This window comes from Alligator mississippiensis, chromosome 14 (genome assembly GCF_030867095.1).
Source record: "Alligator mississippiensis isolate rAllMis1 chromosome 14, rAllMis1, whole genome shotgun sequence".
NCBI classification, from domain to species: domain Eukaryota; kingdom Metazoa; phylum Chordata; order Crocodylia; family Alligatoridae; genus Alligator; species Alligator mississippiensis.
The window spans coordinates 20,049,542-20,116,698 of NC_081837.1; the positions used below are offsets into that span (position 1 = coordinate 20,049,542).

Genomic DNA, 67,157 nt, shown 5'->3' on the forward strand with positions numbered 1-67,157 from the left:
AGGGAGCAGGCTTAGGCCGAGCTTGGCCAGTTGGGTATATCCCAGAGGACATGAAAGTGGGAAACAGAGTCCTGACACCTTGCGTGTTGGGGCAGGTGGGGCCTCACAGGTGCCTCGGGAGGTGCCTCTTTTGGGTGCCTGATATGCTCGGTTCAGCCGTGGGCATGGTCTGATGGGCTGGGGTGATTGTGGTGCAGACTCAAGTGGAGGAGCTGCAACAGGAGAATCGCGCCCTGGTGCTGGCCCTCCAGGCACACAGGGAGCAGGGCCAGGCTTTGGAGGACAGCCCACAGAGGTGAGTTGCTCTGCATGCCCTTGCCCAGGGAGACGGGGAGTGTGTGTGTGCCTGTGTGTGCCCAGGGCAAGGCTGTGTCCTGCTGTGCCAGGTCCTGCACTCAAGGGGCTGGGTGCTGCCCCGGCTCTATGGGGGGAGGGCATGTGTCTGCGGTGCTGGGCATTACGTGAGCCTTGTGGGTGTCACACTGTGGGACCGGTGAGGTGACAGGTCTGGGTCTGTGCTGCACGGACCTCCCTTGCTTCGTGGCTGGCTGTCCCCTCCCCCATACTCCGCCAGGTTGCCAGCACTGCGCCAGGGGCTTGCATTTTGTCCTCACTGCCACTGTTTTATCATTTGCAACAGCGTCCTGTGGAGGGGGTCGCGGAGGAGTGCCCACCCGTTACCGTGGAGGCCAGCACCCAGGCAGAGGGCCCCTGCCACGAGCACGCCGGTACCCAGACCAGGGTCCTCTGCCTGGCCAATACGGGCTGCCAGGGGGAACCCCTGGCCAGGACAGCGGCGAGCACACAAACAGAGGCTCACCGCTGTCCAAAAGAACTGGGGCACAGGGAAAGGTTTGATGCTTTTTATACTGCTAGTGTGTGGAGGTGCTGGGGGTGTCACGTGCAGTGTTCCCGCTGCAGGGCAGATTGGCGGGGCTGGGAGCAGGGGTCTTTGCAGGTCAGGGAGTTCTTCTGTCAAAGGGCCTGTTGGGCTTGAATTCAGTCCATGATCCATCTCTGACCAGTTGCTTCTTGTGTGATCAGGCGGAAACACCCCTCCCAGGGGGTTGAGGCCGGGACGCAGACAAGTGCTCCCCCCACTGTGGAACCCAGCACCCAGGCAGAGGGCCCCCAAAATCAGGACGCCTCCACACAGACAAGGGCCCTCTGTGTGGTAGACGTGGCCTGTGACCCCCTGCCCCTGTGGACCAAAGCCTTGCAGGGTCCAAAGATGACAAGACAGGGGGAAAGGTATGATGATGTGCCTAGTTTTTTGGGGTTTTTTCTAAAGAAATGTTTCATGCTCCAAGCCAAATCAGCCAGCTCCGTGACTCAGTGCAGAACCATAAGTGGCCCTACAGCCAGCAAACATGATGCTTTCTCTAGCGTTAGGTTGTGAGCGTGGGATCAGTAGGGGAGCTGAAGGAGGGCTGGAGCCAGAAGCCCGTTCCTGGACCTGGGAAGGGTCTCACAGGTTGGGAGAAGGACAGGGTGGGGGCCAGGAGCCCAGGAAGGGAAGAGGTGAATGAAGGGATATGACTAGTGTGTCTTCAGTAAGTGCCTTGCCCACAACTCCCTCCAGCGCCCTGAGTGTCTAGGTGGGGCAAGGCTGGGACGGGGCGCTGCAGGCCTGGGCTCTCTGTGCTGGGAGCCGTCCCTGTTGTGTATGTCCAGACGGCAGCCAGGAACCAGACCTAGGCGCAGGCAGCACACAGGGAGGAAGGGAGGTGGGTCTGGCAGGACACCCAGGGCCAGTCCCTGGTACAAAGGCAGTGATGGAGAGAGGGGAGGCCTGGGCATGGGGTGGTGGCAGTGGCCGGAGCCTGGGGGCTTGGGGTGAATGGGAGGTGACCAGTGTTTCTGCCTCCCACGTGCAGGGCTGACACTGTGGCAAAGGGGAGGAGGAGAAGGTCGGGGACAGCAAGGAGGTGAGTTTCCCCCCTGCACCCCAACCAGACCCAGGCCTGAGGGGCTGCCCCTCCACCAGCCCACATGATAATTGGGTGCCCTCCGCCTCCAGGCCACTCAGGATGACCCGTGCCACCTGTCTCCCAGGGCCCTAGTGCCCTGCATGGACCAGCTATCTCCTGGGTTGGCCTCTCATTGCCCAACTCTGGGCCTCAGGACCCTGTTGCCAGGGGTTCATCCCAGGAATCAGAGCTTCTGGCCCAGGCCAGGCCCGCTGGGACAGAAAGCCCCACTGAGCCATGTGAGAGCCACATCCTGCTCCCTGCTGGGGAGACGCTCCTTTACCCCGTGGTTGTTCCCGGGGTTGAGCGGAAGGACCCCACACTGAGCGTGCCCTGACTCTGTCCTTCTCCCACAGGTTCCAGCTCACCTGGCTGCTCCTGTGCTGCTTCACCCTGAGGAGATGAAACCCTGCACTCCTCCCCTCCCCTTCCACCCCCCTCGTCCCCTCCCTTCGTCCTCCCCTGCCCGATCTGCCGGGATGGGTCCACGGGATGACAGGCTTGCTGCCTCTGCCTGTCTGAGCATGTAAGTGGCTTCTCACTAATTGTAGTTTTCTGAAGCCTCTTCTCTTGTGTCCTTGCCTTGGGCCCGTGCACTCCAACAGAGGCGCTTCGTAGTCCTCATGTTGAGATTGCCCCCTCACTCTCATGTAACCTTGTCACAGGCCCCCGCCCGACTCACCTCAGCACTGCCACTCAGGTGTCCCAGCTACATTCAAGCATCCAGTGTCACGGCAAACAGTGGAGCCTCGCCCATTGGCCAAGGGCTTGGCTGCAACGGGTGAAAAGTGGGCTTGCAGATGGAGGCACCCCCGGGAGCTTCTACTTAGACACTGTCAACTTGTTAGATGCTCTCCTCCCAGCCAGGAGGGATCTGGTGGTTTTCCCCAAGGGCAGCATGCCCAGGGAAGCAGTTCACACCCATCTGGCTTCTGCAGCATCGTTGCCTTACTTGGCTGGCCAGTATGAGCCATTTAACTTCCATTACCTGTTGAGCTGTGCAGTTGAACATAAAAGGCAGAAGCAGAATGCTTGGGATCTCAAGTCTCACCAGACACCTAAGAGAGAAGAAAAGACAAGATCGTCATGCCGACATGTCACCAGGGGTAATGACAAGACGCAGGTCAGTCTGAACCTTACTGCCGGCTAAACTTTTCTGTCTGGTAAAGGATCCAATTTTGTGTCTGGTAACGTACGTTTTTATTCAGGGAGAAACTGTTTGAAGCACCTTCATGCAACAGCACATCGGGCTTGTAGTTAATTAACTCAGGCGGTGTGGGGGAGGAGGTCTGGCTGACTGAATGAATGCGCGTGTGTGTATATTTAGAAATATGAGCCACTGACCAGGTCTGAGACTACGGTTGGGTTCAGCCACCCCAATTCTGCCTGACAGGGCACTTTTGAAAGCAAGGGGGCCCAACTGGAACCTCGTGACCCAGTGGACAGGGCTTCCCAGTGATTTAGTCTTTTTCTCTCTGGCTATTGAATGAATGTGTGTGTGTGCATTTAGAAAAATGAGCCACTGACCAGGTCTGGGACTAAGGCTGGGTCTAGCCACCCCAATTCTGCCTAAAAAGGTAGCGTTGAAAGCAAGGGGCCCAGCTGGAACCTCGTGACCCAGTGGACAGGGCGTCTGAGTGATTTTGTCTTTTCCAAACCCCTTGTCCCAGTAGCTTCTGGCAAGAGCAGGAGTGAAAGGATCCCTCTTGTGTTTCTCTCCCCATTTCCATTTTATGAGCCGATGTCAGGTCAGAAGCCTTTTGTCTGGGCGGTGAAAAACTGCGGGGCAAGGCACTGAGCGGCCCGGACATCCTAAATAAGCCTCTCCTACGTCTCCCTGTGTGACTGCAAATGGGAACAAGTCAGTCTAAACAAGTTCCCGTCCCCCCTAAGGGGACTCCGGCGTACTTCATGTACACACACTATTCTCCCGAGGCTTGCAAGTAGCTGGATAAGTGGAACTGGTATACTAGGGATGATCCCGTAAAGCATTTTCCACAGGAAGGAACATTGGATCGGGATAAAATAGTGCACTTAAGAGGGGCTTTAGAGTCCCGTGGATCCAAAACACCACAATACCAGTGGGACATGTACTTTTATTGGTATGATGAAATGTCCAAAAGGCAGACAGAATCTCAAACTAGAAGTCTAAAAGACTCTCAAGAAAAATTAAAACAGCAGTTCAAAGCTGTTCGGGAGAAATTGGCTGCTCCCCCAAATTACACGCCGGCCACCGCTCCAATGTATCCAGCATTGCCCGGGGCGCCCCCACCGCCGGAGCCAGCAGAGGATATCCTGGACCTTTGTTCGAACCCTGCTCTCCTGAGACTCACACATCAGCAACAACCGGTTCAACATCAGGCTGCAGCCCAGGTCCAAGAAGCCTTACCTCAACCACCGGATGTTCCCTGTCACAACCTTAAAGCAGGAGATTGGGTCTACGTAAAGGTCTATCAATGGAAAAAGGCACTTCAACCCAGATGGAAGGGACCTTTCCAGGTACTTCTGACCGCTAATTCTGCTGTTCGTTTCCAAGGTCACCAAATGTAGACTCACGCCTCACACTGCAAGAAGGTATCACCTCCATTGGACCCCGAAGCAGCTGAATTCCAACCCAGGTTGGGACCTTTCCCTGAGGCCAAGGACAAAGACCCTCAGGACCTCACTCAGGCAAGTGAGGAGCATCAGGGTGCAAGTGCTAGTAACCTCTCCCCTGAACCCAACACCTCAGCCCAGCCAGATTCATCAGTTGAAGAACAAAGATATCATCTCCGGCCTCGAAGAAAGTGAATGCTCCCACTAGGAAGATCACCACCTCGATCAAGACCAATAGCCGACGTTCTTAGTCCTTTAGGTAACCTGAGCCCAGAGGACGAAGAAAGGCTTTTGCTGCCATCCTGGGTTTGGCTGGTAGTGTTCTTTCTCTTACTGGTGCTGGTTATGTTTGTTGTTGAAATTCTTTGTCCCTCCTGTCTCTAAAAATGGCACTGATATCCTGATACATCACACCTGGGTATCTTAGTATCACCCAAGGCGGGTGGGAGAAAAATTTGTACTTGCAGATCTCCCTTACGGTGGCTCAAGCTGGAAATAAAAGTGACTGCTGGATATGCTCTCACAGCCCAGCGCACCTACATCAACGAATCCCAATGATCGGAGTGCCAATATCCCTCCAGCAATGGGGAAAAAATAACGGCGGCTTCCTTAGACACTACTCATTAGCTGCCCATCGGTCCGCTCCTAAGGAAAGGAGGGCCGCCCCTGCTAAATGGATAATCTCCCCAAGAGTAGAGGCGCCTTTCTGTTACAGATCCAACAACACCGGAGCTTACAATAAAGCCACACCTGTAGGACACTACCCTCATTGCCTAACTACTCTAGATTATAGTCCCAATAGCACCAGTGGAATCCTGTTGGGTAAAGTACCCTCTCTCAGTTGTACAGGATTCATGGTCTACAACTTTTCTAAGGAACCTCATGTTGCTCTCATTGCAAACAGATCGGAATTTGACATTCACTCCAATTTTACTTCTTGTAATATATCTCGGTCCAGCAGGATAGCAGCCGAACGTGGTCCGTCCTATACAATGCATATCAATCGAAAGTGTCGTATATGGCACAACAGCTGTCCAGATTTGAGTACCCTTTTTATCCCGGGCCTTTACTGGATCTGCGGAAACAGGGCTCATAAAATCTTGCCCTGGAATTGAGTTGGGGCATGCACTCGTGGACGTGTTATCCCTAGTTTCGAAATGCATAGTGCAATATATCTGGAACAAGTAAAAAATTTCAACCATCACATGAAAAGGGCGGTTAACCCCTTAGCTACCAGAAACACAGGGTTCCATCAATTTGTGAGAGCCTTCATACCGTGGCTTGAAATAAGAGAATTGGAATTAGCCATAATTAACATTTCAGCCACAATAGAAGCTTTAGCAAGGCAAGAAAACCCACTGCAGAGTCTAGAATAATGGTGTTACAAAAGTGTGAGCAGACTGAAAGAAAACATGAAAGGCTGCATGATGAAATAGAGGGGCTCATGAGAATGGAAGTTTAAGGCTAAAGTGAGACTAAATAGTCTCAAAGGGGGGGACTGTGGAATCAGAAAAAAATATATGCCTTAAACTTTGATTATTTTAGTTATAAGATGATATAACCACTTTGTGGAGAATTGCTGGCTCTGTACAGTAGAACAGATAAGGGCAAGTGTTTGTTCTTTGTAACTCCTCTGCAACTGCTTCACTCACCGTGGCCTTGAAGATAGCAAAAAGTATGTACAACTCTGATTTCCAGGTGCAAGAAGGAGGTTTGTGAACTAACCTCGCCTCCCCCATAAGTTCCCATCCTGATTATAGCAAAGAAGTAATGAAGTAATGTTTATAGCCGCTTTTCATGCTAATTTCACTATATGATCATGTGAGTTGTAAGCGACTGTTAAAAAGTATATAAGCTTCCTGATTTTGCTCTTGGGGGGGGACCCCTTCCAAGTGCTTGGGAAATCCATGTCACTTTGGAATCCCCCCTACAGCTGTAGTTTCTTTTGAATAAAAGCTTCTGCTGACCTGACCCAAAAGTATGCTGCGTGTGTTTCCACGACACTGGTCTTTTCATTTGGAAAGGTTCACGTACAGATAGAGTGACATTCAAGTCGGGCAGGATGGTGCAAATAAAAGGTGCATATCATAGTTCCCCACATACAGCATGCGCCAACATGTCATATACACCTTGTTCTTGAAAGTCGGAAGGAAGAGAAAAAAATCGTGACTTGTAGTACCTAACTGGGGAGCACGGTACGGAGCCTGAGCCCGCTCATTGCTCCGCACCCTGTAGATCACATGAAGAGTGGACTTTTGCTTTTGGCAGGGACTGTTCTCACCCTCAGTCTTGCATGTAGCAAGTAGTGGGATTGCCAGCAGTGTTTTTTTTTTTGTTTTTTGTTTGGAAAGTGGGTATGTTGTATTTTGAAAAATACAGTACTTCCTACGCTGACATACTAACACGGACCTGACCATGGAGGACAGGACCTGCTGGGGAGAGGGAGTGTTGCCCAGTGTCTCAGGTCTTCCCAAGTAGGCTGGAGAGCTTGAAGGAGCACAGCGGGTCTAGGCTGATCCTCTGTCAGTTTCGCTGTCTCCTAATATGCACTTTGCTGCACGGGGAGTTTGAGGAAATCCCAGTCGTAGTGGAGTGCTGCAACTCAAGGCCCCAGACTTTGGGCAGGGCAGTTAGCCCTGCCACCGCCAGTCCCACCCTGCACACGGGCATGCATTCATCCCTGAAGTGGGCTGGGGAGGGACACTGGGGCACTGTTTAAGCTGTGACCAAAGCTTACAGTGGGAAGGCTGTGGCTGGCGTGGGAGAGGAGCTTGTGTTTTTCACTTTTTCCCTTTTGCTGCTTCAGTATCCTGCTCCAGTTCTGGCCTCTCCTCCTGCAAGCACCAACCCCACAAGAGCCTTTCCCAAAGCTTAGAGTGATCGGCAAAGTGTCTGTGTATATGTAGTCTGCAATACACTGGCTACTATCAATGGCTACGTGAAGAAAGATGCACAGAATGAGCCCACCCAAGTGCCTTGCACAAAGAGCTTCATTGTCCTGATGTGGAAATCACAGGGGATTTCACTCATGTGGGCTTTTTGTTCTGCTTTATTTTTCTCGCTTATAGGCATAGGTCTCTCCTGCCGAGTCATCCTCACAATTATCGCTACTGTGATGTGATGGAGAGAGGCTTGTCTGCTATCGTTGACATCAAGAGCGATGCTGTTTGCGGTTCTGTACTTCTGCCAGGGTCACCCGTGTTCGCAAAGTGGAGAGTGAGCTTGCCAGGCTAAGAGTGATCCAAAAATAAAGATAAAAGTGATTGATGGTGGAACATGCCGATGAAGCGAGACTATTTCACGATGGTGGCAGAGGCAGATGTAGGCGTCAGCAGAAGATATCCTCAGTGCTCTCGGTTTTCCTTGGCATGGGATTCAGGTTTCCCTCCTGAGAAGTACTGTCTGGTTGCTGTTGTGCCATTTCATCCCCACGTTAAGAGAAGACGTGCACAAGCCTGTTGCTTCAATAGCAAGTCCCACAGTGATGGGTGAGTGGCGATGGAGGCAGACTCTAGCGATTACCCGAAGCCCCTAGTAACGGACCTGCCTCCTGGCCGTCCTTCCTGTCTGAGTAGCTCATGCTCTCATGCAGCTTCCCCATCATCACTCAGGGGCAGGAGACCTCCAAGACCCTCAGCCCCCGGCTCCACTACCCACCCCCCTGCCCTGCCCCTGAGTGCTGTAGAGGATCTGGGCAGAGAGCTTGACCTTGACCTTGTGTGCGGTGGTGCTGAACTGCGTGGCCTGGCACTCCACTCCTGCTTGTTCACCCTCTCCTTCAACAGCTCCAGGATAGCTTTGCCTGCACGGGGTCACTAGGGTAAGTGCAGGGCTGAGGGGGCAGACCCCCTCTTAGCAACCCCAGCCAGGCCAGGCACCCCCAGAGCCCCCCTTGCAGACCCCCAACCCTAAGGGGCCCCCCGCACAATGAGGACGCCCCAAAGTTCCATGCCCCGCTGCCTGGACAAGCCCTGCCCCCAGGCTCCAGTCTCCGCCCATCCCACCAATGCCCTTCCCGGCCCAACCCACAGCCAGGGTTTGCCTGTGGGGCAGTCCTCCTCAGGCTGGTGCCCGTGCCCTCCGCTGGAGCTTCAGTCCCTTCTTTTGGCAGTGGCTGGCAGGCAGAAAACCATGCTCTAGCGCCCCCCGGCTCTAGCGCCCCCCTGCGCCACTGGGGGGATGTGGCTGCCTTTTTCTGAAAAAAACTGAATGTCTGTTCACTTGCTTCTCAGTTCAGTCCATGAAGCTTCGACTGACAGGTGAGCACTGACTGCATTGTTTCATCCTCAGGCTCTTTGGCTGTCTGTGCTTAGCTCAGCAACCACTCAGCTAGCAGCACGCAAAACTGCTGCTCAGAGCACAGGACCCACACACCCAGCCTGCCAAACAAGCTCTCAGCAAGCCCAGCACAGGCAGGCCTTGCTCCCTCTCCTTCCCATCATGTGCACGTGCACATTGCCTCCGATGTGGCTTCCCCCTCACACCAGTCCCTCCCTGCCTGTGCATCCCCAGTGCAGAGCTGGCTGTACGTGGGCTCCTCCATGGATGTGACCCAGGTCAACACCGTGGCCTGTGAGCAGTACAGCAGCTGCCACGGCTGCATCCTGAGTTGTGACCCAGCCTGCGCCTGAAGCAGTGAGCTGCCAGCCTGCGTTGTGCACTGGAGACAGAGCGGGTGAGTCCCTCCCCTCCTGCCCCATGGCTCTACCCACGGTGTGTCCTCTTGGCCATCTGAAGAGGTCTCCATGGCCCTCCAGATGCCCAGGACTGCCCCTGCCACAGTCCTTTGGTCTACTAAGTAGTGGTTCCTGGGTATCACCTCTGTCGCTGACCTGCTGGACCTGACACTGTGGCTCCTGCCCCTTTTTCTCGGCTATTTGCTGTGTAGCTGGTGCCCAGTGCCCAGAACCAGGTGCTGGCCCAGTGCACACCCCCTGCTCCCTCCTCCAGGTCCTCCAGGCCCTGCCCAGACCAGGGGATGAGCGGGCCGTGGCCATCTGAGCCTGAGGCTGGTGCAGCCACGGGACTCTGGTCATGTCTGCCTCTCTCCCATGTCGGGTTACTGCAGGACATCATATCTGCCAACATCTCAGGGCTGTGCCCAAAGGAGATGGAAGGTGGGTGCCTGGAGGGTGATGGTGGCAGGGGAACCCAGGATCTGGGCAGGGAGAGGGAGAGGCCAAACACTCCTCAGCAATGTGGATGCTGCACAAGCTGCAGGCTGGGGAGCTGTGAGCCACAGCAGGCAGAGGCTGTGCAGCATGTGCATCCCTGGGTGAGCATCAAGCAACCTCAGGACCATGCATGGGACTGTGCTCCTGAGCCTGGCCAGGGTCTGCGCCCTCCAGATGTGCTGAGAAGTGGTGATTGTATTAGCTGAAGTTGGCCTGGTCCTGCCTCTCACCCAGAGCTCACACCAAGGAGCTCCGTGGCCCCACACCCAGCCAGACCTGCTAGCTCCATGGAAGCAAGGGTGAGACCTGTCCCCAGCCCCAGCTGCTGCCACCCCCGGGTCATGTGGGCCTGGGAGCCCAGAGCAGCTGGAGAATCCACTGTCCTCCCAGGTCCCAGGCACAGCAGTGATGAGCCCTTCCTGCTCCCCTGCACCAAGGCCTGGGCACGGCCTGGCTCCAAGGGCTCTTCCTAGCACTTACTGTGGCAGTAAACACCTGCAATGACCCACACAACACCAATAATGATGCCCACAGTCAGCACTGGGTTGGACTCTGGAAGAGGGAAGGGGTCTGTGAGTGAGGCAAACCCCCAGACTTGTTCCCAATGCTGCATGGGCCCAGTGCCCCCTCCCCATCAGTACCCCTGCATCCTCTGACCCCCCAATTCCTCCCCGCTCAGTAGGGTCAGTCAGCTCCTCCCTCCTGAGCACCACGTTTCTTCTCCCTCCCCATGCGGGGGTCACTCACCCGTCCGGCCCTTGTCCCAGGCCACTCTCAGAGCTGCCCCCAGGCTCTCGTGCCTCACGCTGCAGGCGTAATTGTGGTTGCTGCTCGGGGCAATCTCGATGGTGGCCCAGGTCTGGTAGGTCTCACCTCTGCTGGGAAGGACCCCTGCATGGCTCGTCTCCTGGGGTTGCACCTCCCCATTTTTCAGCCAGACAGCAGCCACGTCCTTGGGGCAGAAGCCATGGACCTGGCAGGCTAGGGTGGTGCGTCCGCCCCAGGATGATGGCTTCTCGCTCACCTGTGCCACGGGACGCTCTGGGAGGGAGGAGACACCTGCTAGAGTGACTGCCCTGTTGGGCCCTCAGCACCCCTGCCAGGAGCCCGGGCTGGGCCCTGCACCGGGCCACACAAACTGGCTCCAGCACCCATTTGAGGCAGGAGCAGGCAGTGTTGGGGAAGGAGCGTGGCGGACGGGAGACACGGATGACCAAGAAGCAGTGGTCGCCATCCCGGACACAGGGGGATGGGGCAGGCATTCCCTGGGGTGAGGGGGTGCCCGGTCAGTGCTGTCCTGGGCGGTGACACTGGGACTCACTGCTCTGCAGCGCTGCCTCCCCGTGCTGCAGGTACTGCCGCAGCCACTCCATGCAGGTCTCCTGCATGCTAAAGAATGGCCTTATTCTCATTCCACCTGCGCTGGGTGACCTGGGTCTGCGTTGTTCCTGCTACCCAGAGTGGTGCTTCTCTGTGCGGGAGCAGTGCGGCACTGGGCAGCCTCCCCATGGGGCAGTGAGGCCCGGGAGCAGAGCCCGAGCAGGGGATGCTGCAGCTGCCCAGAGCAGCGACCCCACTGCAGCCCCAGAGGTGCCACCAGCGCTGTGCCCCAGTCAGCCCAAACCCTGCCTGCACCAGGGGGGTGATGGGGCCTGGTCCCTGCACCCCATGACTCTCCCCACATGGACATCTGAGTCCCTGCAGTCACTGCCCACCCAGCCCTCATGCCTGGGGGTCTGGTCCTCGCCCCCTGGGACTCTCAACTCCTGCCTTGCCAAAAGTTCACACACTTTAACACAAAACTTTACTTCTGTCCTGCTCAGGATCCAGCTCCACATCCAGCCTCCACTCTCTTGTGTTAATGGACCCTTCTGCTTTCACCCCCAGCCCTGCCAGTGCCCTTCACTCCCGACCCACAGCCCCTCCCCCAGCACCCTTGCTGGTGCTCCTCACTCCCGACCCACAGCCCCATTATGGGAAATACTCAATCACTGCACCCTGATTTATCCAGGTGTTTGGGGGGGTTGTACCCTAGCCCCCCTAGTCCCTCTGAACCCAAAGGCCCCAGCCCTGGGCCTGCTGGCACTGTGGAGGGCTCCAGTGTGTGTGTGGGGGGCGGTGGGGGGCAGTTCCACTTTGGGGAGTGGATTTGCCCCCCTTGGGCCACAACCTTGAGTAGCTGATGGCTCCCAGTTACCTCCCAGATGCAGTTGGCTGGGGGTCCTGAGCTCATCCACACCTGGGGGGCAGCAGTGGGAGGCTCACAGAGAAGCATGAGAACCCCCCACCACCCACTTCCCTCAGGGAGTCACTAGCTGGAGCTGGGGGGCAGTAGGGACTTGGTGGGGGCAGTCTGTGCTCACCACCCCTCCCCTTGCACCCCTCCTGCCCAATGCACGTGTCCTTTGCCCCCACTCCTGACCATGGATACGCGGTTCTGCATGCATGTGCTCCCCTCTGCTCTGGGGACAGCCCCCTCTCCCACGCCCATGTCTGCTGCCTCCCATCACATGCACACCACCATGATGGGGAGAAAAGCGGGGCAGCTGGGTGCTGGGGGAGAAGGGGGTGCAACTGGAAGCCTGGAGGTAGACACAGGTGTGACCCGGTGCCCAGGGTGGGTGCAGACAGGACACGAAGAGGTTCGAGTCTCTCCACCCCGCCCCCCCCCTGCCCGCCCTCAGCCCGCCCACCTGCGCCGCGGCCAATGCAGAGCTTATGCGTCAAAACAGCGGGAGGGGGGAGGAGCAGGGGGTTTGCGCGTGCGCAGGGCAGCCCAGCGCAGGCTGGGCGGCGGGAGTCACGTGCCGGCGCCCACGACGCGTCCCCCACGCCCCGCGCCGCTGCCGGTAGGGCCGGGACTGCGTCCGTCCGTCGCCCCGGAAACGCGGCAGCAGCGGCGGGGGGGTGTCGCGGGCACGCACGCTCGGCAGCAGCAGGCGGCGGAGGACGCGGAGGAAGCGTGTCGAGGCCGCCTCAGGCCCGCTTTGACACCCTGCGGCACCGACATGAGCGCTGGGGCAGCGCCGGCCCCGGCCCGGCACCGCCCCGATGGAGGCCGGGTCTCTGCACAGCCGCAGGTGCGAGTCGGAGGGGCAGGAGCAGGCGTTGTGTCCGGGTCCGCACTCCAGAGCCGCCCGCCCCCGGCGCAGACACGCGCCCCGGCTGCGCTACAGTCCGGACCCGGGACTGGCCTTGTGAGAGAGGGTCGTCCTCGGCTGCGAGGGATTGCCCACGGGTGTTTTTACAGGGGAGGGCGGGGTGTGGATATCCACATATACACTTGTACAGGTATACACATACGTGTGCACATCAGTATACATACATGGAAAGAGTGCGCATGGCAGTGCACATACACGTCTGCCTGTTTGCGTACACCTGCATGCACGCACACAAACACATGCACCCCATGCGCTGCCACCTACACATACATATGCATGTGCATGCGTGTACATACACACATGTACATGCATGTATGTGGCTGCATGGGCTCATACAGAGTGAGTGAGCGTGAGGCGAGCACCGGGTGGATTTGAGCACTCGATTCCCAGAGCAGTGGGTGCGGGGGACAGAGTTTGGTGGAGTCGCCCTTTACAATGAGATCCCTTTTAGCCCAGGGAGGTGAATCCGGGCGACCCCTTTCACTGGAAGCTCATGGGCACGTGCAGCTGTTGCTGGTGCTGTTCTTGTTTTTCCTAGCCCATGCTGCCTGCCCAGCTGGACGTGGCCCAGGTGTAAGAGTTAAGGCTGGTTTAATACTTAGATTTCTGCAGTAACCTTAGGAATGGTGTTGGTTGTCGTATGCACCACGTAGACTCACTGAATCAGAGATGCGTCAGCTTTTGTAAGCATCTGGCAAAAATCAACTTTTTTTTCCAGCAACATCCCAAATAAAGAGACCTTACAAGATTGTCTGGGTACATGAAATGTCAGTCTCAGCTGGGCTCCTTTGTGATATTAGCTCTATTAGGCATGTAAACACCTGTATGTGATTCACAAGACAAACCTCGAGATTTCAGGTAGGAAGCCATAGCTTCAGAAGCCGTTCGTATCTGCTGTGGTCTAAGCTCTTGGCAAGAGGTAGGGGTAGGAGTCAGTCTACTATTTTTCATAATGAAAAAATGAGTGAAATTTTTGAAATGCAGGTGCCACAAAATTCAGGCAAGTTACAGAAGGGCGCCTGGAGCTGAAAAAGGCTGAGAAACCAGTGTACTAGGTACAGGAAGCCATGATGATAGCTTTCTCTACAGCATCTTAAATAGCAACTGGATATATTTTTCATGCCTGTTAATGGGGACTGATTTCAGAAATGCTCCAGTGAAGACATTAAGTAGGACTGGAATTGTCTCCTTGTTTCTCCAGCGCTTGACACTCCTCACTTCCCTCTCCAGCGCTCTGCGCCGTCTTCCCCAGGGCACTAAAGTTCCTGGTTATGCCTCTGGCTTTGCTTACACAAAAAATTGAACCAGTTTACCTCTGGTTTACTCAATCTGGTCAATTCAAGCTAGCGCACACCAATTCACAGGTGGTTTTCTTGGTGTAGCTTGTGTTGATAACTTTTTTAAACCAATTTTAATTAAATAGGCACAATATCTGGCTAGGTGAGGCCTGAAACATTATTTCCCACACCCTTTGCATAGTCATGCATGCACATAGGAAAAGAAAGGAGAAAGTGCTTGATGAAATTATGGAACCACTTTGATTTCAGTTAATTTACTACATATCTGCTCCCTGACATCGGAAGTTGCTTGGCTTACCTTTCTAGTAGGATCTATTCATTTAGCAATAGCAGTTATAATTATGCTTTAAAAATACTTACAGTAAAATCTGATTTCACATGCTCCTGCATTTTGGGGGGAGGGGAAAAATCTTGACTAGAAAGTCTCACTTCTTGAATGAAACTTTCTGTGCTTCAAAGCTCTCAAAGCTAAACAGAATTATTGAAAATTAGGGTTGGAAGGGACCTCAGGAGGTCACCTAGTCTAACGCCCTGCTTGAAGCAGGACTACCCCCAACTATATCACCCCACCAAGGCTTTTAAAATTTCCAAGTGAACATAAGTAATAGGTTTAGATGCCAAAAATGAGTCCAGTAAGGCAGTTATTTTAGTACTGTAGTGTATATGAATCATTGTGTTCCTGTGAACTTGAACGTGTAGGAAGAATTATATTTGTCAATCTTCTTTTGTTAAATAGAAACCAAAAGACTTATCTAGGCAGAATTGTGGTGGGGGATATTTATTCCAGTTTTTGCTATAATTTTAAATCTTCCAATTTGAATGTTGTATCACTGGGATTTTTACCTTTAAATGGGTAAAGTATTGTCATGAAATACTGTATGATGCACACCCAAAGAGAAGGTACAATGTATTTTAAGGTTGGGAAATTATATTAGAGCAAATAGAAGCAAAAGTGTCTAGCCAAACCAATAATTACCCTTCTATTAATACTAGATTCTGTTTCTCACCTGTCTAAACGCTTTCCTCTGGTGAGATAGTATCATCTTTTTACATTAATCTTAGGATTTAGTATGGGATAGTTTTAAAATTGCTCTTTTGTGTAAAGTTAAGACTAACAGTCCTGATTTCCTCAATTCTGAAAAAAGCCCCTCTTTTTCCTGATTTACATACTTAGAAACATGTTTCTATTTTAACACTGATTGATGGAGGTTGGGTGTTTTGCTTTTGTTTTGGCGAGTCTCTGCTTTTACATTGGTACGTGGTATCATAACTGATAGGTGATTTCCCTTGTGGAGTGGGGTGTGGGGTTCCAAAGAGGAAATCATCCACTATGAATGCTTTGGGCTTGATTCAGTACTCTGTAAAGTCAATGAAAAGACTCCCATTCATCTCAGTGTCAATTGGATTGGATCCTTAAAATGGCTTTTCTTGGGGAAACAAGAAAGATTAAAAATAGATTTAAAAAATAAATAAAAAAACAAGACGGATTAAAAATAGAATGAAAAGTTTTGACTTTTAAGCTGCTAGTTCAGGTCTAGTAAAGGCTGGTAGGGAATAAAAGTCAACTGTTTGGGAACCTTTTGGCCTTTTTGAAGATAGGCTAGTATGATTTGTGGTGGAAAAGCATCAAACCCTACTTTCCAGCTTTTCTTGTGCTGTTTTCAACGTTCCTTTGAAGACTGTTTGTTGGCTCTGTTAATATCTTTGGAAATGGTGATTTGTATTGGACATGGAACTTTTGTAACTCTTGGAAAGGATTTCTAAATGTATTGTCTACAGAACTAACCGTGGGTATTTTTAGAGTCCAAAATGTGAACTAATTCACTAATTGAGAAATTAACTGTTTTTTCTTCTTCTTTCAGCGCTACAACTTGTTGTGAAGCATTTACAGCTGCTCCACTTGTGCATATTTTCAAACAGGCAGGATCTTTTGAAAACGATACCTCATGTTATATTATTAAAATGGCTATCCATACAAGGCTGAGTGTAAAAATGAAAATGCTGACAGGTATTTCTTAATCTTTTGAGATTTTAACTAACATTTCATTCTTATTTATGTTTTATTAATTATCTCTGTAAGCAAATATAAATTGGGGGGGGGGGACTTTGGGGAAGTGATTGAAGAGAACAAAATCTGAAAAACGATTCTGTAAGAATATCTTCTTTTACCACCTGTCATGATGTATAAATAGGCAAGAGGTCAGTTTGGCTTTTAAATTCAGGAGCAGTGTGTAGGTCTGGGATGAAAAAAAACACCCCATTTCTTCCACCTGTTCCCTTATGTACTAAGCAAATTTGATTTAGAGAAAGAAGGGTTTTGTTTTTACTAAAACTGCACTTAACCTTGACCTGGCAATCGCATAGCATCATAGCTCTTAACTTATTTGAATATTTGATTCCTGTAACTTAAAAAAAAATTAAACATCTAGGAATTAAGAACTGTAAAGTAATAGGTAGTGTGTTATTTTATCATCTCAGGTTCAAGCAGGACAGTTTCAGGAATGTATGACTTGAGAGAGGCAGCCAGACAGACAATCCAAATGCTTCAGTTGGCAGGATGAAGTGATATGCTAATGTAAGAGAAAAGGTGGGTGTACAATGGCAAGGAAATAAATACCCGTTAAAGAGGTGGGAGGTCTAGGACAGTGGTTCTCAACTTTTTTTGTACCAGGACCTATTTATGAAGATCAGTGGCCAGTGCTGACCTGCTTTCCCCCAGCCCTGCTAAAGGGAGCCCCCAGCTGCCCCTGTGCCATTCGGGCCGAAGTCCCGCAGTTCATGCGGATTTCAGCGGAGAGAGTCCAGCCCCAGCACAGGCTGGAGGGAGGAGGGGAGGCCTGTGGTGGCCCCCCACTGCCCTGGTCTGGGGCTGCCATGCCTCACCAGGCAGCCTGGTCACGGTCCCTCCCGCCCATCCCCCAGCAGCATCTCCCAGTTGCTCTGCCCGTACAAGTATGAGCACCAGCTCAAGTGCCACCAGCCCACCTATGCAGCTCCCCCTGATGCCTCCCTCTCTTGCTGAAGGGGCAGGCGCCTACCCCTCCCGTCCCCCCTGCCCTGATGCAGCCTTGGTGCCCAGCTATCTTCCCCCATATCTGGCAGGTACCCATCCTCCCTGCCCACACACACACAGTCCCCAAGTCCCGGACCTCCAACCCCCACTGATCATACACTTAACTGCATCCAGCTATTGGTGCTTCTCCCAGGACCCTGCCTGGGTGCATGCAGGCCATGTGGATGTGTGTGCAGAGACACACGTGTGCCTGCTGGCTCCAGTCACCCAAGCAGTGACTTGCAGGCAGGCTGGAATGAAGGTTACGTGTATGGGGAATGACAAGCTAGATGTGTGTGGAATTAAGGGCTAGCTCTGAAGAAAATGACGTTGGGAGAGATTGGGGGTGGAGGGGGAGAGGTGGATTCTTTGCTAGTGAGCTTCCCTGGGAGTCAGGCAGCGTGGGATAGCTAGAATCTTCCTGCTAGCCGTGTTGTAAGTGTTTAGATTCAATGCTTGCAAGCATAATAAATATTGTTATAGCGTTTTGATGATAGTGTTAGAGCACGGGTGCTCAACCTCTGGTCCTTGGGCCAATTGCAGTCTGTGGAGCTATGATATCTGCCCCACTGGGCTCCCCACAGTTGGGAAATTTGGCGTTTCTCACCTGTCTAAACTCTTTCCTTCGGTGAGGCACCCCCCTCCCCCCCATTTGTCGATGGATTGGGTTCTTGTTATACCCCTACCTTTCCTCCCTCCATGGGCTTCAATTGCGTACTGCTTGCATGTGGATTGGGCACTGCCCATCCATCTCACCGGAGAAAAAGGTTGAGCACTCTTTGTTTAGAGTAGTGTTCTCACTGAGATGATCCAGGAAGTATGCAAAAGGAAAGGATTTTTTGGGTGTGGTGACTTTTATTGGACCAACTGCGTGGTTGGAATTAAGTTAGATAAGCTTTCAAACGCAAGATTCATAAATTAATAGATTCATATATGCTAGGGTTGGAAGGGACCTCAACAGATCATTGAGTCTGACCCCCTGCCTAGGCAGGAAAGAGCGCTGGGGTCAGATGACCCCAGCCAGATGCCTATCCAGCCTTCTCTTAAAGACTCCTAAGGTAGGGGAGAGCACCACCTCCCTTGGAAGCCCATTCCAAATTTTGGCCACCCTTACAGTGAAGAAATTTTTCCTGATATCTAGCCTAAATCTGCTCTTTGTCAGTTTGTGACCATTGTTCCTTGTTACCCCAAGAGGCGTTCTGGTGAACAGAGCATCTCCGGTTCCTTGCTGCGCCCCCCTAATGAATTTGTAGTTGGCCACAAGATCACCTCTCGGCCTTCTCTTGTGGAGGCTGAAGAGGTCCAGGTCCCTTAGTCTCTCCTCATAGGGCTTATGCTGTAAACCGTTAACCATACAAGTGGCTCTCCTCTGGACCCTCTTGAAGCTGTCCACATCCTTCTTAAAGTATGGTGCCCAAAACTGGACGCAGTACTCCATCTGGAGTCTGACCAGTGCCGCATAGAGGGGAAGTGTCACCTCCTTGGTTCTAGTTGTCATGCATCTGCTGATGCACGATAGAGTGCAGTTAGCTTTGCTGATGATTTCGTCACACTGATGACTCATGCCCATCTTGGAGTCCACTAGGACTCCGAGATCCCTTTCCGCTTCTGTGCTGCTGAGAGGGTCATTTCCTAGCCAGTAGGTGCACTGGATATTTTTACGTCCTAGGTGCAGTACTCTGCATTTGTCCTTGTTGTACTGCGTCCTGTTGTGTTCAGCCCGCTTTTCCAACCTGTCCAGGTCTGCCTGCAGTCATTCCCTACCCTCCAGAGTGCTTACTTCACCCCACAATTTAGTATCATCTGCAGACTTGGACACAGGACACTTCACGCCCACATCCAAGTCACTGATGAAGACACTGAAGAGTACAGGTCTGAGGACTGAGCTCGGTGGGACCCCACTACCCAGATCCTTCCAGGTCAATACCGACCCGTCTACTACCACTCTCTGGGTGCGACCCGCAAGCCAATTTGCCACCCACCAGACCGTTTAAACATCTAAGTCACAGCCTCTTAATTTATTTAAGAGAATGGGATGAGATACCGTATCGGAGGTCTTCCTAAAATCCCAAAAAACAACATCCACCTCTACTTCTGCATCAGCATTTTGTGACCTGGTTATAAAATGAAACCAGATGAGTCAGGCATGATCTACCTGCTACAGATCAATGCTGGTTGCCCTGCTTTATCAACGATTTGGAAGACGGGGTGAAAAGCAGTCTGTTCAAATTTGCTGATGATACCAAAATATGGGGAGAGGTGGGCACGTTAGCAGGGAGGGAGAGACTGCAGAAAGACCTGGATAGGTTGCAGGGGCGGGCTAACAAAAACAGGATGCGTTTCAATAGTGACAAGTGCAGGGTGCTGTACTTGGGCAGTAGTAACCAGCAGCACACTTATAAGATGGGAAACTCCCTTCTTGAGAGCACGGAGGCAGAAAGGGATCATGTAGTCATTATTGACTCCAAGATGAACACGGGCCGACAATGCGAGGTCACAGTCGGCAGGGCTAACCAGACTGTATCGTGCAACCACAGGTGCATCTCAAGTAGGTCCAAGGAGGTGATCCTCTCCCTCTACGCGACACTGGTCAGGCCGCAGCTGGAGTAGTGTGTCCAGTTCTGGGCACCCCACTTCAAGAGGGATGTGGACAACATCGAGAGGGTCCAGAGGAGGGCCACCCGCATGATCCGGGGACAGCAGGGCAGACCCTACAACCATAGGTTACGGGACCTGAACCTCTTCAGCCTTCACAAGAGAAGGCTGAGGGGGGACCTGGTGACTGTCTATAAACTCACTAGGGGGGACCAGAAGGGTTTGGGGGAGACCTTGTTTCCCCTAGCGCCCCCGGGATAACAAGGAATAACGGCCACAAGTTGTTGGAGAGTAGGTTTAAATTAGACCTCCGTAGGAACTACTTCGCGGTTAGGGCGGCTAGGATCTGGAACCAGCTTCCAAGGGAAGTGGTGCTGGCTCCTACCCTGGGGGTCTTTAAAAAGCGGCTTGATGCCTACCTGGCTGGGGCCATTTGAGCCCAGTTTTCTTCCTGCCCAGGAAGGGGGTCGGATTTGAAGATCTCCAAGGTCCCTTCCGACCCGACTCCTATGATTCTATGATTATTTTTCCCGCTGGACTCCCACAAATATGATCCTTAATAATCTTTTCAAAGACTTTTCCAAGGATGGAGGTGAGGCTGACTGGCCTATAATGACTTGTATCCTCTTTCCTCCCCTTCTTGAAAATGGGGACCACATTGGCCCTTTTCCAGTCCTCTGGGACCTGACCCGAGTGCCACGAGTGCTCAAACAGCCGTGCCAGTGGTTCTGCTATGACACCGGCAAATGCCTTCAGTACTCGCGGATGCAGCGCGTCTGGGCCTGCTAACTTAAACATAGATTCATAGATGTTAGGGTCGGAAGGGACCTCAGTAGATCATCGAGTCTGACCCCCTGCATAAGCAGGAAAGAGTGCTGGGTCTAGATGACCCCAGCTAGATGCTCATCTAACCTCCTCTGGAAGACCCCCAGGGTAGGGGAGAGCACCACCTCCCTTGGGAGCCCATTCCAGACCCTGGCCACTCGAACTGTGAAGAAGTTCTTCCTAATGTCCAATCTAAATCGGCCATTATTTCTTGTAACCCCCGGGGGCGCCTTGGTGAATAAATACTCACCAATACTCTTCTGTGCCCCTGTGATGAACTTATAGGAGGCCACAAGGTCGCCTCTCAACCTTCTCTTGCGGAGGCTGAAAAGATCCAGTTTCTCTAGTCTCTCCTCATAGGGCTTGGTCTGCAGGCCCTTGACCATATGAGTGGCCCTTCTCTGGACCCTCTCCAGGTTATCCGCATCCCTCTTGAATTGCGGCACCCAGAATTGCACGCAGTACTCCAACTGCGGTCTGACCAGCGCCCGATAGAGGGGAAGTATCACCTCCTTGGACCTATTCGTCATGCATCTGCTGATGCACGATAAAGTGCCATTGGCTTTTTTGATGGCTTCGTCACACTGCCGACTCATGTTCATCTTGGAGTCCACTAGGACTCCAAGATCCCTTTCCACTTCTGTGCCACCCAGCAGGTTATTCCCTAGGCTGTAGGTGTGCCGGACATTTTTCCTCCCTAGGTGCAGCACTTTGCATTTCTCCTTGTTGAACTGCATTCTGTTGTTTTCTGCCCACTTGTCCAACCTGTCCAGATCTGCTTGCAGCTGTTCCCTGCCCTCCAGCGTGTCTACATCTCCCCATAGCTTTGTGTCATCTGCAAACTTGGACAGAGTACATTTGACTCCCTCGTCCAAGTCACTGATGAAGACATTAAAGAGTATCGGTCCAAGGACCGAACCCTGCGGGACCCCACTGCCCACACCCTTCCAGGTTGAAACCGACCCATCCACCACGACTCTCTGGGTGCGACCCTCCAGCCAATTCGCCACCCACCGGACTGTGTAGTCATCCAAGTCACAGCCTCTTAACTTGTTCACCAGTATGGGGTGGGATACCATATCGAAGGCCTTCCTGAAGTCTAAGTATACGACATCCACCCCTCCTCCTGTGTCCAGGCATTTCGTAACCTGGTCATAAAAAGAAACTAGATTGGTCAGGCACGATCTGCCTGCCACGAACCCGTGCTGATTTCCCCTCAGCATAATTTGTCCTGCCAGGCTCTCACAAATGTGAACCTTGATAATTTTTTCAAAGACTTTACCAAGGATGGAGGTGAGACTGACTGGCCTATAGTTGCCCGGGTCCTCCTTCCTCCCCTTTTTGAAAATGGGGACCACGTTGGCCCTTTTCCAGTCCTCCGGGACTTGGCCCGTGCGCCACGAGCGTTCAAATATTCCTGCCAGTGGCTCTGCAATGATGTCGGCCAGTGCCTTCAGCACCCTCGGATGGAGCTCATCCGGGCCTGCCGACTTAAAGGCATCCAGTTCTTCCAAGTGACTCTGCACCATCTCAGGGTCTACGCATGGAAGTCTGGCACCTTGCTGCTGCCTCTCTACAACCCCAGTGAGAGACTTGTCGTGCCCCTCGCTTAGGAACACTGAGGCAAAGAACTCGTTGAGGAGTTCAGCCTTGTCCCCCGTCTACACATCCAGTCCATCCAAGTGACTCAGCACCACGTCAGCGTTGACAGTTGGTGGGCTGGTATCCCTCTGATCCCATCTAAGAGCCTGTTAGGAGACTGATCTTGACCCTTGTTCGAGAACACTGAGGCAAAAAACTCATTGAATAGCTCAGCCTTGTCCCCCCCGTCTGTCACTAATTGCTCCTGTTTCTTCAGTAGGGGGGCTGTGCTGCCCTGCGCCTTCCTTTTACTCCCTACATACCTAACAATAGACGTTTTGTTGTCTTTAATTTGTGTTGCCAGCCTCAGCTCTGTAGTTGCTTTAGTCTTTCTAACTGCCTCCCTGCAAGTGCGGGCCAAGTAGATACACTCCTCCTTGGTAGCTTCCTCCTGCTTTCACCACCTATATGCCGCCTTTTTTTTTTTGCCCTTAGGCTCTTTTAGATGTCTGTGTTTAGCCAAGGAAGTTTTTTGGCCCCTTTCTCCCCTTTCCCTTGCACTGGGATCATCTCCCTCTGTGCCTGAAGGATCACTTCCTTTAGGAACGACCACCCTTCCTGGACTCCCATCTCGCCAATACTCCTATCCTGCAGTGCATCGCTGATTAAACTGAGCACGCTGAAGTTAGCCTTTCTAAAGTCAAGCACCTCCACCCTATTATCATCTTACCCACTCTACACCGTATGATGAATTTGATTGAGTGGTAGTCACTGTCCCCGAGGTGACCACGAATCTCTAGTTCCCCTTCCAGGTCATCCCCCATAGCCAACACCACGTCCAGTGGGACCATATACTTCCTGCGTTAGGTGAATGGTTGGATTTGGCTGACTGCTCTTCCCAGCAGATGTCAGGGTAGTTTAGGTCCCCCATGACAACCATGTCCCTAGACTGTACGGGCTCTGAGAGCTGCCTCAAGCATTCCCAGTCTAGCTCTCCTCCTTGATGTGGTGGTCTGTAGCAGACCCCCATCACCAGGTCCCTTTCCCCTTGACCTCCATGTGTCCTAACCCACAATGCTTTAACTTTCTCTTAAGACTCCCTTCTGTGCACTCACCTGGAACACTGTCTGAAGCCAATGATGCTGATGCGCAGTTCAGACTCCTCCTGCTCTCCCCTCAACTAAATAGGGATGGGAGAAAACCCCTTCCCACTTCCCTGCAGCTGGCCCAGCTCAGCTTGCTGCTGCTGCTGCTGGTTCCTTACCACTGCACAGGAGCAAAGGGTGCACACATGCTTGCTTCAGCATCCCAACTAAAAGTCAAATGCTCTAGGTAAGGCTTGAACTTACAACCTTGGCGTCACTTTCCCAGTGCTGTTTTATAAGTATCACATGCTAACCCACTGTACCACCAGAGCAGAGCTGAAAAGCTCTTTGTCACTATTTTAGAGCATTTGTTTAAAGTAATTGTATCTCTGCTATTGGCTTTTGGATTTAATAAAGACATTTGAACTGAATTACTGACACGCTCAATCAAATTCTAACACAACATACAGGGCGCATCTACATGTGTCACTATGGCAACTTTACTGTGCTGTATGTGTGGCACATGATTATTTTTAGCCGCTACTTCACTGTAGTGGTGCGCTATACCAGAGGAGCGTGTTGCAATGGGGACGTAGCTGCTGTTTGCGTGTAGATGCCCATGGATGCTACATCACCAATTTTGTTTCTTATACGGCTGTTTTTCCAAATGTTTCTAATAACTCATAGAAAACTAGGGTTGAAAGGGGTTCCAGTAACTCATCTAGTCCAACCCCTTGCTAAAAGCAGGACCATCCTTAATTTGATCATGCCAGAGATTTGTCGAGCCGGGCCTGAAAATCTTCCGAGTCCACCACCCTCTGGATAAGCTGTCCCAGTACTTCACCAATCTCTTAGTCAGAAAGTTTTTCCTAATCTCCAACTTGTTCACATCTCTTCTGTGGTAGGGGGTGTGGGCCACGATTCCCGGATGGTGCTTGGGAAGCGGCCGCAGTTGCGTGTCGAGTGGGGCACTGGGTAGCGACACCAACCCAGACACGCTTGGGGATGCCAGGTGTACGGGAGAGAGAGAGAATGAGCGCGACACTGAGACAAACGGTAGGTGAAGAAAAGTTATAAGTTTACTTACAAGCCAACAAGACGATTAACGAGTTGAAGTAACTTGGTGAATACAGGAACTAACTACAAGGACTATGTACAGTAGCAGGTGGATACAGACGACGTGGTGCGGGTAGAAAAGACGAACAAATGATGGTAGCGGCGAGTGACAAGTAAGGTGTAGTCGTGGAGGTCGACTGCAGCCGAAAGTAATAGCAGTACAAGTAGGATGCCTGGCTGGGCAACACCCAGGGCGTTCCGGATTGCGTGTGGTCTAACTATAAGCTGTAGCAGCCTACGCTAGAAATCTAGCTAGAAGCCGAGGGGTCTGTCCAGACCGCAAGACAGGTGATCAGGCTGTCTTTGAGATCTGATCCCAAGGACTGGAGTCTGGGAGCGTCTGGGGACCCCACGCCGAGGCGCGCAGTCCCCTTTATAAACTCCCTAGCCAATCAGGGTCCCCCCTTGATGGAACATTCTGGAGGCCTCAGCATGCTGGTCCAGCCAGCCACGCTCTAGGGGTAACTTCTGATTGGTTAGGCTATAAGCGATCACGCATTGTCCGCATGATGGTGCCTCTTAAGGTCACATTCCTCCGCCACTGCGTCACCGAATGTCACTCACAGGTAGCCATGTCACTTAATGTCTCAAACAGCAATCTGGTGGAGTCACATCACCTCCTGACATGCCCCCTTGACTACTGCCAGATTGTTATATGATTGAACACGAATACATCATTAATTTATCTAATACTGGTCATAGACACATACTCAAAGTCCTTGTCTTCGGAAGGATTAGGTATTTGAGCGTAGACTAAGGCTGATAGTGTTATGACTTTCTTTTTGACTGAATCAACGACACAACATCCTACACAAACACACAATAAACAACTGAATAGAGGTATTCACAGGGTTAATAATGGGGTGAGTATGCACATTGCTAATGAGGAAAAACTCCAACCAAAACTGGAAAAAAAGGTCCGCGAGCCAACCACTGCTTACTTTCGCTATGGCATTAGCACCTTTAGCGGCCTTTTTAATTAACTCCAGTTGAGCCGTTAGCGGTACGGTCACATTAGGAATTGAAATACAGCAATACTCATCAGATAAATTTAGATATTTGCATGCTCCTCCATTATGAAGTAACATAGCATGGAGGGCAAGTCGATTTTGCATAGTCATCCTTGAGGTTTCTTGTAACTGCTTGTTTAGCAGGAATAGAGCTTCATTGGTGGCATTGAAGCCTATTTCTACTTCCTCTGCTAATTTTACAATGGCCTCCCGAGCTCTCATGATTCCTACATACCAAAGGAACAACCCTTCCATTGCCCATTCAAAACGTTTGCCTACTTGTTGGCTATAGGTCATTCTGGACCAAGTGGTAGTGGAGCGTTTTCCCCTGGCCTCAGTGTGTGCGAACCAGGGAGGGTATGGGTTGGAAGTGTTTGTAGCAAGAGGTGGGCAGAGTTCTACGCTGGCAATAAAGCAAGCCCCATCAAAGCGAGCAGGTAGAGCAGTATATAGTACATCGTTGTTACATGCCCACATGAGTCCTCGGGGCGCGTTGGTCGGTAGCCCCTTTCTACGACACCAAAGGGCCTGGATTTTAGGTGTGCAGTAGGGGTGTGTTAGGTTGCGGCTTTCTAAATGCCGCACTTCCGCTTGTCTCAGTGGGAAGAAGGCACTTAACAGCTGATGTGTCCCGTCGAAAAGAGTGAGATTTACCCCTCTGCTTACATTCCACCCTCCCTCTGGCATGGGAGTGCTATTAAGGAAAAGGAACCATGAAGGTTGGAGACCTTGCCATGGTAGGAATTGCACTTGATCTTCATCGGTGCCCCACTTTCAAGCCCCCCAGGGGATACGATGACAATCAGTTGGCTCTGCTTTGTTACTCCCTAGTCCCCAACTCCTACAGTTTAGGCTAGAGATGTTTTTCTCCGTTATCTGACCTGACGGCCAGTAGTACGCCGCCATTTTATTCCCCCTCATGCGTGTATAGTCGGGAAAAGAAACTACTTGGCAACCTGGGCAAGGTATGGGACCATTGACTCTACAAATAGAGGCTCCGCACAATGGTCCTCGTATCTCTGAAAACCATTTTGCGATATTAAGGGGAGTAACATACGCCTCTAGAACATTGTCCTCGATTGCTGCAGGCTTCGGGATGCAAGCGGTTACCCCCTCTGGATGCGGGCCGGTGGCATTCGCCCAGATTTCAATCATCCGGAGCACAGAGTTCCGATGTAGTGGGTCCTCCTCAGCGCTCGGCTCTGGTGTTGCTTGAGTTAGGAGCAGGAACAGGTGGAAGGTGGTGAAAGTTGTCACCATCCTTGCACTATTGGCGACCCCAGGCAGGCTGCTAGACAGGCTGGGGATGACTTGCCCATTAAAATAGGAGGTATCTGAAAAGAAAACATCACCTAATTAGTATAAATGTATATATATACAATGTTGCGCCCGATTATTAATTGGGAAACCCTCCCCCTAACTCCCTCGGCTCAACCAATTATGGTGGGCCAGGATGGTGCGTGGCGGTGTGGCTGCTGTTAGGGAAATAAAGTAAGTATTAGGATAACTTCCTGTTTTTTCAACTGTCCCAGGGAGAGGCGTCGGTCGCGTTGTTATGGCCGTGGGTACTGCTAGCCATACTCTTTCTTTTTCGTTGTAGCAAGGTTTCCAAGTAGGTGGTGTAACTGCTGGTCTTTCCTGCCATAAATCTTTGACTTTGTTTAGTGAGATTAGGACTTCATCATTGAATTTGATCCAATTTTTGTAACTACCATTGCCCCGTAGGCGTAGGTTCTCCTTATAGAGGCCGATATGCCTCTCAACTACCCCGTTGGATTGGGGATGGTATCTTAAATGGTGATGCCAATTGATATTATGTTTGGCCACAAATTGCTCAATAACTTTAGAGGTGAAAGGCAGCCCTCCATCTGAATGTATTTCAGCTGGTACTTGCCAACGAGCGCGTGCATTTATTAAACTGTCTTGGACCTTTATTGCAGTTGTTTTTCTGAGCGGGAGGACAAGGAGCTGTCTTGTTCCTAGGTCTACTATAGCTAAGCCCTTGTTAGGTATTTTCGCCTCTGGTAGGGGGCCTAATATATCAATCTGCCAGGTTTTTCCCGGTGAGAAGTACTCGGTGTTGAAAGCTCCATATTTGTGTCTATGTTGTCTCAGTTTTCCTTAGCGCAGGTGGGGCATGCCTGCACTATTTCTTGCCAACGTTTTATATTAGGCCCCTTCTCCGCATCTAATTGCCATCGGATTCGGGCTCTGGCAGCACTGGGATGCCCCCAGAATTCATGAAGCCACTTTAAGAATAATTGGTCATCCACTGTACCTTGACTATTCTTATTACTCATTTGGATTGATTGGACCGCTTCTGTACATCTCGATACTACTCTTTGTGCAAGAGCTTAATCAGTGACCTGATGTGCTGGGTCTGCGTCCCCCAGGTGCGACCGGGTGTGTTTTATCAGTGGTAATGTCTTGAGCTGTAGCAGGGTTTCTCTGATGTCCTCCGAGATTTGTAGATGCTCTGTAGCCCTAGCGGTTTTGGTCATGATTCTATAGATGTACTCGGAATCAACTGTAATTACAGGAACTGGCAAGGTGTTATCATGGCAGCCTCGAATGTGCTCGAGGGCTAGGTGGAATCCCCTCGGCTCCGACGCCTGAACTGATTCACTGTTATGTGTGTTATAGATTTTAGTGAGTTGGCAGGGCTTACAATAAAATCCGTAAGCCCCGTTTTCTCTTGAGGTCCCATCTGATGCCACCCAACCTGGTTCCGTTGTCCCGTATAACTTAGGCATGAGGGACTCTTCGTCTTCACTCGGGGGTAAATCTCCCTCTAAAACTCTCCATCCTGACCAGTAGTAATGAAATCTCAGTACTACTGCGCACCATGTCTTCACAGTCCCCGGATACTCTGGGTGGATTTTGCCAGGGTTTAACGATGTTAAGAGTGACCCTCCCGGTGCAATCAGAGTTCCCGTATATGGAGCTAAGTGTTCTACCAGTTGGGTAGCCAACATGGCCTTTGCTAGGCACCCATATCTATGCTGATGCTCTTGCAGGGTGCGGCGACCCATGTACACTGGGTGTTCGGCCTCGGTGTTTCTAGCAGTGGCCCAAATGTGTTCTTCTGTGAACCCTATGTAGACGTTTAGAGGAGTGTTTTCTGACGGCACCGTCAGGCGAGTGTTAGTCACCTCAGTTAGTACTGATTCTAGAGCCCTCTGGTCATAATTCGTCCATGGCTTTCGATTCCTAGGCTTTTTCCGGAGCTGTTGTTGAATACGCTGTACCACTTTAAGATGTGGAGGTGCTACATAATTTCGGAGCCAATTTAGGTGTCCCAGCCGGGCTTGAAAATCAGCCTTGGTCTTTGGTCGTTTTGTATATGTAGGCATAGTGTTATGTGTAGTACCTGAACGGTACTGACCTTCAAAATGAGTCCCCAGGAACATGAAGCTGTTAGCTGGTTCGTTCATAGACTTCTCGTTGTTTATCTTCCAACTTTCCCTCCACAGATGGCCCCTTAGGTTCGTGGCTGCTTGGTGTACGGCTTCCCGGTGACGTCCCGTTATTGCTACATCGTCTACATAGGTCCAGATGTTGATTTCTTGTGTGCCTGCATAGATGTTTCTGAAAGATTGGACGCTGTTATTCATCATAGCAGTTGCAAGAGCTGGGGAGTTTTGGTATCCTTGTGGGCATACATTCCATCCGTATATCTTGCCACTGACACACATATTTAATATTCCTTGGTCGTCTATCATTGGGACTGAATAAAACATATCTTTTAAATCTAATGTTACTGCCCACCATTCACCCCCTGCCTGGGCCTTTGTAATGTCTTGTATGATTTCTTTGATCGTATGATTTGCAGGCATTTGCAGTAAGGCGCATCGGCGATTGGCCTGCCGGTAATCAACCACTAGCCGGGCCTCTGATGGCCTCCCCGGCTTTGGTATGCCCCACCCAGGTGAGAGGTAAGTGGAAGATTTCACCTCTGTTATACAGCCCTGATGTTGAAGGCTCTGTAGCAGCTTCTCAATGGATGCCCGTAGATGTTCTTTTGTCGCTGTCGGCTTGTATCGCCACGACGTTGGGTTCTTAACGATTGGTCGGTGTCTCTCTGTCTCCAGGATTTCTAATGGTAGGGCTGAGATAAGATGTTGTTGTAGTTGCAAAGATTTAATTCCGGGGACCCCTAAGATATTTATGCCCCCTAGGGTCCCGGATAGGGTCTTGCCATTGACTTTAAACCTTATCACAGGAGTACTGGCAACTGCAGGGAGCCCCTGTACGAATATTATTTTTGACTTTTTTTATGATAGACATCGGGTTTAATAACATTAGCTTGTGTGCCGGTGTCTAGTAAAAAGCGCACAGACGTTTCCTCTTGACTGCTTAATTTCTGTATAGTTAAAGTTATATACGGGCGCTCGTCGCTACTAAAGCAGCCGCCGGTGCCCGCCTCAGTGGCCGCTACTCGTTTTTTTGTTGGGTCCTCTTGTCTGGATCCAATTTTTTATATTTGAATCCCATGCGGGTAGCTAGTTCCTTTTGGCCTTGATCTTCTATTCTTCGTAGTTGTATCGGTGTGAGGCCAGTATTTTTAAGAAGGAACCCAAATCTAGCCTTTTCTTCCGGGGTTCTCTCCTTCCACTGAATGTTGGGGGACATCTTTAGAGATGACCTAGGGGATTTCTGTTTCTTTTCCTGCCCCTCTGCTACTTGTATGATTGGAGTAGCTGTGGCCGCGTCCACTTTGCTGGTCCTTGTAAGGTCTGGTAATTCCGTAAGGATGTTCCCTATGGGGCTCCCTATCAAAGTGTGTAGCGTTACCTTTAGCAAGGGGGTTTGGTGTCCCCCGTACAGTTCTGCGCAGGCTTTCACCACATCCGCCTCCACGGGAGCTCTGCCTGGTTCCCTGCACCAACGGTGCGGCCAGTACTCTCGCCGTTGTTGCTCATCTAGCATCACTGGCCGTACCTCTGTGTACCATATCGGGTAACTCGTGCCAGCTATGGAATAAAGCAACTGCAGCGGCGTCGGATGAGATGGTGGGTTTGCATGCCGCTTGTGAATTTGTGCTAAAAGGGTCGGGACTACTACTGCGCTTATTGGTATCGGCCATACCCAGTTGTTAGCAATTTGGGTTTGGTCCGTGCGTGTTCCCCCGCTCCAGTCTCATCAGAGTAAAGGCCTCTTCCGTGTCGAGTAATTCGCCTCCATGATTTAATACGAGGCGCCCCACCCACACTACTGGGGTCTCCTCTGGGCTGATTTTTGTCTCCCTGATTAAATCTTGCATCTCCCCCCTTGTCCGGGTCCGGTAGACTGCAACCGTCCAGGTTACCTCACCCTCCACCGTTGTTGTGACTGTGGCGATTGGATGTACTTGGAAGGTGGGGGCACTCGCGGTGTCGGCCTTCTGGGGAAGACTGGGGTATGCTGAGGGGATTTTGTATGGTGGCGGTGGGGGAGGTGGCGCTAGAGGGTCGGTGATTGATCCCTTTATTAACACCGTAGGGGGCGCCGAAGCATCATTCCCTACATTTCCCGGTAAGACGGTGGGGGGCGCTAGGGGGCCGGTGTTCTCCTCCCCTCCTGGGGTGATGTCACTTACCCCTCCCATCTTGTGAGCTGCGCCTTCCTTACCCACTGCAACGTCCGTTAGGTTTTTTCGCGCCTTTTCTTCGCCAACCGTGTTTTTCTCCTCAGCGTCGCCGCCATTTTGAGACTTTAACCTTGCAGGTTTTGCATTCTTGTCGGCGACACCTTGGGCCAAGGCCTCGATGTCACCGGCTTGGTTCGCTGCAAGTCTTAAGAGCTCAGTTATTGTTCTAAACATTATATTGATAACTTTTCCTTTTTTCTGTTTTTCTCCTCCACATCTGCACCGGGAGGACTCTCGCCCCTGTTTCTCTAATTGTTCCCTGAGCTCCGCCAGGATTTCACTCTCTCTGCTCTCCTCACGGAGAGTGGGGCAATTGAATCTGTCCGACGGCGTGACACGGCCGCTACTCTGTTTTACATATTTAATGCATCGCCCGTATTCTCGTCTGGGGTCTTTATCTTTGTTTTCGGCGATTTCTTTCCATGTTATAAAAGGAATTACGTCTTGTACTTTATCATAAGGTCGATACCTCACTGCTGGGCTCGGGTATTATTCCTCTCTCGCTCCTTCGGCGATCCCATCCTCGTCGCCACGTGGGCCACGATTCCCGGATGGTGCTTGGGAAGCGGCCGCAGTTGCGTGTCGAGTGGGGCACTGGGTAGCGACACCAACCCAGACACGCTTGGGGATGCCAGGTGTACGGGAGAGAGAGAGAATGAGCGCGACACTGAGACAAACGGTAGGTGAAGAAAAGTTATAAGTTTACTTACAAGCCAACAAGACGATTAACGAGTTGAAGTAACTTGGTGAATACAGGAACTAACTACAAGGACTATTTACAGTAGCAGGTGGATACAGACGACGTGGTGCAGGTAGAAAAGACGAACAAATGATGGTAGCGGCGAGTGACAAGTAAGGTGTAGTCGTGGAGGTCGACTGCAGCCGAAAGTAATAGCAGTACAAGTAGGATGCCTGGCTGGGCAACACCCAGGGCGTTCCGGATTGCGTGTGGTCTAACTATAAGCTGTAGCAGCCTACGCTAGAAATCTAGCTAGAAGCCGAGGGGTCTGTCCAGACCGCAAGACAGGTGATCAGGCTGTCTTTGAGATCTGATCCCAAGGACTGGAGTCTGGGAGCGTCTGGGGACCCCACGCCGAGGCGCGCAGTCCCCTTTATAAACTCCCTAGCCAATCAGGGTCCCCCCTTGATGGAACATTCTGGAGGCCTCAGCATGCTGGTCCAGCCAGCCACGCTCTAGGGGTAACTTCTGATTGGTTAGGCTATAAGCGATCACGCATTGTCCGCATGATGGTGCCTCTTAAGGTCACATTCCTCCGCCACTGCGTCACCGAATGTCACTCACAGGTAGCCATGTCACTTAATGTCTCAAACAGCAATCTGGTGGAGTCACATCACTTCCTGACAGGGGGCACAAAACTGAACACAGCACTCCACATGTAACCTCACCAGTGCAGAAAAGTGGGGAATAGTGACTTCCCTCAGTGCTGACAACACTCCTACTAATGCAACCCAGTATGCTGTTAGCCTTCTTGGCAACAAGCGCACACTGTTGGCACCTATTCAGCTTCTTGTCCACCGTAACCCCCAGGTCCTTTTCTGTGGAGCTGCTGCTTAGCCAGTTGGTCCCAAGCCCGTAGCGGTGCATGAGACTGTTCTGTCCTAAGTTCAGGCCTTTGCACTTCTTCTTATGGAGCTTTGCCTTCTTCCGCTGCGTGGCTGGTTTGGCGCCTGGCCATTCTTCCTTCCATGGGATTGCCATGGGGATGGGCACACCCCCAACCTGCCGCTGTAGTGGGGCCTTGTCAAGCCCCTTGGGCTCGGGTTGAGGCTGACAAAGCCCCCTGTCTGCGCTGTCTTGGGGCTGGCGTGCCCCCTGCCTCCCTCTGCACAGATGGATGGGGCCCTGGCGTGCCGTTGTTTAGAGTGATGTTTGAGCACCCCGTGGTTTGAGCACCCGTGTGTTTGGAGTTATGTTCTACCTGTGATGATTCAGGAAGTATGCAAGAGGCAAGGATTTTTGGGTGTGATCACTTTTATTGGACCAACTGAATGGTTGGAAATAAGTTAGACAAGCTTTGATACGCAAAACATTCTTTGTCAGTGTTTTAGAGCATTTGCTTAAGGCAGGTGTTGCCTACCTCTGGAGGTAATTTGAAAGGTCCCAGGGAATATACAGGGGCGGGCGCAGTTGTAGCACACCTGCTGCCTCACAGGAGCACAGGGCCAGGGCAGCGTGAGAGCAGGGCCCACAGAAGCTGCACTGCCGCTGCTCTGCCACTCACCGTGCCCCTGCTCTGTGTCTGGCCCTTGCCACCCCCCGCCACGTCTGACCGCTCGCCACCCCCACCTGCTCTGCATCCGGCTGCTCCCACCCCCCTGGGGGTACACTTTTTAAAAAGGGGGCTGCCGGGGATACACTTACTAAAAAAAAGGTTGAAAACTACTGGCTTAAAGTCACTATGTATCTGCTTTTGGCTTTTGGATTTAATAAAGACATTTCAGCTGAGTTCCTGACATACTCAATCAAACTCTAACACAACATGCAGTGTTGTTCTGGCTTTTGAAGGCTTTGCCCAGAAACTTGTGCTTTTTTATGAATTGCTGATCATTTTACAGCTTTTAGAGAAAAAGGAAATTAGTTAAGCTCTTTCTGAGTAGTAAGATACTCAATGTTTATTAAAACCTTAATGAAATTTGGGACAATAACCAAATACTACCTTTAAAATACTTTTTAAAAGTTATGAATTTATATTAGGGGCGCACCGATAGAGATTTTTGGGGCCGATATCGATAGCTGATATTTAAGGAGGCATATTGGCTGATACCGATCTGGTTTCCGATACAGCTACCTCCAGCTGGTTAAGTCCGGTCTGGTGGAAGGGGAAGTGGAAGAAGGGGAAGGGGCGTGGCGGGGGTGCAGATCAACCCCGCCTGTGGTGAGGGAGGAGGCAGAGGGAGGTGCTGCCCAAGCAGGGTGGAGGGGACGGAGCCACAGCTTGTGATGGGGGGCCGGCTGTCACCGCTGCTTGCAACCCTGGAAGGCACCGGGGGGACATGTGCCCCCCTGGATCTGTGTGGGACGGGGCAGGCTGCAGCCAGGACCGCGTGGGGCTCTTCTCGGCAGGGGCTAGGCTTGGAGTGGGTGCCGGCAGCGCTGGGAGGATGCTGCATTCAGCCCAAATTTTGCCAGGGCTCTGCTTCCAGCGCCACCACCGCCAGCCACTCGGTGCAGCCCTGGCTCAACGCCCCACCTCCACCCACGCACCAGGAAAACCCGGGGCTGCGTTGGGCTGCTGGCAGCGGTGGCCCTGGGAGCACAGCGGTGGTGAAATTTGGGGTGGATGCAGCATCCTCCCAATGCCACCGGCGCCCTCTCCGAGCCCAGCCTCCACCGAGAAGAGCTCCACGCAGCCCCGGCTGCAGCCCACCCTGCCGTGCACAGATCCAAGGGGCACCCCCCCCGCCCGTGCCCTCCCAGAGTGCAAGTAGCAGTGGGAGCCACCTCCCCCCACCACAAGCTGCAGCTCCCCCTCTCCACCCCGCCTGGACAGCACCTGCCCCCGCCCCCTCCATCACCAGCGAGAGCCTTGATCTGCCCCCCACATGCCGCTTCCCTCCCCTTCCACCACACCGGACTTGCCAGCTGAAGGCAGCTCTCCACGCTGCCAGATGCGCTTCTTGCTTCCTGAGTGCTGTGCTGTGACTGCGCACAGCACAGGCATTTATCAGCCAAATTATCAGCCCCATTGGGCCCGATATCCGATACAGCGAATTTTCTTGGTACTGGTACCGATCCGATATGAGACCAAGGTATCAGTGCACCTCTAATTTATATGATCGCTCACAGTGCTGCTAAGTGGTGCAAATCACAAGGTCTCTTATTGTAGCTCTAGGCTTTCATATATGACTGCAAAGTTGCTAACTTTTCTTATATACAAAAAACTAGAACTCTGGGTTCCAAAATGATACCTTTTATTAGACCAACTGGAAAATGGCAAGAAAACTGTCCTTTTCTGCAGGCTTTCGGGATCAAAGTCCCTTCATTAGGCTCTGGGGAAAGTGTAGGTGGTACAAGACGGTAAAAAGTCCCCACGGGTAGGAAAGAAACTTCGTTTTTGCACAGAGGGAGCTGAAGATGGAAGGCCGTCCCTCTGGGTCCTTGTGCATGTCTTTGTGAGCTGTGCTGAGTACCTCTTTGGTGTGTAGGAACTTTTCTTATAACCTTTCAAGTAAAAATGCGAATTAAACAGACGCTTGGCTTGCATATTAACATCCTGTTTGTCAAAGTTGTAGTTCTTGTGCTGCTCTTTCTCCAGATTTTCCTCCTAAAGATTTTTCATAATCAGCTATTAATTAGTACTGTGTTCCTCCGCTTTTTAGACTGAAGACCTGGCTTGGAAAATTCCAGGTCTTAGCTTCTACCTTTTTTTTTTTTTAACTACAGAAAAATAATGGCAATTTTTCTGTTGCAACCAACTCAGAAAAGCCAGGGCAGGTCAGAACGTCTTTAATATTGAATTCCTGCTTGAAATCTCTGACTTTACCTTATGAATATGGGGCCTACGTCGTTCACAGGGGCTTCCCCCCGACTCTGCGATGCGAGTGCAGTGGCGGTCACCATTTTCACGGTGGCACATGGCAGGCCCCCCCACACCTCTGGCTGAGGGGCCCTGGGAGTCCCAACCCATGGCCATCTCTCAATCTCCAGCGAGGGGCAGGGCTTCCAGGGCCCCTCAGCCAACTGGAGATGTGGGAGGGGCCTGTCATGCTCTGCAGAGAAACTCTCAGTCCAGCCTGCCCCTGCTTCCCCCCCCAGGACCAGGGTGTCGCAGGGCACCTCGGTGCCTGCTCCTAGAGAGGAGAAACTGCCAGGGAGAGAGCCCTGGCAGAGCCAGTTGAGCACAGCTGTGGGTTGCCAGAGCAACTAAGGGGAGCCAGCTGGCCAGGAGGGGGCAGGGCCTGGCCCTTATAAAGCCCAGGGCCGAAGCCAGGCTAGCAGTTCTCTGCCAGCAGCCAGAGAGGCAGGAGCTCCCGAGGCTAACAGCAAGTACCGCTCGAGCGAAGGTTAAGCCACGATGTAAGTTATAGCCGGGCGGCTTTGGGTTGTGTTTGGAGTTACAGCCGGACGGCTTGAGTTTGCGTTTGGGTTACAGCCTAGGGGCTTGTGGTTTTGCTTTGACGTTGTGATATTACACCCGGAGGCTTGGGTGAGGCTGTAGGGGTTGGAGGAGGCCTCAATCATAGGTACCGTATAGGTACCTCATATAGGGACCCCAGAGAGTGTGGGGTGCCCTAGCACCAGTGAGGGCGCTGGCTAGCACCAAGAGGGCGCATTATTTTCACAGCGCCAGTGAAGAAAGTGCAGCTTGCACGCCAGTGCGGGAGCAACTGGCGGCGAGGAGCGTGGCCAGTGGGTCGCGGGCGCGACCAGTAGGTTGCAGACAGGGAACATAAACCCCAGATCGCGTGCGGGGTACATAGACCCCAGCCCCAGAGCGAGGGGCGATTTTATTGAGAAGCCCCATGGGGGCACGGCGAGCCCCAAAGCGGGGGAGCGCCATATTAGGGAGCCCAGGACAGGCACAGCGGAGGCCAGCAAGGGCATCACTTGCGGGGTGCATAGACCCCAGCCCTAGAGCGGGGCCATAGTGAGGAGCCCGAGACGGGCCATAGTGAGGAGCCCGAGACGGGCATAGCGAGCCCGGCCGCAGGCTAGTGCGGCAACACCCCTCAGACAGAGGCAAGGCGCTGCGGTTGCCCCCGTGACGACGGGGAGTAGCAGCGCGGTGAGCCCGTATCGGAGAGGGTACCCGTGCGGTTGGCGGGAAGGACCGGGGGCCCGCTAGGGAGTCCCTGAGCGGGACCACACCGTCAGGGGAGGCCCATAGTGGGCTGGACGAGAGTCCCAGTGAGAGGCTGGGTACTAGAGAAAGCCCAGAGTGGGCTAGATCATAGAGGAGGCCCAGGAAGCGGGCCTGCAGACATACCAACGTCTATTACATCTGCGAGGCTTGGGGCGTGGTATTAGGGGCTGGTAGGAGCCACGCATAGCCCATAAGGCTGGGGTGCCTAGGAAGCACCCATTGTATCAGGAGACCTCCAGGGGGTCCGGGAGAACCGCGGGGACAGAGGTCCCGAGTAGCCGTGCCCAGGGAGTCACAGGCAGCCTCCCTATTACATTTTCCAGCAAGACGTGGCGGGCGAGAATTAGAGGGTGCCTTGGGCCGGCCTGACACGGAGCGAGGGACCTTAAGGAGGTCACGGCCCTCCGCGAGGACCCTGCCATGACACAGGGCTTCCAGCCCGTTTTCAGCTCCCTCCGTCCCCTCCCCACAGCCCTGCTTGCTGCCAGGTTTTCAGCTTGGGCTTTTTCACAAGACGCCTACCAGAGTCATGGTTTCTGTGAAAATCTTGTATTTGGTAGACCCCTACTTCTGAATCCTGTTTTCCTGTCTGCCAGCACTAAGGGTGATTGTGTGGCACCCTATGGCTGCCTTCAGAGGAGCTCAAGTCACCTTGGTGGAGAGTCACTGAATTAGAAGTTTTGGTATTTTGGCTTTCTTTAGCTATGGAGCTGTTGGGTTTCTCCCCCACAAAGTAAAGATGGCATAATGTATTTCAGGATCGCTGCACAGTTTACCACTGAACCATATTTTTGTTTCATAGTATTCCCCCCAACTAGAAACCTGAAATGGTATAGTATACCAAGATATTCTGATGAGGAATCAAGGACATTTTTAGTGACGATTAGGGAATATTTTTAGGCCTTGTGTTTGGGGAAAGAAAAACAGTCTATCTTATAAGATGCAGTTTTTCATTGGGACCTGAAGTGTCAGTTGTAGAAGTTTTAATTGAAATAAAATGTTAACTGCCTTAATGTCCCCTTCGTATTTGCCAGTATAAGCTGATTACCCTTCTAATTGGCTATTGCAGCACATTGGCCAGTTCACTGCCTCCAATTCTCTGTCAGTCTCCTCATCTCAGACTGTAATTTAAAACCGGAAATAACATGTTCTGAGGCTGCAGTAATGTCTAATAGTTAACTGTTCTGTATTAGGTCTAATTCCTACCTTTGTCTTTATCACAGAAGGGAATGCAGTAATTGTCCTCTTCAGCCTGATAGTGCTTTTGTCTTGTCTGGAAAAACTGTATTAAATAGAAGTTGGTACTTTTCATGTAACCTGCAGTGTGCTAATGAACATCTTTTGATAGTGCTAGTGGGCCTGTTCCCTCTACAGAGGACTGTATATTTTACCTTGTAGAACTATTTTGCGCTTTTGTTTGCCATGGCAATAAACTTGTGATTAGTAGGAACTAGGCTTTGGTGTTCATCTTTTGAGCTTCATATTCAAATAGCAGGTATTGCAGTATGTGAAAAATGTTGATGTCTCTGGGTAAGCCTGCATGGTGCTTGAACTATTTTACTGCATTTCTTGTATCCTATAATGATAATTCCTCTTCACACCTAGTTCACAGTTTTCCTCTGTGCCTCCAAGCAGACTGTTTGCATTTACATGGAGTCGGAGGCAAGGATTTCTTGTGCTCTCTTTAGTATAGTTGGGAGAGCAGTTGGGCAAGGTTTTTTGGACTTGAGGAAAGACACTTGATGTCTGAAAGCTTATCTAACAGCTCTCACAGCTATAGAGTTGGTTTGATGAAAGACATCACCAAAAAAATCATTGGTTCTCCTGCTGTTGGAATGATGTTGTAGCTGTGATGATCCAGGAGGTATGTGAGAGACAAGGGTTTTTGTGGGTGATATCTTGAAGGATGCATTGCATTTGAAAGCTTGACTAATCTATTCCAACCATGCCGTTGGTCTAATAAAAGATATCACCCACACCAATCCTTGCCTCTTGTACACTTCCTGGACCTCACAACTACCTTAAGTATATCGGGTTTGGGTGTGTCTGCTTACTCTTATGAAGACAAGAATGTATACCTACTAGTGTATGCTTAACTGTTAGTAGTTAGTCACATTCACTTTTGCTTTCAAGTAACAGTTCAAAAAAAATCAGAATGTATTAGCTGAGTGACTAGCTAAAAACAAGTCTGTTTTTAGCTAGTCACTATGCGCTACACACCAACTACGTGGTGAGTGCATGCATAGTTTTGTCGTCGTGTGGCCTTTGAGCAGGGGAAGATGGACGGTGCAGTGGGAGGAAGGAGTGCCCTCCATGGGCAGGGGAGATGCACAAACCCCACCTCCTGGCCAAAGGCTCATATTCAAGACTGCCCCCTACAACAGTGTGCCTGGCGCCTCATGGCTGGTGGCCATATGCAAAAGCGTTGTTCTAGTTGTTGGGTGTGAACTAGCTGTGAACAACTGAGAGGTGTTGTTGCCTGTGAAGGAGTCGAGGACAATTTAAATGGAGCCAAGCCTTTTCAGTTCCGGGTGTGGAGCCTCTCAGTTGTTCACACCCAACCACTAGAACAGTGCTTTTGGTGTGTAGCGCATAGTGCTCCAGAAGCCTCGCCTTGGTTTTGTGGCGGCCTCTGGCTCTTCCCAGGCCTTCCAGCTTTCAGTTCTGGCTCGCATCTGACCTCCGAGACGTACCGTACCGCCTGTGTTCAGTTTAGTTCGTTTTGCTTCATAACAGCGTGATGACAACATCCACAGCTTTCTGGCATCCTAAAGCCCACAATTTCTGCTGTGACAGAGGATTTCCGCTGCAACAGAGCTGTTCGCAGGGGGTCACCAAGCAGGCTGCCCCTGACACCCTCCTCAGCTGCACGCTGCTGCCCGCATTCTCCATCCAGGTACAGGCAGAGGGACCGCTTTCCTCCAGACAGACAGCCAACCCGTCCTCTTGAAAGCTTCGGACAAGTAGTAGCTTGCCTGCCAGACTACTAGGGGTCCCTGCCTAGCACCAGCCCCCCTCCCCCAAATGTCTCTGAAGAAGCAACAAGATCTACTTTTTGACAGCAGCAAGTTCTCCCCGAGGGGAGGTGCACCGCTCCTGGAGGCACTGTAATACCAGGCCGATGCGTGGAGTGGATGGAGCAAGCTCCGAGTCCATCTCCCAGTTCCAAAAATCCATTTAATATAAAGTCCTCACATCGAGGACATATCAAATATTAAACTGATAAGAAAAGGTTTTTTTTTTCCTTTATTTATTAAAAGCATCCTTCGTTCACCACCACCACGAAAAACCTCTCTCCTTCACGTCACAGCACAACAAACCTTCCCGTACAAAACTGGAAAACGCTTGTCTCTTTGTTACAGATTCAAACTACAAAACCATTTTAGCTCTCTCTTAAGTACCAACACTTAACATAAAATAACATCACATAACATAACATATATCAAAACAGTTGTTTTCTCCACCTTTCCCTCCCCCTTCCTGCCCTCTCACTCAAACAGTTTCTGCCACTCAATACCATCCCACTCTCCTTCTCCTTTCCGTCGATAGTACCCCAACTCTGCGTACGCTAAATAAACACATTCCCGTGGCGTGAAATAAAGCCCCTTCTGGACCAATAAACATCGAGTTTTCCACAGTGCCATCCTTGTACACAACAGTACAACCCGAATCTCCCATTCCCACACTTTATGCCTCGCCAGCCCGTACACCGCTCCCTCGTACCTCACACAATCCCCCCACCCTATCTCTTTACAAAACCTCGCCACCTTCTGCCAAACCTTCTGTGCATATGAGCATTGTCATAGCACGTGGAAGACCGTTTCCTCCCTGCTGCATAGTTCCCTCGGACACTCCCCTGACCTTACCAAACCCCATTTCCGCTGCTCTGCCCTCACCAGTAGCACTTTCCTGACCACCCGCCACGCAAAATCCTCGTGCTCCCCCTTCCATCTTTTCCCCACTATCCCCTTCCAGCTCCTTCCCACCTGCCCTTCTGACAACTCCCCTATATCTGCCATCTCATCCTTCGCTTTGATTTCTCTCAGCACCTTTCCTTCTCTCAGTCTCTCACACCCTAACTCCTCCAGCCCCTTCGCTCTCAAAAAGCCCCAGCCCCGTGCATACCACTTGGGCGGTCTCTCGGCCCACAAGCCCGTCCACCTCTCTCCGTATAATCCCAACCTCCTTAAAAACCTTCCCGCCCAATATCTGCACAACGCCCCCACTTTCTTTCCCTCCAAACCCGGAATTTGCACCACCCCTTTCCAAAAGTGCACGTGCAGGAACACCTCTAGTTCCGGCACGCCCCAGCCTCCCAAGTTCTCCCCCTTATATATCTCCCTCCTCGCCACCTTCTCCGTCTGCCCACCCCAGAAAAAGAGACATATTTCCCTTTGCACCCGCCTCACCTGCAACCAGGTGGGCAGGTATACCATTGCCACAAACAAAATTGTTGGCAGCAGAAACTGTTTCATAATCCCCACCTTTCCCCGAAACGTCAACTTCCTCGTTCTCCATAGCCCTACCACCTTCCTCACCTGCCCTCGAAGCGCCTCCCACGCCCGTTCCCCCTTCCCCTTCACATCCATATAGACTCCCAGCACCTTCAGACCCTCCTTCTCCACCTGCCACCCCACCTCCTCCAGTCCGGCCCACTCCCCCACCGCCAACAAACTGCTTTTCCCTGTGTTCACTCGTGGCCCCGCTGCTTCTCCATATTCCTTAATGCTTTCCACCACCCTCTCCAAGGACCCCCTATCCCGCACCATAAACATCACGTCATCCATATACAGAGTCACTCTCACTTCTCCTCCCCCTGGCACTGGTATTCCTCTCACTCTCCCATCTCTCCTCACTCTCTGTGCCAACGGCTCTATTCCGCACACAAACAGCTCCGGAGATAGGGGGCACCCCTGGCGCACCCCTCTCTCCACCCTGAATTCCTCTCCCAAAAATGCCCTTCACCGAGATCCTGCTCCTCGCCCCTCTATACAGGGCTCTCACCCACCCCACAAATTTCCCAGGGAAGCCCATCCGGTCCAACACCTTAAACAGGAAACCATGCTCCAAACTGTCATATGCCTTCTCTAGGTCTACACTGCCCATCACCACTTTCCACCCCCTTTCTCCCACGTACTCCAAAGTATCTCTCCATACCCACTGCGTATCCCCCAACCTCCTACCCTTCACTGCACACTTCTGGTCTTCCCCCACCACCTCTCCCATCACCTTCCCAATCCTTGTTGCCAGCACCTTTGAGAACAATTTGTAATCTACATTCAATAAAGTAATTGGTCTCCAGTTCTTCAACGCTTCCTTGTCCCCTTTCTTATGCAGTAACACCACCACCCCCACCGCAAAGCCCTCCCCGACCACCCCTGATTCCATCACCTCCCGAAACATCTCCACCACATCCTCCCCCACCACCCCCCAGAACCGCTCGTAGAATTCAGCCGGCAACCCATCCAAACCCGGCGTCTTCCCCTTCTTCATCTGCCCCAACACCTCCTTCACTTCTTCCTCCGTGATGTCCCTCTCCAATTCCACCCTCTCCCTTTCTTCTACCCTCTTTTCCAACTCCCCCAAAAACGTCTCCCACGCCATCCCATCCACCTCTCGTTTTTTATACAGCTCCGCATAGAAACCTGTCACCTCCTTTAATACCTCCCTTTGCATCTCGACCCTCACTCCCTTCCCTGTCACCACCGCCCCCACTTCCTTGCTCCCTTTTTTAACTCTCTCTGCAAAATACTTCCCCCATTCCTCCCCCTCCCCCATCCACGGTGCCCGTGCTAAAAACATCCTTTCCTGTTCCTTCCCCCGAAACCATTCCTCTACCGCCCGTTTCGCCTCCCCCAACTCCCGCTTCACTTCCTTTCCCCCCATCGCTTCTCGAATCAACCCCTGAACCTTCCCCTGCAATCTCCCCAGCTCCTTCCTCTTCTCCCACGCCTGCCGCTTTCCAACTCTACTAAACCACCCCTTGATCTTCTCCTTCATAACCCTCCACCATTCCCAATGTGATTTAAACAGCACTCTTGTTGTTCTCCACCTCTCATATTCCCTCCCAAATGCTTTGCACACCCGTTCGTCTTCCAGCACCCTTGTATTCAGCTTCCACACCCCCTTCCCTCTCCCTCCCCCGACCCGTAACTGTACCCTCAACATCTTGTGATCACTAAAACCCACTTCCACCACCTCCTTCTTTTCCACCCCCACCCCTTCCGAAACCAACACGAAATCAATTCTCGAAATCTTCTGTCCCCTGGGGTCAATCCTTGTTCCCACCCGCTCTCCCTTCCAGACATCCATCAGCCCCTCTTCCCGAATCCACTTCCCCAAACACCTCCCTGTACTATCCAAACTTCCCCCACCAACCCCCCCTTCCCTATCCCCTCCCTCGATAATGCAGTTGAAGTCTCCTACAGAAACCTTCTTCCCTCCCCCTCCCCCACATATCGCCAATCTCTGAAAGAATTCCCTCCGTTCCTCCTTCACCGCTGGTGTGTAGACGTTGAAAACCCCCACCTCCTCCCCCCTCACCTCCACCTTCATGTGTTGCAGGCGCCCCTCAACTAACACCTCCACCCCAGTTACTTTTACCCGTGTTTCATTCACTAAGATCCCCACCCCCGCCGCTTTATTTCCACCTGCCCCGGCCCACCACAATCTTCCCTTATCCCATCTTCTCCGTAGCACCCCATAATCTTCTTCCCACCCAATCCCACACTCTTGTAAACAAATAATATCAGCCCTCACCGCCCTCAAAAACCCTCCCATCCTTTCCCACCGTTTCTTAGATGCCAGACTCCTCACATTTAAGGAGACTACACACAATGCCCCTTCCATGACGAGTAACAACAATAAAATTCCCCTTTTTCACACTTCTTCCCCACTCTCACTCTCCAATGTCTCCAGCACAGATTCCACCCCTTTCCTCCATTTCCCAGGTGTTTTCAAACGCTCCCCCCCCACTTTTGGGTTCAAAAATCCCAAAAAGTCCGTCTTTTCCCTTTCCCCCCTCTCTCTTCTCTTTCTTCTTCCCTTTCCCTCCTTTCTTTCCACCTTCGGTTTGCACCCCCGGCTTCTTCGTCCCCTTTTCCTCCCCTCCAGATTTCTTCCTTTTCTTGAGACTCCCGTCTCGCCCTTGTTCGATTGCCTCCATCTCCTCCAGTTGTTCTGCCCACACTTTCTCTTTTATGCGACTCGTCTTTTGTCCCTTTCCATGTTGCATTTCCAATTCCGCTACCATGCCCCTCAAATGTTGCAATCCCTCACCCCCCCTTCCTTCCTCCTCTGTCTTCTGTGTCCGCATCTCCACATTCTCCTCCTCCACCAGCTCTTTGGCTGCCTCTTCGATCCCCTCGTAAACCTCCTCCTCTTTCTCAAATCTTTCCTCCACCTGTGTTTCCTCCACAAACATCTCTCCCCCTTGCTCTGGCACAGACCTCTGTGCCTCCTCCTCCATTATTCTCACTTCCTCCCGGGCCTCCTCATGACTCCCCGCCATCCGTACGCGGTTTGCGTAGGATGTGGGGCACGCCTGCTGCGTGTGTCCCTCCTGCCCGCAACCTTGACACACAATGCTCTCCTTACAAAATTGGGCTGTGTGCCCCAGGCCCCTACAGCAGTAACACACAGTAAGGCGACAGAACGCCGCCAGGTGCCCCTCTTGCCCGCACTGATTACACAGCTTGGGCTGGTCGTGATATACCACGTAACCTCTGCATGGCCCAATTTGCACTGCCGAAGCTAAGTGCTTGACTGCCCCAGGCCTCCCCACCACCTCGTGGAGCGTCACCTTTGCTTTCCATGCCCCGGTCCACACCCCCCCAGCGATCACACTCTCTCTCGACAAATGCCACCCGTTCCACCCTCTGCTCTAGCCATCTTTTAACTTCATCTTTTTGGTCCACCTCAGTAAACATCTTGATGTATATAACTCTCTCTCGTGCTCTCCGCCCCATGTCAAAAACCAAGCCCTCCAGATCCCCTCTGTTTAGGGCCTCCTTGTGTGCCTTCCAAAACGCTGCATAACTTTTCCCATTTTCAAAAGTGACATTCCAAACCTTTCTGTTATCAAATGCAATCACACAGTACAAGTCTCTCGGGTTAACTTTGAGAACCCTCAAAAGCACCTCTGCCATGAACTCTCCACGCCTCAGCATCTTGTTTCCTTTATAGCCCTCATGGCTGATAGTTACTTTCACCCTCCATTTTATCCTCTAGCCTCCATTTCCTGCTTCTTCAGGGTCTGCCTCTTCCTCTGGCCCTGGTATCTCCCAACAACTTCTTGCCGCCGGCGAGGCTCCTCCTCCATCTTCAGGGGTCTTCTGCCCCCCCGCTCCCACGTGGGCCTTCCCTTTTCGTTGCACTCGGGTCCACCCCTCCTCCTCCTTCTTCTCCTCCATCGCCATTTGCTCACCATCTCCGGCCTCCTCCCATTCACCGATGTGATTCGCCAAAAGACGTCTCTGCTCCCGGACTCTCTCCGCCTCGGTTCCTGCCTCCGCCGTCATCTGCATACTCATCTGCATATCCAGCCTCGCCTTCGAAGCAGCCATTATGCTCTGTACCACTGTCTCCTCCATCTCTTCCGCTGTGCTGCTCATGGCCTTCTAGAGACCCCGCATCACCAGCGCATCAGTTCTCACACTGATAAGAACAGATTTTTTTTTTTTTATTACAAAGTATCAAAACCATAAAAAGCCAACTCACACAAATCAAAACACCAGCTTCTTCGCCTTAAAGATCATTACAACAAAACACTCCTTCTTCCTTATTTCAAAGATCAGTACAACATATCCCCCTTATAGCATAAATCCCAAACGAAACTTATTTACATAATTTACTCCAAAAAAGAAAACAAGACCACCTTCTTCCTTATTTCAAAGATCAATACAACATATCCTCATCATAAACATAAATCCCAAGCAGAAACTCATTTGCATGATTTACTCCAAAACAGAAAATGTAACACAAGAATATACATCATACCAAACATCTTTCGTCCTTCCTTTCCCCCACATTCCTCCTACTGAAACAATTTTCTCCAATCAATGTCTTTCCAGTCCCCTTCCCCTTTCTTCCGATAGTATTCCAATTCCGCATATGCCAAATACACACATTCCCGCGAAGTGAAATACAACCCCCTCTGCACCCACAGACACCTTGTTTTCCAAACCGCCACCCGTGTACACAACAACAATATTCTAATTTCCCACTCCCTCACCTTATTCTTTACCAACCCATACAATGCCCCCTCATAACATACACAATCCCCCCACCCTACAGCCTTACAAAACTTTGCCACCCTTTGCCACACCCTTTGTGCATAAAAACACTCCCATAAAACGTGCACCACAGTCTCCTCCCTCCCACACAATTCCCTTGGGCACTCCCCTGACCGCAACAAACCCCATTTCCTTTGTTCTGCCCTCACCGGTAATACCTTCCTTACCACCTTCCATGCGAAATCTTCATGCTCCCCCTTCCATCTTTTCCCTACTATCCCCTTCCAAACCCTCCCCACCTGCCCTTCCGTCACCTCCCCTATGTCTGCCATTTTATCCCTCCCCCGAATTTCCCTTAGCACCCTCTTTGCTTCTCTTAACCCCTCCCACCCTAAACCCTCCAAACCCTTAGCCCTCAAGAAGCCCCATCCCCACTCATACCACCTCGCCGGCCTTTCCGCCCAAAGCCCTGTCCACCTCCCCCCATATAACCCCAGTCTTCTCAGAAATCTTCCCGCCCAATACCTCACCATTGCCCCCACTTTCCTCCCTTCCAACCCCGCAGCTCTCACCACCCCTTTCGAAAAGTGCACGTATAAGAAAACTTCCAGTTCAGGAATGCCCCACCCTCCCAAATCCTCCCCCTTATAAATCTCCCTCCGCGCCACTCTCTCTGTCTTCCCCCCCCCAAAAAAACAAACACATCTCCCTCTGCACCCGCCTCACCTGCAACCAGGTGCGCGGGTACACCATTCCCACAAACAAAACCATGGGCAAGAAACACTGTTTTATCACCCCTACTTTCCCTCTAAAAGATAATTTCCTGGTCCCCCATATCCCCGCCTTTTTCCTCACCCTCCCTTGAACCTCCTCCCATGCCCGTTCCCCTTTCTCCCTCACATCCATATATACTCCCAAAACTTTGAAACCCTCCCTCTCTACCCGCCACCCCATTTCCTCCAGACCCATCCATTCTCCCACCGCCAACAAAGTGCTTTTCCCTTTATTCACCCGTGGCCCCGCCGCTTCCCCATACTCCCTAATCCCCTCCACCACCCTCTTCAAAGCCCTCTCATCCCTCACCATAAAACCCACGTCATCCATATACAGGCTGACCCTCAACTCCCCCCCCCGGTATCTGAATCCCCCTCACCCTCCCATCCCTCCTCACCCTCTGTGCAAGTGGCTCCATGCCACATATAAATAAACCAGGAGATAGGGGGCACCCCTGGCGCACACCCCTCTCCACCCGAAATTCCTCCCCCAGAAACCCCTTCACCAAAATCCTGCTTCGTGCTCCCCCATATAATGCCCTCACCCACCCCACAAATTTCCCCGGAAAGCCCATCCGCCCCAGCACCCTGAACAAAAACCCATGTTCCAAACTATCATAGGCTTTTTCCAAGTCCACACTCCCCATCACCACCCTCCAGCCCCTCTCTCTCACATACTCTAAAACGTCCCTCCATACCCATTGCGTGTCTGCCAGTCTCCTACCCTTCACCCCACACGTTTGATCTTCCCCCACTACTTCCCCCAATACCCTCCCCATTCGCAGTGCCAACACCCTTGTGAACAATTTATAATCAACATTTAACAACGTGATTGGCCTCCAATTTGTAAGTTCCTCCCTATTTCCTTTTTTATATAATAATACCACCACCCCCACCGCAAAACCCTCCCCCACCACCCCTTTCTCCATAATTTCTTTGAAAACCTCCACCACATCCCCCCCCACCAAACCCCAAAACCTTTCATAAAATTCCATTGGCAATCCATCCAACCCAGGTGACTTCTCCTTTTTCATTTCCCCCAAAACCTCCCTCACCTCCTCCTCCCCCATCTCCCTTTCCAAATCCGCTCCCCCCCCTTCCCCTATCCTCCCTTCCAATTCCCCCAAAAACCTCTCCCCCATCTCCTCATTAACCTCCCGCTTCCTATACAACCCTGTGTAAAAATCCGTCACCTCCCTCAACACCTCCCGCTGCTCTTCAACCCACACCCCTTCCCTCGTAACCACCGCCCCCACCTCCCTCCTCCCTTTCCTTACCCTCTCCGCAAAATATTTCCCCCACTCCTCCCCCTCCCCTACCCACGATGCCCGTGCCAAAAACAACCTCTCCCTCTCCCTTCCCCGAAACCACTCTTCCACTGCCTGCTTCGCCTCTCCCAATTCCCACTTCACATCCTTCCCCCCCATCGCCTCTCGCACCAAATCCTGTACCCTCCCCTGTAGTCTCCCCAATTCCCTTTTCCTTTCCCATGCCTTCTTTTTCCCCACTCGTATGAACCACCTTTGGATCCTCTCTTTCGTTATCCTCCACCACTCCCACTTAGACTTGAACAGAGCCTTCGTCGTCCTCCACCTCCTATACTCCCTCTCAAAATCCCCACACACCCGCTCCTCCCCCAATACCCTAGTATTCAACCTCCACACCCCCCTGCCTCTCCCCCCCCTTCCCCAACCCGCAAATCCACCCTCAGCCACTTGTGATCAGTAAACCCCACCTCTCCCATTTCCTTACCCTCCACCCTCACCCCCTCAGACACAAACACAAAATCTATCCTTGATATCCTTCTTCCCCCTGGATCCATCCTTGTTCCCACCCGCTCCCCCTCCCACACATCTTGCAACCCCTCCTCCCGAACCCAATTCTTCAACCATCTCCCCGTAGAGTCCAGCAACCCACCCCCAACACCCCCTTCCCTGTCCCCTTCTTCTATAATACAATTAAAATCCCCTACAACAACCTTCTTTCCTCCCCCACCCCCACATATCCCCAACTTCTCCAAAAATTCCCTTCTTTCCGCTTTCACGGCTGGTGCATATATATTAAAGACCCCCACCTCCTCCCCCCCCACCTCCATTCTCATGTGCTGCAGCCGCCCCTCAATTAATGTCTCCACCCCAATTACCCGCACCCGTGTCCCATTTAACAAAATACCCACCCCTGCCGCTTTATTCCCTCCTGCCCCAGCCCACCACGACTGCCCCTTCCCCCAGCGTTTTCTCAAAAAACCATAACCCATCTCCCACCCTATCCCACATTCCTGAACACAAATCACATCTGCATCCAAAACTTCTAACCATCCCCCCACCCTCTCCCACCTTTTTCTGGTTAACAAACTTCTCATGTTCAAAGAAACAATCTTAAACGCCATTCCAATTTCCAAAAACAAACACACCCCCTTTTGTCTTCTCACCCCTCCACCCCACTCCCACTCTCTATTTCGCTTTCAGACCCCTCCCCAGAAGTCACCATCCCTGGTCTTCGTATTCCCGTTGTAGCAACCAGCCCTTCCACCGCCCCAGGGCTCAAATATCCCCCCCCACCCTCACTTCCCTCCCTCCCTGTAACCTTTTGTCCCCCTTTCCCTCCTCCCTCTTTCCCCTTCTCTCCCAAATCCCCACCCTCCATCTCCATCCCCACTCTCTTGTTACCCCCTTTCACCCCCCCCAGTTTTTTTCTTTTCTTTCTTTGTTCCAACGTTTCCATCTCCTCCGCCCAACTCCCTCCCTCAGCTGTTTCCACTTCTCCCAAACGCTCGACCATCCCTCTCAGGTGTTTTAAAGCTTCCGCCCCACCTTTCTCCTCTCCCTTCTGCTCCTTCTTTTCTCCTTCTGACTCCTCCTCCACTAACTCCAGTACCGCTTCTTCAATAGTTTGTTTTCTTCCTCCCTCCCCCTCAGGTGTTTCTTCTACTATTAGTTCCTCCTCCTCCATCCGCTCCTCCAGGTGTTCTCCATCCCCTCGTTGTCCCATTCCTACCAAACTCTCCCTCCCCGCCCTTCTTTCCAGGTGTTCCCCATTCCCTTGTTCCCCCGCTTCCCCCTGTTCCCCCCGGTCTTCTCGCCCCCGCGCTCTGTTCACGTACGAGAAGGGGCAATCCCGCTGAAAGTGCCCCTCTCGTTTACACCCCGTGCATACCATTTTCTCTGTGCAGAATTGTGCCCTATGTCCCATCCCCCTACACCGAAAACAAATCGTTAGTGCACAAAACGCCGCCAGGTGCCCCCCCAGCCCACACCTACTACACAGCTTCGGCTGGTCATCGTATGTGACGTAGCCCTTGTGCATCCCCATCCTCACCACCGGTAACAAATGTTTCACACCCCCCGGATTCCCCACTTCTTCGTGTAAAATAACTCGTGCCCTCCACCCCCCCGTCCAAACCCTCCACCGGTCAAAGCATTTTTCTACCATTTTCACCCGCTGCACCCTACCCTCTAACCAGTTCACCACATCCCCCTCTTCCACCATATCTGTGTACATCTTGATATATACCACACGCTCTCGCGTCCTCTGCCCCACCTCAAACTTTAGCCCCACCAACTCTCCCCGTTCGACGGCCACTGCGTGGGCCTCCCAAAAAGCATTGTACGCTTTCCCGCTCCAGAACGACACATGCCATTCACGATAATTATCAAAAGCAACAACGCACACCAAATCTACTGGTTGCACTTTTAGTACTCCCAACAAAATTTTAGACAAAGTCCCACCGGCTCAGAGTCCTTGCTCCTTTAAAACCGTCCTGCTCCAAAGTTACTTTTACTTTCCACCTCACGTCCCTCCTTCGCTCTTCTTCTTCTCTCTCCGCTCCCACTGCCTTCGCCGTCCCCGCCGCCTCCTTCTCCTGTCTGGTCTCCTTCCTCCGGCCACCCTCCGCTGCCGCTGCTCTGCCTTCTTCAGGGGTCTTCCCCCCCCACTCCCGGCTGCACCTTCCCCCGCAGACCTACAACACTCCAGCCATCCGCCGCCGCCGACTGCTCCCCTCCTCCGATGTTCTGCTCACCTCCTCCGATGTTCCGACCTCTCTCCTCGCTCTCACCCGGACCTCCTCGCCTCCTCTCCGCTCTCCTCTGCTCCCCGACCTCTGTCTCCTCCGTTCTCCTCTGCTCCCTGACCTCCATCTCCTCTGATGTTCTCTGCTCCCCGACCTCCATCTCCTCCGATCTGCGCTCACCAACCTCCATCCTCTCCGATGTTCTCCGCTCACCAATCCGCCTCGCCCTTTCAATCACCGCCACCGCTCTCCTCGACTGCTCCATCGTCTCCGCTCCCGAATCCCGGCCTCTCGAGGCCCGACCAGGCAGCGGCCGGACCTAGGCCCGTCCGCCAACCCGATCTGAGCCTTCAACAGGCCGAGAAGCGATACCCTGAACCCTGTGGAAACCTCGGGGCCCCCACGGGCAGCCTCCCCAAACACACCGCAAGCTGCCATGGAGGCCCCTCCGCTCACAAGCGTCGCCTGCAGCTTCTGGCGCCACAAACCCACACGGAAAAGTCCTTCCGCAATATCTCGTGCCCAACAGGTCCGAAGCACCCCCCTCCCACCCACCCCCACATAGCCCAAAGGCCCCCCCCATTCATGCCCTCTCAACACTGCCCTGCCTCTTGCCTCTTCCTCGCTGGCCGTGAGATGAGAGATGATTTGCTCAAAGCCCGAGCGAGCGCGATGACGACAGCGTCTCGCTTTAACCCTCTCCTGTTTCGCGGGGCGTTCCTCCAGCCCTGCTCTCGCCAGCAGCAGCAACCCCCTGAGCAGACACGGGTACACTGGGAGCCCTTGTCAAAGGGGCAGGGATCAAAAGAGCAGCTGCTGATCCCTGAGGGGGAACGGGCTCTAATCCCTGAGGGGCAATGCGCTTCACTGGTCAGTGCCACCGTGCTTAGTGGATGTTCGTCACATTCATACATCAGTGTGAATATACTTCAGTTGTGGTTGAACACCCTTCATCACTGAGTGTGAGCCCACCCGGTTGTATTTGAACAGGAACACCCTTAATCGTTGCCTGTGAGAGTGTGAATGTCTGCAGTTGTGCTTGAACACCCATTAATCACTGAGTGTGAGCCCACCCACTGGTATTTGAACAGGAACACCCTTAATTGTTGCCTGTGTGATTGTGCTTCAGTTGTGCTTAAACTCCCGTTAATCACTGAGTGTGAGCCCACCTGGTTGTATTTGAACAGAAACACCCTTAATTGTGGCCTGTGCGTGTGAATGTCTGCAGTTGTGCTTGAACACCTGGTAATCACTGAGTGTGAGCCCACCCGGTTGTATTTGAACAGGAACACCCTTAATTGTTGCCTGTGAGAGTGTGATTGTGCTTGAACACCCGTTAATCACTGAGTGCGAGCCCACCCACCGGTATTTGAACGGGAACACCCTTAATCGTTGCCTGTGAAGGAGCTGCGGGCGACTGAAACAGACAGAGCAAAACCTTTCTTTCCAGTTTCAGCTGCGGCGCCTCTCCTTTGCTTCGTCTTAGTTGTTCTCAGCTAGCTTACAGCTAACAAGAACAGGGTTGCAAGTGATTGCGCTTCACTGTTTCTGTGCACACACTGTGCGATTAAGTGCATTTGCACGCAACAGGGATGTCCACTGACACAATTTGTGTCAGTGGACATCCCTGTTGCGTGCAAATGCACTTAATCGCACAGAGTGAACGCTGAGCGAACACGCTTAACAGTTGTGCAGCCACGAGCCGAGAACAACTTGAAGGTGGCAGCTCCTTTCCAGTTTGGGGCGCGGAGCCTCTGCTTTGCCTCATTTGAGGCGTTCTCAGCATGCTCACACCCCACCGTCCCGACGGAGCTGCTGCTCCCCTTTGGAAAAGGCCCCTTGTCTCTCGGCTGTCACGAGCAGCCTCTGGGCCCAGCAACCTGGGGAGAAATCCCTCTCGCAACACCGCCCTCGGCACTGGCGTCTCCCTCGCTCGTGTATCCCAAAGATTCCTACCCCCTCAACGCTTCCCCGCCTCTCGCCTCCTGGCTGGCTGCGTGAGGAGAATAGACGAGACAGAGACACGGAGGATCTGAATGAAGGCAGCGCAACGCCCCAACGTGATGACGACATCCTGACTTGAACCCTCCCCTGGCAAGGGGACGTGCCTCTGGCCGCCCACCATCTCCTCTCCCCGGCCCTACTTCCTCCAGGAGCACGCGCGACTCGAGCAAGGGACCGACCCCACACAGGGACCCTGCGCTTGCTGGAAGGCGGTGTCAACACAGTGCACGTTAAATACACAGCTGGAACTGACAGTCAGAAGTCTTCAACAGAACGCGAGCCTGTCAGTCTCCCTGTATGCTGCAAATACCGTAGCATTGCCAGCACGGTAAGCGGGGCCCGTGAAATGCTCAGCGCTGTCGGCGATAACACCAGTTCAGAAACTGACTTTTGGGAGCCTCGAAGCTTCGCAGAACTCGTCAGTTCAGGACCTGCCAGCAAACGTCACAACCACAGCAACAAAAATAACAACAGTTCATAGATTCATAGATGTTCGGGTCGGAAGGGACCTCAATAGATCGAGTCCAACCCCCTGCATAGGCAGGAAAGCGTGCTGGGTTCAGATGACCCCAGCTAGATGCCCATCTAACCTCCTCTTGAAGACCCCCAGGGTAGGGGAGAGCACCACCTCCCTTGGGAGCCCGTTCCAGACCTTGGCCACTCAAACTGTGAAGAAATTCTTCCTAATGTCCAGTCTAAATCTGCTCTCTGCTAGCTTGTGGCCATTATTTCTTGTAACCCCTGGGGGCGCCTTGGTGAATAAATCCTCACCAATTCCCTTCTGTGCCCCCGTGATGAACTTATAGGCAGCCACAAGGTCGCCTCTCAACCTTCTCTTGCGGAGGCTGAAAAGATCCAGGTTCTCTAGTCTCTCCTCGTAGGGCTTGGTCTGCAAGCCCTTAACCATACGAGTGGCCCATCTCTGGACTCTCCAGGTTATCCGCATCCCTCTTGAAGTGTGGCGCCCAGAATTGCTCGCAGTACTCCAACTGCGGTCTGACCAGCGCCCGATAGAGGGGAAGTATCACCTCCTTGGACCTATTCGTCATGCATCTGCTGATGCACGATAAAGTGCCATTGGCTTTTCTTATGGCTCCGTCACACTGCCGACTCATGTTCATCTTGGAGTCTACTAGGACTCCGAGATCCCTTTCCGCTTCCGTGCCACCAAGCAGGTCATTTCCCAGGCAGTAGGTATGCTGGAGATTTTTCCTCCCTAGGCACAGCACTTTGCATTTCCCCTTGTTGAACTGCATTCTGTTGTTTTCTGCCCATTTGTCCAACCTGTCCAGGTCTGCTTGTTGTTGTTCCCTGCCCTCCGGCGTGTCCACTCCTCCCCACAGTTTTGTGTCATCTGCAAACTTAGACAGAGTACACTTCACTCCCTCGTCCAAGTCACTGATGAAGACATTGAAGAGTAATTTAATTCCAACCATGCAGTTGGTCCAGTAAAAGTCACCACACCCAAAAAATCCTTGCCTTTTGCATACTTCCTGGATCATCACAGCTAAAACACCACTCTTAACAAAGAGTGCTCAACCTTTTTGTCTGGTGAGACGGATGGACAGTGCCCAATCCATATGCAAGCAGTACACAGTCAGTGGTTCCAATCTGGGGCCCAAGGAGTTCATGACAGGGTCCCATCTAGCTGTCCAGAGAGGGGTAGGGCGCAGCCCAGTCCTGATCCATCATGAAAAGGGAATTTTGGCCAGCCCCAATCGAAGCCCATGGAGGGAGGAACGGTATGGGCATGACAAGAACCCAATCCATCGGCAATGTGGGGGAGGGGGCTGCCTCACCGAAAGAAAGAGTTTAGACAGGTGAGAAACGCCAAATTTCCCAACTGTGGGGAGCCCAATGGGGCAGGTATCATAGATCCACAGGCTGCAATTGGCTCAAGGACCAGAGGTTGAGCACCCGTGCTCTAACACTATCATCAAAACGCTATAACAATATTACGCTTGCAAGCATTGAATCCCAACACTTACAGCAGAGCTAGCAGGAAGATTCTAGCTATCCCACGCTGCCTGACTCCCAGGGAAGCTCACTAGCAAAGAATCCACCTCTTCCCCTCCACCCCCAATCTCTCCCAAAGTCATCTTCTTCTGAGCTAGCCCTTAATTCCACACACATCTAGCTTGTCATTCCCCATACACATAACCTTCATTCCAGCCTGCCTGCAAGTCACTGCTTTGGGTGACTGGAGGTAGCAGGCACATGTGTCTCTGCGCACACATCCACATGGCCTGCATGCACCCAGGCAGGGTCCTGGGAGAAGCACCAATAGCTGGATGCAGTTAAGTGTATGATCAGTGGGGGTTGGAGGTCCGGGACTTGGGGACTGTGTGTGTGTGTGTGTGTGTGTGTGTGTGTGTGGGCAGGGGGGATGGGTACCTGCCAGATATGGGGGAAGATAGCTGGGCGCCAAGGCTGCATCAGGGCAGGGGGGACGGGAGGGGTAGGCGCCTGCCCCTTCAGCAAGAGAGGGAGGCATCGGGGGGAGCTGCATAGCTGGGCTGGTGGCACTTGAGCTGGTGCTCATACTTGTATGGGCAGAGCAACTGGGAGATGCTGCTGGGGGACGGGCTGGAGGGACCGCGACCAGGCTGCCTGGTGAGGCATGGCAGCCCCAGACCAGGGCAGGGGGGGCTGCCACAGCGGACTCTCTCCACTGAAATCCGCATGAACTGCGGGACTTCGGCCCGGATGGCACAGGGGCAGCTGGGGGCTCCCTTTAGCAGGGCTGGGGGAAAGCAGGTCAGCACTGGCCACTGATCTTCATAAATAGGTCCTGGTACAAAAAAAGTTGAGAACCACTGTCCTAGACCTCCCACCTCTTTAACAGGTATTTATTTCCTTGCCATTGTACACCCACCTTTTCTCTTACATTAGCATATCACTTCATCCTGCCAACTGAAGCATTTGGATTGTCTGTCTGGCTGCCTCTCTCAAGTCATACATTCCTGAAACTGTCCTGCTTGAACCTGAGATGATAAAATAACACACTACCTATTACTTTACAGTTCTTAATTCCTAGATGTTTAATTTTTTTTTAAGTTACAGTAATCAAATATTCAAATAAGTTAAGAGCTATGATGCTATGCGATTGCCAGGTCAAGGTTAAGTGCAGTTTTAGTAAAAACAAAACCCTTCTTTCTCTAAATCAAATTTGCTTAGTATATAAGGGAACAGGTGGAAGAAATGGGGTGTTTTTTTTCATCCCAGACCTACACACTGCTCCTGAATTTAAAAGCCAAACTGATCTCTTGCCTATTTATACATCATGACAGGTGGTAAAAGAAGATATTCTTACAGAATCGTTTTTCGGATTTTGTTCTCTTCAATCACTTCCTCAAAGTCCCCCCCCCCGCCCCCTGTGTTTTTCCTTTTTGGTCCAAATCCTCCAAACAAGAGAGAGAGAGAACGGTCCCAAGGCTTAATATTTTAATTTATCAGCATGAAGCTCATGTGTGTTTGCACAACCACCAGTGCAATCAGTGGGCTGATGTGGCCTACAAACAGTTCCAAAATAAAACTAAGCTGTAAAAACTCCAATATCCCATGCTGTATCTATTAAGTCTCATTTCCTTTGTTTGGTTTACTCTAGCTAAGCAAATGAAGTCATAATACTAGACTGATTAGCTGCTTTAAAGGTAAGACCTGCCTTAGCTTTGCTGTGTATTTGTAAAACTACAGTTTCACACCCCACTTCTGCAAATGATTATGCATACATTTAGCCTCATGCGCTAATAGTCCTACTGATTTTAACAGCTCATTTGTCGAAAACTATCCACACACAGACTTGGCCTTCGAATACAAATGGAGCTTTTTCAGACTATATCTTTTCAGGATAAGAAGTAACAAACAGGCCATAGTGACAAATGCAGTTGCGTCGACATAAACGGGAATTTTCATTTCATCTACACGCACCCTAAGTCTTTATTTGCATTTGTACAGCATCTGCTACAACAGAACTTTAGTCAGGATAGTCACCTCTCCTCATCGAAGGACATACAAATAATTAACACAGTAATCATCTATCATGGTTATCTAGTATACAGAATATGTAGCAGGGCACTGGGATGTGCCTGATCCTTTAGGAGAGCAAGCAGCCTGAGAGGCTGCTTTTAGGGGGCAGGGGGGAGCTAATGAGGGCCTCACCTGGCTGGAAGAGGGCTCAGGCTGGAGCTATATGAGCCCAGAGTCTGCACCAGTCTGTTCGTTTCTCCCCAGCTACTGCACAGTGCAGAACTCCTGGCTCCAGGGTCCCTGAAGGGAACTGGATTTTGGCTGAACAACTCTACAGGTCTGGAAACAGAGGCAAGTTCCTTGGACTGAGGAAGACTGGGTTTACAGGCAAGTGGTCTTTATGTTACACCTCTAAAGACTGAGGTGTCTGCCAGACGGCGGTGATGTTTCTTATTGATTTATGTTTAGCCTTGAACCCTGGGGGTACAGACTCAAGGCTTGCTTAGAGAGCCAGTATCCCAGGAGCCCTCACGCTGAGGGTGGGACCCAGGGAGGGGTCCCAGAACTGAAAAAAGGCCGAGACCCAGATCACGAGGTCCAAGAGGCCCAGAGCCACCTGTGTCCAGGGCTGGGCGGGGGAGGGGTCTGAGAGCTCAAGGAGCCAGAGTGTATAAGGAGGAAAATCAAAGGGAGAACATCTCTGAGGCTTAGGGCGTGGAGTAGGGGAGGAAAAGGAACCACACAGTTTGCTCTTAAGGCTAGGTCCCTGTAGGGCACCTGTAGTCAGGCAGAGAGGAACCTACCAAGGTTGGATGTCTGGATAGAGGCCAATGGGGCCTCAGACCCAGTGGAAATTTACTGGATTCGGGCTCGCTCTAAGGCCTGCTGGCAGCCTCCTTGAATCAACCTGTACTATTAAGAGCGAGGCACGGCTGGTGAACAATGAAGAGAGAGTGACATCAGAGCTGGAGCCAGGCAGGAGCAGCAAGGCCGCTAGGGGTGTCATGGCAGCCCCTGTGGCTGTGAGCCTGTCACAGAGTACTTCTATTTTTTCCTTTGAAAGGAAAATATAAAGTAGTGATAAAATTATGATCACATAATCTGTGATTCCATGACTTGTTTATTTAAAATTGGTTTAATGGACCACCGATAGTACAGTGCAGCCCCAACAGTTTTACACGGCAGGCCAGACTGTCAGTGGCCAGTACATTCATGGGCTGGATCCAGGTGTTCCTGCTCTGGCACGTGAGTGGGCACCATCTGGCCAGGTGGGGGACAAACTGGCTTCAACACAGCCCTGATGGGGAAAGGAGCTTGACCCATCCTTGTGAAGAGGGAAAGAAGGCTAGCCAGGTGACCCTGTAGGGAGGGAAAGAGCACATGGCCTGGCCCAACTCGGCCCTGCAGGAAAGGAAGGGGACACGGTCCAACCCTGATCCCAAAGTGGGGGAACGTGGCCCAGGCCCACGGGGGAAAGAGGCATAGCTTGGCTCAGACCAGCCATGCAGGTATTGGGGCTTGGGGATTTGGCAGGGGAAAGTGGGGGGGAGGCTGTGTTCATGGCCACCACTCGCTTGCTGCCAATTCCCCAGACCCATGGGGAGCCCCACAAGCCATGGGGCTGCATTTGGCCCCGGGGCTGGAAATTGAGCAACCCTTGTCTAGTAGATGCATAATACAGCAATTTATATTTGCTTACAGAGATAATTAATAAAACATAAATAAGAATGAAATGTTAGTTAAAATCTCAAAGGATTAAGAAATACCTGTCAGCATTTTCATTTTTACACTCAGCCTTGTATGGATAGCCATTTAAATAATATAACATGAGGTATCGTTTTCAAAAGATCCTGCCTGTTTGAAAATATGCACAAGTGGAGCAGCTGTAAATGCTTCACAACAAGTTGTAGCGCTGAAAGAAGAAGAAAAAACAGTTAATTTCTCAATTAGTGAATTAGTTCACATTTTGGACTCTAAAAATACCCACGGTTAGTTCTGTAGACAATACATTTAGAAATCCTTTCCAAGAGTTACAAAAGTTCCATGTCCAATACAAATCACCATTTCCAAAGATATTAACAGAGCCAACAAACAGTCTTCAAAGCAACCTTGAAAACAGCACAAGAAAAGCTGGAAAGTAGGGTTTGATGCTTTTCCACCACAAATCATACTAGCCTATCTTCAAAAAGGCCAAAAGGTTCCCAAACAGTTACGACTTTTATTCCCTACCAGCCTTTACTAGACCTGAACTAGCAGCTTAAAAGTCAAAACTTTTCATTCTATTTTTAATCCGTCTTGTTTTTTATTTTTTTTTAAATCTATTTTTAATCTTTCTTGTTTCCCCAAGAAAAGCCATTTTAAGGATCCAATCCAATTGACACTGAGATGAATGGGAGTCTTTTCATTGACTTTACAGAGTACTGAATCACACCCAAAGCATTCATAGTGGATGATTTCCTCTTTGGAACCCCACCCCCCACTCCACAAGGGAAATCACCTATCACTTATGATACCACATAGCAATGTAAAAGCAGAGACTCGCCAAAACAAAAGCAAAAAACCCAACCTCCATCAATCATTGTTAAAGTAGAAACATGCCCCTCCGGCTCCCCCCGCCCCCCGCCCTGCGGCTGTGCAGAGACCCGGCCTCCATCGGGGCGGTGCCGGGCCGGGGCCGGCGCTGCCCCAGCGCTCATGTCGGTGCCGCAGGGTGTCAAAGCGGGCCTGAGGCGGCCTCGACACGCTTCCTCCGCGTCCTCCGCCGCCTGCTGCTGCCGAGCGCGCGTGCCCGCGACACGCCCCCGCCGCTCCAGCCACGTTTCCGGGGCGACGGACGGACGCAGTCCCGGCACTACCGGCAGCGGCGCGGGGCGTGGGGGACGGGGCCTAGGCGCGGGCACGTGACTCCCGCCGCCCAGCCTGCGCTGCACTGCGCATGCGCGAACCCTCTGCTCCTTTCCCCCCTTCGCCCCGCTGTTGTGACGCATAAGCTCTCCATTGGCCGCGGCGCAGGTGGGCGGGGCGGGGCGGAGAGACTTGAACCCGTTCGTGTCCTGTCTGCACCCACCCTGGGCACCGGGTCACACCTGTGTCTACCTCCAGGCTTCCGGTTGCACCCCCTTCTCCCCCAGCACCCAGCTGCCCCGCTTTTCTCCCCATCATGGTGGTGTGCATGTGATGGGAGGCAGCAGACGGGCGTGGGAGAGGGGGCTGTCCCCAGAGCAGAGGGGAGCACATGCATGCAGAACCGCGTATCCATGGACAGGAGGGGGGGCAAAGGACACGTGCACTGGGCAGGAGGGGTGCAAGGGGAGGAGTGGTGAGCACAGACTGCCCCCCCAAGCCCCTGCTGCCCCCCAGCTCCAGCTAGTGACTCCCTGAGGGAAGTGGGTGGTGGGGGGTTCTCATGCCTCTCTGTGAGCCTCCCACTGCTGCCCCCCAGGTGTGGATGAGCTCAGGACCCCCAGCCAACTGCATCTGGGAGGTAACCGGGAGCCATCAGCTACTCCAGGCTGTGGCCCAAGGGGGGCAAATCCACTCCCCAAAGTGGAACTTCCCCCCCCCTCCACACACACACACACACACACACACACACACACACACTGGAGCCCTCCACAGTGCCAGCAGGCCCAGGGCTGGGGTCCATTAACACAAGAGAGTGGAGGCTGGATGTGGAGCTGGATCCTGAGCAGGACAGAAGTAAAGTTTTGTGTTAAAGTGTGTGAACTTTTGGCAAGGCAGGAGTTGAGAGTCCCAGGGGGCGAGGACCAGACCCCCAGGCATGAGGGCTGGGTGGGCAGTGACTGCAGGGACTCAGATGTCCATGTGGGGAGAGTCATGGGGTGCAGGGACCAGGCCCCGTCACCCCCCTGGTGCAGGCAGGGTTTGGGCTGACTGGGGCACAGCGCTGGTGGCACCTCTGGGGCTGCAGTGGGGTCGCTGCTCTGGGCAGCTGCAGCATCCCCAGCTCGGGCTCTGCTCCCGGGCCTCACTGCCCCATGGGGAGGCTGCCCAGTGCCGCGCTGCTCCCGCACAGAGAAGCACCACTCTGGGTAGCAGGAACAACGCAGACCCAGGTCACCCAGCGCAGGTGGAATGAGAACAAGGCCATTCTTTAGCATGCAGGAGCCTACCTGCAGGAGACCTGCATGGAGTGGCTGCGGCAGTACCTGCAGCACGGGGAGGCAGCGCTGCAGAGCAGTGAGTCCCAGTGTCACCGCCCAGGACAGCACTGACCGGGCACCCCCTCACCCCAGGGAATGCCTGCCCCATCCCCCTGTGTCCGGGATGACGACCACTGCTTCTTGGTCTTGCTGCTGGGTGAGACCCCAGCACAGCTGTAGGACACGGTGCCTCTGTCCCTGCCCTGGTCAGGCCTCCCAGCTGGGCAGAGCCCACGTGGTGTCTGTGCCCTGGCCACGTGTCTGAGAACCAGAGATCAGCTGTGTCGAACCCTGTTCCTGCAGCCCTGAGCCCAGCGCATCCGTGTCTCCCATCCCCCACGCTCCTTCCCCAACACTGCCTGCTCCTGCCTCAAATGGGTGCTGGAGCCAGTTTGTGTGGCCCGGTGCAGGGCCCAGACCGGGCTCCTGGCAGGGGTGCTGAGGGCCCAACAGGGCAGTCACTCTAGCAGGTGTCTCCTCCCTCCCAGAGCATCCCGTGGCACAGGTGAGCGAGAAGCCATCATCCTGGGGCGGACGCACCACCCTAGCCTGCCAGGTCCATGACTTCTGCCCCAAGGACATGGCTGCTGTCTGGCTGAAAAATGGGGAGGTGCAACCCCAGGAGACGAGCCATGCAGGGGTCCTTCCCAGCAGAGGTGAGACCTACCAGACCTGGGCCACCATCGAGATTGACCCGAGCAGCAACCACAACTACGCCTGCAGCGTGAGGCACGAGAGCCTGGGGGCAGCTCTGAGAGTGGCCTGGGACAAGGGCCGGACGGGTGAGTGACCCCCCTCACGGGGAGGGAGAAGAAACGTGGTGCTCAGGAGGGAGGAGCTGACTGACCCTACTGAGCGGGGAGGAATTGGGGGGTCAGAGGATGCAGGGGTACTGATGGGGAGGGGGCACTGGGCCCATGCAGCATTGGGAACAAGTCTGGGGGTTTGCCTCACTCACAGACCCCTTCCCTCTTCCAGAGTCCAACCCAGTGCTGACTGTGGGCATCATTATTGGTGTTGTGTGGGTCACTGCAGGTGTTTACTGCCACAGTAAGTGCTAGGAAGAGCCCTTGGAGCCAGGCCGTGCCCAGGCCTTGGTGCAGGGGAGCAGGAAGGGCTCATCACTGCTGTGCCTGGGACCTGGGAGGACAGTGGATTCTCCAGCTGCTCTGGGCTCCCAGGCCCACATGACCCGGGGGTGGCAGCAGCTGGGGCTGGGGACAGGTCTCACCCTTGCTCCCGTGGAGCTAGCAGCTCTGGCTGGGCGTGGGGCCACGGAGCTCCTTGGTGTGAGCTCTGGGTGAGAGGCAGGACCAGGCCAACTTCAGCTAATACAATCACCACTTCTCAGCACATCTGGAGGGCGCAGACCCCGGCCAGGCCCAGGAGCACAGTCCCATGCATGGTCCTGAGGTTGCTTGATGTTCACCCAGGGATGCACACGCTGCACAGCCTCTGCCTGCTGTGGCTCACAGCTCCCCAGCCTGCAGCTTGTGCAGCATCCACATTGCTGAGGAGTGTTTGGCCTCTCCCTCTCCCTGCCCAGATCCTGGGTTCCCCTGCCACCATCACCCTCCAGGCACCCACCTTCCATCTCCTTTGGGCACAGCCCTGAGATGTTGGCAGATATGATGTCCTGCAGTAACCCGACATGGGAGAGAGGCAGAGATGACCGGAGTCCCGTGGCTGCACCAGCCTCAGGCTCAGATGGCCACGGCCCGCTCATCCCCTGGTCTGGGCAGGGCCTGGAGGACCTGGAGGAGGGAGCAGGGGGTGTGCACTGGGCCAGCACCTGGTTCTGGGCACTGGGCACCAGCTACACAGCAAATAGCCGAGAAAAAGGGGCAGGAGCCACAGTGTCAGGTCCAGCAGGTCAGCGACAGAGGCGATACCCAGGAACCACTACTTAGCGGACCAAAGGACTGTGGCAGGGGCAGTCCTGGGCATCTGGAGGGCCATGGAGACCTCTTCAGATGGCCAAGCGGACACACCGTGGGTAGAGCCATGGGGCAGGAGGGGAGGGACTCACCCGCTCTGTCTCCAGTGCACAACGCAGGCTGGCAGCTCACTGCTTCAGGCGCAGGCTGGGTCACAACTCAGGATGCAGCCGTGGCAGCTGCTGTACTGCTCACAGGCCACGGTGTTGACCTGGGTCACATCCATGGAGGAGCCCACGTACAGCCAGCTCTGCACTGGGGATGCACAGGCAGGGAGGGACTGGTGTGAGGGGGAAGCCACATCGGAGGCAATGTGCACGTGCACATGATGGGAAGGAGAGGGAGCAAGGCCTGCCTGTGCTGGGCTTGCTGAGAGCTTGTTTGGCGGGCTGGGTGTGTGGGTCCTGTGCTCTGAGCAGTTTTGCGTGCTGCTAGCTGAGTGGTTGCTGAGCTAAGCACAGACGGCCAAAGAGCCTGAGGATGAAACAACGCAGTCAGTGCTCACCTGTCAGTCGAAGCTGCATGGACTGAACTGAGAAGCAAGTGAACAGACATTCAGTTTTTTTCAGAAAAAGGCAGCCACATCCCCCCAGTGGCGCAGGGGGGCGCTAGAGCCGGGGGGTGCTAGAGCATGGCTTCCTGCCTGCCAGCCACTGCCAAAAGAAGGGAATGAAGCTCCAGCAGAGGGCACGGGCACCAGCCTGAGGAGGACTGCCCCACAGGCAAACCCTGGCTGTGGGCTGGTCCAGGAAGGGGATTGGTGGGATGGGCGGAGCCTGGAGCCTGGGGGCAGGGCTTGTGCAGGTGGCAGGGCATGGAACTTTGGGGCGTCCTCATTGTGCGGGGGGCCCCTTAGGGTTGGGGGTCTGCAAGGGGGGCTCTGGGGGTGCCTGGCCTGGCTGGGGTTGCTAAGAGGGGGTCTGCCCCCTCAGCCCTGCACTTACCCTAGTGACCCCGTGCAGGCAACACTATCCTGGAGCTGTTGAAGGAGAGGGTGAACAAGCAGGCGTGGAGTGCCAGGCCACACAGTTCAGCACCGCCGCACAGAAGGTCAAGGTCAAGCTCTCTGCCGAGATCCTCTACAGCACTCAGGGGCAGGGCAGGGGGTCTTGGAGGTCTCCTGCCCCTGAGTGATGATGGGGAAGCTGCACGAGAGCACGAGCTACTCAGACAGGAAGGACGGCCAGGAGGCAGGTCCGTGACTAGGGGCTTCGGGTAATCGCTAGAGTCTGCCTCCATCGCCACTCACCCATCACTGTGGGACTTGCTATTGAAGCAACAGGCTTGTGCACGTCTTCTCTTAACGTGGGGATGAAATGGCACAACAGCAACCAGACAGTACTTCTCAGGAGGGAAACCTGAATCCCGTGCCAAGGAAAACCGAGAGCACTGAGGATATCTTCTGCTGACGCCTACATCTGTCTCTGCCACCATCGTGAAATAGTGTCGCTTCATCGGCATGTTCCACCATCAATCACTTTTATCTTTATTTTTGGATCACTCTTAGCCTGGCAAGCTCACGCTCCACTTTGCAAACACGGGTGACCCTGGCAGAAGCACAGAACCGCAAACAGCATCGCTCTTGATGTCAACGATAGCAGACAAGCCTCTCTCTATCACATCACAGTAGGGATAATTGTGAGGATGACCCGGCAGCAGAGAACTATGCCTATAAGCGAGAAAAATAAAGCAGAACAAAAAGCCCACGAGTGAAATCCCCTGCGATTTCCACATCAGGACAATGAAGCACTTTGTGCAAGGCACTTGGGTGGGCTCATTCTGTGCATCTTTCGTCACGTAGCCATTGATAGTAGCCAGCGTATTGCAGACTACATGTACACAGACACTTTGCCGATCACTCTAAGCTTTGGGAAAGGCTCTTGTGGGGTTGGTGCTTGCAGGAGGAGAGGCCAGAACTGGAGCAGGATACTGAAGCAGCAAAAGGGAAAAAGTGGAAAACACAAGCTCCTCTCCCACGCCAGCCACAGCCTTCCCACTATAAGCTTTGGTCACAGCTTAGACAGTGCCCCAGTGTCCCTCCCCAGCCCACTTCAGGGATGAATGCATGCCCGTGTGCAGGGTGGGACTGGCGGTGGCAGGGCTAACTGCCCTGCCCAAAGTCTGGGGCCTTGAGTTGCAGCACTCCACTACGACTGGGATTTCCTCAAACTCCCCGTGCAGCAAAGTGCATATTAGGAGACAGCAAAACTGACAGAGGATCAGCCTAGACCCGCTGTGCTCCTTCAAGCTCTCCAGCCTACTTGGGAAGACCTGAGACACTGGGCAACACTCCCTCTCCCCAGCAGGTCCTGTCCTCCATGGTCAGGTCCGTGTTAGTATGTCAGCGTAGGAAGTACTGTATTTTTCAAAATACAACATACCCGCTTTCCAAACAAAAAACGAAAAAAAACAACACTGCTAGCAATCCCACTACTTGCTACATGCAAGACTGAGGGTGAGAACAGTCCCTGCCAAAAGCAAAAGTCCACTCTTCATGTGATCTACGGGATGCGGAGCAATGAGTGGGCTCAGGCTCCGTACCGTGCTCCCCAGTTAGGTACTACAAGTCACGATTTTTATCTCTTCCTTCCGACTTTCAAGAACAAGGTGTATATGACATGTTGGCGCATGCTGTATGTGGGGAACTATGATATGCACCTTTTATTTGCACCATCCTCCCCGACTTGAATGTCACTCATTCTGTACGTGAACCTTTCCAAATGAAAAGACCAGTGTCGTGGAAACACACGCAGCATACTTTTGGGTCAGGTCAGCAGAAGCTTTTATTCAAAAGAAACTACAGCTGTAGGGGGGATTCCAAAGTGACATGGATTTCCCAAGCACTTGGAAGGGGTCCCCCCCCAAGAGCAAAATCAGGAGGCTTATATACTTTTTAACAGTCACTTACAACTCACATGATCATATAGTGAAATTAGCATGAAAAGCGGCTATAAACATTACTTCATTACTTCTTTGCTATAATCAGGATGGGAACTTATGGGGGAGGCGAGGTTAGTTCACAAACCTCCTTCTTGCACCTGGAAATCAGAGTTGTATATACTTTTTGGTATCTTCAAGGCCGCGGTAAGTGAAGCAGTTGCAGAGGAGTTACAAAGAACAAACACTTGCCCTTATCTGTTCTACTGTACAGAGCCAGCAATTCTCCACAAAGCGGTTATGTCATCTTCTAACTCATATGATCAAAGTTTAAGGCATTTATTTTTTTCTGATTCCACAGTACCCCCCTTTGAGACTATTTAGTCTCACTTTAGCCTTAAACTTCCATTCTCATGAGCCCCTCTATTTCATCATGCAGCCTTTCATGTTTTCTTTTAATCTGCTCACACTTCTGTAACACCATTATTCTAGACTCTGCCGTGGGTTTTCTTGCCTTGCTAAAGCTTCTATTGTGGCTGAAATGTTAATTATGGCTAATTCTAATTCTCTTATTTCAAGCCACGGTATGAAGGCTCTCACAAATTGATGGAACCCTGTGTTTTTGGTAGCTAAGCGGTTAACCGCCCTTTTCATGTGATGGTTGAAATTTTTTACTTGTTCCAGATATATTGCACTATGCAGTTCGAAACCAGGGATAACGCGTCCACGAGTGCATGCCCCCACTCAATTCCAGGGCAAGATTTTATGAGCCCTGTTTCCGCAGATCCAGTAAAGGCCCGGGGCAAAAAGGGTACTCAAATCTGGACAGGTGTTGTGCCATATACGGCACTTTCGATTGATATGCATCGTATAGGACGGACCACGTTCGGCTGCTATCCTGCTGGACCGAGATATATTACAAGATTTAAAATTGGAGTGAATGTCAAATTCCGATCTGTTTGCAATGAGAGCAACATGAGGTTCCTTAGAAAAGTTTTAGACCATGAATCCTGTACAACTGAGAGAGGGTACTTTACCCAACAGGATTCCACTGGTGCTATTAGGGCTATAATCTAGAGTAGTTAGGCAATGAGGGTAGTGTCCTACAGGTGTGGCTTTATTGTAAGCTCCGGTGTTGTTGGATCTGTAACAGAAAGACGCCTCTACTCTTGGGGAGATTATCCAGATAGCAGGGGCGGCCCTCCATTCCTTAGGAGCGGACCGATGGGCAGCTAACGAGTAGTGTCTAAGGAAGCCGCCATTAATTTTTCCC

The 67,157-nt window shown here is 52.4% G+C and overlaps 1 protein-coding gene, 1 long non-coding RNA gene and 1 other non-coding gene across 8 annotated transcripts; 1 reads left to right on the forward strand and 2 right to left on the reverse strand.

The window, feature by feature from the left end:
• The first annotated feature begins 12,592 nt into the window (after window positions 1-12,592).
• LOC132244766 (uncharacterized) lies at window positions 12,593-19,773 on the forward strand. 4 transcript variants are annotated; one of them, XR_009456514.1, is made up of 3 exons: window positions 12,593-12,819; window positions 16,061-16,206; window positions 16,677-16,829. It is a non-coding gene; the product is annotated as an uncharacterized LOC132244766 (long non-coding RNA). The 4 variants fall into 4 exon arrangements; XR_009456513.1 differs by lacking the exon at window positions 12,593-12,819 and adding an exon at window positions 13,005-13,758; XR_009456512.1 differs by lacking the exon at window positions 12,593-12,819 and adding an exon at window positions 18,992-19,773 and having other exon boundaries at window positions 14,457-16,206; window positions 16,677-16,785.
• A 4,596-nt stretch (window positions 19,774-24,369) lies between these two features.
• LOC132244743 (endogenous retrovirus group 3 member 1 Env polyprotein-like) lies at window positions 24,370-59,833 on the reverse strand. Of its 3 annotated transcripts, XM_059717137.1 has the most exons (4): window positions 59,763-59,833; window positions 58,674-58,819; window positions 55,814-55,922; window positions 24,370-26,796 (listed from the first exon to the last, which is right to left on the reverse strand). In XM_059717137.1, the coding sequence occupies exon 4, from the start codon at window positions 26,147-26,149 to the stop codon at window positions 25,244-25,246; it is 906 nt and encodes a 301-aa protein (XP_059573120.1). In that variant the 5' UTR covers window positions 26,150-26,796; window positions 55,814-55,922; window positions 58,674-58,819; window positions 59,763-59,833; the 3' UTR covers window positions 24,370-25,243. The 3 variants fall into 3 exon arrangements, 2 of the variants coding, with proteins under 2 accessions (XP_059573120.1, XP_059573119.1); XM_059717136.1 differs by lacking the exons at window positions 55,814-55,922; window positions 59,763-59,833 and having other exon boundaries at window positions 58,674-59,510; XR_009456490.1 differs by lacking the exons at window positions 24,370-26,796; window positions 55,814-55,922; window positions 59,763-59,833 and adding an exon at window positions 58,010-58,266 and having other exon boundaries at window positions 58,674-59,545.
• LOC132245254 (U2 spliceosomal RNA) lies at window positions 39,997-40,179 on the reverse strand. The gene has a single exon (XR_009457082.1). It is a non-coding gene; the product is annotated as a U2 spliceosomal RNA (small nuclear RNA).
• Window positions 59,834-67,157: the final 7,324 nt, after the last annotated feature.

What these genes read in the sequence shown, in the direction of transcription:
- LOC132244743 (XM_059717137.1), bottom strand. Translation starts at nt 26,149, where the DNA reads ATGCCAGAGGGAGGGTGGAATGTAAGCAGAGGGGTAAATCTCACTCTT.